At 32.4% G+C, this 72089-nt stretch overlaps 3 protein-coding genes and 1 long non-coding RNA gene across 4 annotated transcripts; 1 reads left to right on the forward strand and 3 right to left on the reverse strand.

Moving 5' to 3' along the window:
* Nucleotides 1-8010: 8010 nt before the first annotated feature.
* Nucleotides 8011-9990, reverse strand: LOC134266648 (uncharacterized). Its single transcript, XM_062748868.1, has 4 exons — nucleotides 9848-9990; nucleotides 9709-9760; nucleotides 9333-9451; nucleotides 8011-8075 (listed from the first exon to the last, which is right to left on the reverse strand). Exons 1-4 carry the CDS (start codon nucleotides 9948-9950, stop codon nucleotides 8011-8013), a joined length of 339 nt encoding a protein of 112 aa, XP_062604852.1. The 5' UTR covers nucleotides 9951-9990.
* Nucleotides 9991-10122: 132 nt separating this feature from the next.
* LOC134266605 (uncharacterized) lies at nucleotides 10123-53561 on the reverse strand. The gene is made up of 3 exons (XR_009992005.1): nucleotides 53512-53561; nucleotides 12119-12195; nucleotides 10123-10346 (listed from the first exon to the last, which is right to left on the reverse strand). It is a non-coding gene; the product is annotated as an uncharacterized LOC134266605 (long non-coding RNA).
* Nucleotides 36405-45223, reverse strand: LOC134266628 (uncharacterized). Its single transcript, XM_062748849.1, has 7 exons — nucleotides 45167-45223; nucleotides 44065-44293; nucleotides 43376-43504; nucleotides 43232-43283; nucleotides 42950-43074; nucleotides 37996-38211; nucleotides 36405-36424 (listed from the first exon to the last, which is right to left on the reverse strand). Exons 1-7 carry the CDS (start codon nucleotides 45221-45223, stop codon nucleotides 36405-36407), a joined length of 828 nt encoding a protein of 275 aa, XP_062604833.1.
* Nucleotides 46936-52261, forward strand: LOC134266637 (uncharacterized; the record flags this gene model as incomplete). Its single annotated transcript, XM_062748858.1, has 3 exons — nucleotides 46936-47074; nucleotides 49903-50037; nucleotides 51740-52261. Coding segments are annotated over 3 exons (633 nt in total), but the record flags the coding sequence as incomplete, so codon positions are not given.
* Nucleotides 53562-72089: the final 18528 nt, after the last annotated feature.

Below are 72089 nucleotides of genomic sequence, written 5' to 3' on the forward strand. Positions count from 1 at the left end.
TACTGTAAACAAAATTTTATTCGCGTGCAAAAAAATTTCGCGAGGTTCGCTAGAGCCTTGTCATCGCGAATATTTCTCGCCGCGAACAGGTCCTTAAAGTTTTTTTTCTATTAGAAATAGTTCCAAAAAAGGCTTGATCGCGAAAATTAATCATCGCAAACAACTTTGCTCCCAGTAAATCGCGAAGTAAAGTCGTCGCGAATAAAAATTGGTTTTAACAGTAGTTATTTTGGTTACTAGTATTTCTCTAAATAAGTCGGGATTTTCTGTCCAAAAGCAACTCATCATAATTTTCTGTTTTGTTAGTAAGACTTATTTGTTTGCAGACATCGATTCTCATTGATAATTTTCTTTAACATCCTTCAATCAAGCGTCATATGAAAAAGCGTTTTAATGACCCTATGAAATCAGTTCATCTAACAATCTGTATGTAATTAGTTTGAAACTTTGTTGCATACATTAATCTAAGGTTCCATAGAAAAATATACAGGGATTTTCCACTACCCCGTGCAGGGCCGAATATGGGCCCCATTCCCAATTGCAAAATCACTCCATTTTTCCCAAAAAATGAGAAGCCTGTGTTTAAGTTTTGAAAAATTTATGTAAAACAAATCTGCTTAGGTTTGAGCTTTTAATGAAATGAACATAATTTTTGGAGACTTGGCTAAAACTTTAAAATAATAGATCTATTTTCTGAAGTAAAGTTCTGAATAATGATGTAAAAAATCAGTGTTACCTATCATAAGTGTTAATTTATTGAAATACATCTTGCTATAAAATTTCCCCAAAAGTTGTAAAATGTCGTAAAATTCCCAATAGTAAGGGCCTGGGCCCCATTCCCAAAATGGGGTGGAAAATCCCTGATATAACTGTTTTTAAATAAAATTTGTCTATTTCTTCCCTTACTTCTACATGAGCGGGGTATTCGAGATATCAGGTGTTTTTTAAATCATAAATATAGAGAAATCGGCAGGGACCGGCTATCAACTTCGACATAAGCGGGGTATTCTAGATATCCCATGTTCGAGATACTGATATTTACCTGAAATTATCTTGAAATGAATGAAAATGTGCTCACCTGAGCATTCTGGCTAGGAAAAAGCAGAAATATCAGTCCTGGGGATGCTTCCATTAAAATATGACCAATCACGGCTTTGTTGTTCTTGAGAAGACGATTTTTAAAGAGTTTTCTTATCCAAATGACACTGACCAATGACATCCAGTTACTGTGGTCGATGTTTAAGTACACCATTGGGCTCTAGTCTCTCGGCTTTAACCAGTTAACCACAGAACTCCGCCCACCAAGTTGCAACTGCAAGGAAATTTTGAAGGCTGGTTCACGTGCACAAGCAAAATACATGCAAAAACTGGTTAAACAGGTGTTTTCCAAATCCCTGCAGCGGATGAGGTTTACACTTTTCTCTCTATTATCTTTCATGATACTGCGTTCACTTGGAAAAATAGTGTTTCGGTCATTGTCAGTTCCGACAAAGCACATGTTATTTTAACGCAAGAGGTCGTAGCAACATCGAAAAAAATAGGCCAGCAAAAGTTTAAAATAAGACATTCAAATTGCGTTTCTGATTGAATTATTTTAGATTCAAGACATTTTTCGACCTTTAATTGTCATTAATTTTAAAGTTGTTGGTTCGTTTAGCGATTAGTTGGTGAATAATCAGGAAATGATATAAGCGGCAATGTTTACCCACGGTCATGGACGGGGTTTATTTTTAGCCCGGACTGGTGTAGCAGAAAAAAAAAACTTATATTTTGTCGAAGAAAAATGTGGTATTTTTCGGTAATAAAGAATACTCGCATGTTAGGGCCTAGGAGAATGAATTAGCAATATATCTATCTTGAATTTTCTCTAAACATAGCGAATATTGAAGGTATAATGTCACCTAGCTAGGTGCCTAATACTTTAAAAAAAGGTACAATATACGTCTATTGACCGACATAATTTTAAAAAAAAGCTTAATTTGGTTTCCAATTTGCAATAAATTGTGAATTATCCAACAATACATCATCATGACCATGTACATGTTGGATGAACATCAGTAGGGGAGGAACAGCGAAAGTCGGACAGTTTTTCGGACCTTCTCGTATGCACCTTTGGTACACGCTCCAAACTCGTAACACATAGCCGGAAAGTTTTACGTCGCATAAAATGATGTTTCTACTTTCTTTCTATTCTTAATTTTCATTGGTTAAAAGCTTTATAATGCTATAAATCAAAACCAAACACGGTAAGACAGAAGCTGATAAAGTCGGACATAGACATCGAAAGTCGGACATGTTGAATTTAAAGCCGGACACATACTGGTTTCAGCATTTAAAGTCCAATTTACTTTATTTTTTAGGTTGTTGATTGTAGTGGATCATGCACAAAGTATCAAGGGGTGGGGTGGGGGGCTGAAATATACCCCCCCCCCCCCCAAACATTTACTTTACGCAATTGAAAATTCAAGTTCATTGAAAGGCTGTTTTTCTCACCTCTACCTTTATATTACCGTCAAATCAGGGTAATCTGGTAATGTATGAATAAAATTCGGTTTTGAACGATGTAATCAAATGGAACGTGCGTACCTCACATCAACCTCTGAAATAGAATTTTCTTTGAGTTTGGAAAATTACCCACTCTTACTATCTTGTCGTTTTTTTTATTAACTCAGGTAAGTTGATTTTTGTGTTAGATTTTTTAGCCCCTCCCCAGCTTACAAAAATGATACCAAGTGCCCGGGAAAAAAAATCGTGAACATTTAAAATTAATTTTACGTAATATACTTAGTATAATCGTGTGGATTATTTAGATAAATTTTCCATTTATATACCAAGAAATTTGAATTAGCATATAGTACATGTATTATGCGATATATAATCTATAAACCAATGTGTTAACGTGTGAATAATTTTTGGGTTTAAATTGTGCAAAATAAATCCAATTTTACACATTTATTAAATGGTTATAGACAGAAAACTATTTATCCTACTATCTTTACATTAGAATCAGTAATCTGAAACGTATTTAATTTTCAAGGAGGAAACCTTTTCTTTTCCTGAATGAGTGAAGAGTTTTAAACATGAAACTCAAATAAAGCCATGAACAATTAAATTTGTTGATTTTTTTGATAGACTTTCTTTCCTTCTCTTTGTTTTCCTTTTCTTCTTTTATTTTCCTCGGTTTATGTCTACAGTATTTCATTTATCTGCAATATTATATCAGTCTGTTGCTGTTAAAATTCAGTGAGGTGGTTTTTGCTTTACGTGTTTTTCATTGTTTTTTTTCTGAAATGAAACAATTTCTATAAGGCAAGTGCGATGAAACGTTTTTTTTTTATTTTTTTATTTTTTTTTTTATTCTTCCTTCCAAAAAGTTGCAGCGAATCGGCAAAATTTGATTGCAAAAGCTAAAATACTCTTAAATTGCCAGTAAGTTTAATAACATTATAATAAATTGTTCTAGTATTTAAAAATATGACAATTAAAAAACGATTTATTCAATAAAATGTGCTGTCCGACTTTAAATTCTCCCCTGTCCGACTTTAAATGACCGAGAATGTAAAGTCGGACAGATTAATTTTAATGGTTTACTAAATAAATATCCACCAAAAAATTATTATTATGGGAATAAGTAATATTATTCATTTAAAAGTATGATTTAATTACAAAATATATTGGCAATCACGGAGTACCGACGGCAAACTGAAAATTTCGCCAGAGATAACTAAGGTCACTGCCGACAGGTGCGCGCTCGGTGCGCATGCGAATTTTATCCGGATCCATGAGATGCGTATGTATCCTCTAAATTTTAGACATTATTTCAAACGTTTTCACGACTATGTTTGTATGAAACAACCAATAACCATCTCGTAGACGGAGAAACTGAAAGAAAAATACACATGACACTAAATTTAGAAACGATTTTATTCTGAAAGAGAAGAGTGTCCGACATTCGATGCTGTCCGACTTTAGCTGTTCCTCCCCTAACCACATCCCAACTTTGCAGTGACGTAGCATCCGCAGGGGGGGGGGGGGCACTTTGTTCCCCAACATTACCTTGACTATAGTAAATGTTCATTGAAAGGATGGTGACCCCCACCCACCCCCCACTTTATAACATAGTATAGAGATATCAAGGATCGTACAGAAAAAAAATGGAAGTGAGAGTAAGTTGGCTTCGAGAAGTTGGTCATAACCCCCCCCCCCTCCCTTCCAACGAAATAGGATTTTCGAGTTCGGGGAAATTTTAATTTTTGTTTGTTTTTTTTATTTTTTGCTTGTCAACTTTTTCAAGTGAGAAAAAAATCTCTGGTTAGCCCCCAATTTTCAAAAACGATGCTACGTGCCTGCATGGTTTGGTGATACACGCCGTTACTTTAGGCCTAGTTGGCTAACTATAATAAATATCTCGCGATTTAATATCTAACTGTCAACATTTATATAAATTCTCATACTCAGCAAAATACACCTAGCAAATAAACTTACCATTTAAAAAAAATCACAAACTGCCCTTGAACATGACTCTGTACTCTGTAGCGTCCTTCCCTGGAAATACCCGGATGACCATATAGCACGACTCGAAACAGAAATGTCATGCGTTTCATGGTGAAGAAAAAAATGAATATTTTAACCAGTTTTCAAAAATATGTAAAATCGTGTTCCTAAGCTTAAAGACACCATAAATGAATGCATGAATTAGCAGATTTATTTTTATATATGGGAAATAAGAAAAATAAAGAGACTTTTTAGTGGTGTCCTTAAAGCATAAATTTATTTACCTAAAAATATATATGCTGAAAATGGAATTCTATTTATCTACCTTTTCGATACTTAAAAAATTTAAATGTAATTAAATTTTGTAAGATCATGTCAAACTTTATTTAAACTTTACAACTAATGTTTACTGGATCATTCTGTAATTTAGGTATTCAAGCTTAAACATTAAGGGGACCAATCTGGTGTCCCCACAATATCCGTGTCCCCCTAATGTATATATATGTGGATGAGTGGTCTCCTTTATACATAAAACCTCCATATATATATATATATATATATATATATACTGTATATATATATATAGTTTCTTGAAAAATTATAACTTATAACCATGATTATTGTGGTGCAAAAGAAAAGGTTATAGATATCGTATTTCTTTGGTACACATAGTCCTTTCTTTTTCTACTTTAAGAACCAGCCACAAAGAATTATAGTAGACGTTTGAGATGACCTTGGATTAATATTTTAGTTTAACATAGAATTGCAACGCAACTACGACGTGACAATCCAAGTTTTCATTTACATTTCATTGATCCTTATGCTATTTCCGTTAAAGCAGACGCTCGGCTGTCTCCGTAAACCCCTATTGCAAAATGTCGGAGTTAACGGAGACAGCTGCCATTTTGGACCAGCTTCAGATTTTTGAATGTTAATATCTAGAGATTATCTGCGGACAAAATGTCATTTTAAATTCAGGAAATTATCCATAACTTGGCACCGGAAGCAATATCCTAAAATAAATTGTCGGATGAAATATTTTCATATAACAACATATTGTTTCTGCAAATTGTACTTGATTCCACCCAGTAGTCTTCGAGAAATCGCGTGCACAAAATTAGATGTATACGGAAAAATAATAATTATAAGAAACAGTAAAATCACTATAAGGTCTTTCGTGAAGACGGAAGACCTTAATTAAATACAGCAATGGACAGATCCATTGAAACATTAGAAACATAATGGCAATTGAAAAGGTTTTTACCAGATAAGATTTTAAGAATTGATTTTCAATCAGTGGTTAACTTTAGTGCTGAGAACATAATATAAATTCCATACCCCCAGGTATTTTTGCCTTGGACAGTAGAACAAAACAGGATGTGTTTGTGGTATCCAAAGTAGGGTATTCTCACTGGAAATACAATTGTGAAATATGAAAGTAGGCCAAGGTTAATTTTTTTATAAGTACAGAAATCTCTCCAAGGTCTAGGTAATTGATAACCAATGAAAGGTCTTGCCAAAAAGAATACATACGTGAAGTATTGAAACCCTAGACCTAACCCTTCAAAAACTATGTCTAACGTTACCAATTTTAAAAAAAGTAGGTCTAACTCCAAGATCAAGATCAAAATGTCAAAATTCTTTATATCAAATGAAAGGTCTTGACACAAGATTTTAATATGAAAAGTGTGAAAGCACTAGCCCTAACCCTCAAAAGTTATACTGTACAGCAGGAAATTAACTCGCGGGGTAAATATTCGCTATATTCGCGGAAAAAGAAATTCCGCGAATTCAACATACAGTGAATAATTCTTGAAAAGATTTATAAGGATAAACTGAAATTTTATTATCTTCTGTGATTATATGTAGACTGTCATTATAATTATGAGAGTGTATACAAACAGGTAGTTGGTGGTGTTTTGTAAAGCTTATTAATTGTTAAAATAATTTCTATAGCTAACGATTATGGTAGTGTTGCCATCTAGTAGACGTGCAATGTAATTATTTAATTAAACAAGCTTGTATAATTTCATGCGTGCGTATCACTCAGTAATTACCTTTAATCAATGTACTTCCGAAGTAAACAGGTTAAAGACAATTAATAAATTTCAATTTTATGATTAAAAGTTCAACAATTTGACTACTATAATATTTGGACTCGGAAATAAAAAATATTCTGAATGCGTAACATTATTTTGACTTCAAATTTAATCGGGCTCAAAATTGACACAATATATAGACTTGCCTTTCCTGTCTGATATGCGCGATATACATGAACAGACTTTCGTAAGATAGAGACTGAAAATAACAGTTCACACAATATATACTTAAAGAAAAATACTTGCAAGTACTGTTAAAAAAATGTATGTTTTTTTTTTTCCTTTCCGCGAATTCAAACGACCGCGATTTGCTGAAAATTGAACAAATCGCAATCTTTTCCGACCGCGATTTTAACCTGCTATTCAGTAATCAAGATTTGTTTTTTTTAATTCAGTCAAACTCCAAGGTCAAAGGGTCAAAGTTCTTGGTATCCAATGAAGGGTCTTCTCACAAGGATTACATATGTAAAGTATGAGAGCACTAGTCCTTAGCGTTCAAGAGTTATGGCAAAGGTTAAAGTTTTTTTCCTAAGTACGGAAATCTCCTTGGTCAAGGTCAAAAGGTCAGGTTTATTGTTTTCTTATGAAAAAAACATATGTGAAGTATGAAAGCCTTAGCCCTAAATCTTCAAAGGTTATTCCCAAGGTTACCAATGTTCAAAAGAAGGTCAATCTCCAAGGTCAACGCCAAAGGGTCAAATTTGGTAATATCTAAAGAAAGGTCTTGTCATTAGGATCAAATATGTTAAGAATGAATGCACTAGCCCTAACACTTTTAAAGTTATGGTAAAGGTTTGCTTTTTTAAACGTAGGCCAAACTCCAAGGTCAAAGTCAAAGTTCTTGGTATCCAATGAAGTGTCTTCTCACTAGGATTACATATGTAAAGTATAAATGCACTAGTCCTTACTGTTCAAAAGTTATGGCCAAAGATAAAGTTTTCTGATAAGTACGGAAATCTTCAAGGTCAAAAGGTCAAAGTCACAAAAAATAGATATATGAAGTACAGAATTCCGGGTATCTACTGTTGAAAAGATATGACCACAACTAAGGTCTGGAATTTTTGTGTAAAAGTGGGTTAAACTCCAAGGTCAAGTCAAAAGATAAAATTTGGTGGTACCCAAAGTAAGGTCTTGTCACAAGGAATACACATGTGAAATATGAAAGTCATAGTTCCATTAGATCAAACGTTATGGGCAAGGTTAAAGTTTTTGCAGATAGAAAAACAGAGAGACAGACAGAGAGACATCTAGACAGACACGACAAAAACTATATACCCCCGAAAGTTCTATAACGGGGGCATAATTAGTTCTTTCACAGGAAAAGACTAATCGGACATAATAATCATGTAGAGAGCTTATATCCCAGTAAACGGATTTCACAAAACATCGATGCTTTTAAAATCATAAAATTAGTTGATCATTCCCGGCATGGGGACTTACCATTTTTATTCTGTTCCAAATTCTTATTAGTCTGTTTACAACCTGGAGATAAAATTACGTATATGTTATTTTCAATGAAAGAGTCTCAAATGATTTTAAACATGCATGTGAATTGCTCATAAATCTTTTATAAAATGCTCTATGTCTTTCCCCTTTGTCTCTTTAACTGTCAACAATTTAAACATAACTTAAATGTTTTGTAGTGAACAAAAAATGTCATCTATAAAAGAAAGGGGGAAAGAGGTACATCGTCAGTCTAAATCAGTCTAATATGAACCCAGTGCATTGTTGTAAAAGAAAAAAATATTTCTAGTCCACCTCTTTGTAAATGAGAAATGGTGAAAAATAAAAACAAAAAAAACAAAACACTAAAACCTGGAATGTTATTTAGTATGATTAGTTAAAAACAATTGAAGATTCGCCAAGAACATATGGTCGATACAATGACCCTGTCAGCAACCACAATTTATCATCGAGTCAAATCCTGACTGAAGTTTTCATTCTTCGGAGAAAAATGAAATGAAAGCGCTAACGTTTTTCAACTTGTGTTGTCGTTTTTTTCTTTTTTTCAAATATTTATTGACGGACACTGTGTCTATTATATAATTTATTATATACACATTTTGGATATATAGATAGAGATATAGAATAATTAAACTAATGGTTCTAATTTTTAGACGGTGGCTATATATAGCCACAGGCTATTGCTGCTGGTCTGGGCGATGAATGTAAACACACGGGGACCCTAGCGGAGATTTTTGCAGAGTCAAAATAATGAAAGAAGACTTGTTTCCATGTTTGAAAATAAAATTTACATAGTTAACAAATACTTTCAAGTTATTTCAAACACAAAGCGTAATTCCTGATATTTGCTGTTATCAATATTTCTCGCCTCATGAATATTCATTGAGTTACGCCGAACTACAACTAACTCGTACACCAACCGACTCGTATATTCGTATGCAAACTACAGAAGTCAATTCGTACATAATTTTTTCGTTTTTTTTTTCTCCCACATGTACGAAAAGTCATATCGTACACAGATTGTGTTAGTTTAGAATTAATATTATTGACAGAATATTTGATGAAAAAATATTTGTAGAATTGTTTCACTTTGTAACTCCAAAATCAAATAATTATAATTGCTAAGTAACACACACGCGGCTATTTCTTAAATACTAATTTGTGGCATTTTTATACAATAAAACTTAAGTAGTTTATTGTAATTTAACTGAGTCTTTTGATTGTTTGAATTACTAGTAATTTCTAATTTTTGTTTACAATACTATATTTGCTAACCTTTGCGGAATTTTTCACAAATTTCTTTCTTCATCAGCACAACCAAGAAGGCAAGGATAACAAATTGAAACGAACTGACGATAATAAACACATATGCTGTCCAACTGCTCTCTTTTGAACTGTAAAAAAAATATAGCATAAAAACACACCCCCCCCTCTCTCTCCCTCTCTCTCGACTTGAGAATATAGTAAACATACATGTAATATTAGAACAACAGCGCCCTCTATAATAACTAATACAAAGCCCGTCTCGTCTCGTTTGATCTGAAGATCCGCGCCTGTCAACTCGACGTGATACGACCCTTCGTATCAAGTTACTGTTATAATAATATATATGTATCACATGGAAAATAAATTTACATGGAAAGATAGTCACCTTATTTTTCTCGTATCCATAAATATGTTCTTGTATCTATAACACTGTTGATCTAAATAAAAGGAAATATATGAAATGATTAGATATATGCTGTATTTATATTTCTGCAGTTTTAGAAACATTTTATACCTGACATTACATTTATAGGCTTCGTTGGACGGGTATCTTCGTGGACATTTGCGTGTGCCATTTAACTTCAGATATTCGAATCCTTCGTCGTAAATTTCTGCTACTTGTTTCATTTGTATGTTTTATTCTGGACAATATCCTAAAAATTGCATAAATATTTTTGTTACATGTATCTTAAAAATAACAACTTTTTTGTTTTCACTTTTTTATGTTGACCATTTTATATTTATTGCCTATACTTAAGCATGTAAAATTAAATTTTACGTTGATAAAGACATACCTTGTAAGTAGAAAATAGATGCACAAACTTCTAATGTTTTGTTTTTCCAGTGATCCATTAAACAATGATATTTGAATTTATTCCGAGAAGTACAGTTCTGAATTGCCGCAATGCTCTCACAGTTCTTCCGTTCAGCTGCCATTTCCCACTCTTCTTGGCTTGTCGGACAATTGGATACGTACGAAATAGTCGGCATCGATGCAGGACAGCTTAAAACGGTATCAAAGATCTGAAATTATAGACAGAGTTTCCGTTATTTTATTCATCATGACAAGGAGTACACATTGGGTGTGGCTGGTGGACAGGGGATGCTAAATCCTCAACGGCACCAGATTCCACCTTTCATGTTTTAAATGTCCTTGTTTGATTTGCTCCAACATTCATATTATATATTTAAAGAAATTTCGAGCTTGAATACTATTTGTTATTTCCATTTATCCCATGTTTACCCCTTTATCCCGTGGATATGACTCATTGGATAAATAGAGGATATTCAATGTTTTGTAGTTGAATATGGAATTTATTTCACGAGTGGGACAGGATTTTTGATATTTTCACAAGTGCGAAGCACGAGTGAAAATATCAAAAATCCTGTCTCACGAGTGAAATAAATTCCATATTCAACTACAAAACATTGAATTTTCTGTTTATTACATTTTTAACAAAAATCTTTGATTTTTCCTCTGCCTCTGTCTTTTTGTAATACAGTCATAGGTTCATGACGTCATAGTTGAGCGAATGAAACGACATAGCTATGTTAGGTGAAAATACTGTAAACATGGATTAAGCAACATATTTTTGGTAATTTTGACAGTTTTATTTGCTGTCAGGATGGTTTCTTTATTTTTATCTATCTTATATTTGGCCAAAGAAGATTTTAATTACACCAATCTTCGTTATGGGAATGGAAATCGAGAGTTTTCCCGCACTTCTGATATTCGTCATACTGTGACAGGATATCATTTTGATATCCTATCACACTGTGAAAGGATATCATTTTTATTCAATGAATAAATTACAGTATTTCACGGGTAAAAATATAATAAATTTTTCATATCCCACACTTAAGTGCAGTTATGACGTCACAATGGTTTTTGCGTTAGCGTGATGAAGTAAAATATAACGGAGTCCCTTATAAAATCAGTGTAAAACATCAGTTGTGAAGTAATAAACATGGGATAAAAAGAATCTCCCATGATTTGTAATTGGATATGATTTTTATCCAACTCGTTGTGTGTTTTTATCCCACAAAAAACACACACACACAACTCGTTGGATAAAAATCTATCCAACTACAAATCATAGGGAGATCCTATATATATTTCAGCTTACCAAATTTGTTTTGCTTAATTTTCCAAAATTGTTTTGTTGCTAATCTTAAATTTATGCTACTTAAAATTTAATAATAGATGTAAAAACAAAGAAAAATATTTTCGAATTTCTATTATTTCAAGCATTAAATATCAACAAGGTGGCAACAAATTGGAAATTTATATAAAGACTTCTTATTCATTGAAATTGGGAAAAGAATTATGGTAATTTTAGAAAAGCTAAAATAAAAAGAATTCGGCATAACATGCGTCTTGTCCATTCAAATGGTGAGTACACATTTATCTTCAGAAAAATATTTTATACACATACACTTTCACACTCTTGTGTTATTAATGTTTACTTGTTCAAAATTATACATGTATGACTTTGACCTTGTATTACAGAGAAGTACTGCCGTAGTCCAGTCCTAGCTTTTATGATTATTAATAATTAAACAGTGTTTAAATAAAATCCCTCTCTCTCTCTCTCTCTCTCTCTCTCTCTCTCTCTCTCTCTTTCTCTCATGCTTACTTAAAAGTTCTAAATATCAAGCGTCACGTTACATGTAGGTCTGCATTTTTGAAAACTGATTTCAGAGGCACAAAAGTGTTAATAATTTGTTGTTCTGTATTTTTTATTACTACCTCAGACAGAAAACCACTATAGTTAGAGTACAATACACGGCCTTACCTGAATGAGAACAACTAGGAAATGTAAGCACGTGTGTTTTTCCTTTCCTCTTCCCATGTTTTGAAAATATAATGAAGCTGGAAAAAAATAATAATATAATATTAAAAACAGTCTTTATTTATCCAAGATGGCATATTAAGCAAACATGGTAAACGAGATAAAAAGTCGTGCAAATGACATAACTGTACGAAAGAGATTTTTAGCTTGCGCTCGTGCGAACGACATATTTCCAACATAAGAAGAAACAAAAACAGTCGGATATCTTTAATATACTAATATTACTATAAACCACTGTATATTACAATTGATCTTAACACAGGCATTTTGTTGCATTGGATACACTGCGAAGCTTTGAAACATTGTAAACATTTAAGTACTATTCTGAACACAGACAACCAGTAGCAAAAAACTACCCTTAATCAGGAAACTATGGTGTTATTTTACATCTCATTTTCTCTAAAAATTTTCCCATGCATGGATCCAGATCCCCCCCCCCCCTTTCCGATAGTTAGGCGAATGGGGGTGTATTCCATATCAATTAAAATAAGTGTCGGATTTTTTTTACATTAATTTTTTTAAAAGTATTTCTATATAAAAGTATAATTTCTCCGCTATTCTTCATGGGAATTTATTAACGCCGAAAAAATTAAACCAATACCAATAATTTTCTTTCGTGTCATATATTTTCAACATTTTTTTAATCTTGTATATTTCTTATGAAAAAAAATATTTTAAACATTCTTTTTGGGTTAACAATCGTAAAATCAATGCATTTATTTATTACTGATATTATTTATTATTAATAAATTAAAGATACATGTGTTTTCAGATGAAATTTTTGACTTGAGCGTGTTCTCGGCAAGGAAGATTCAATGTATATCTCCTATATTAAGATCGATCATTGATTATTACTATTTAACTACAAGTCAGCAATATTTCAGGAACAAGTATATATATTTCTATTTTCATCTTTACACATACAAAATGCATATTTTTGGACAAACATCTTTTTATGTCAAAAATATCGGACAACTTTGACAGTTATCATCTATCGTAGACACTGATTGCTTATTTGTTTTATTTTTTAGGTAACCCCCCCCCCAAAAAAAAGGGGGGGGGGGAGAAAAAGAAACTAAAAAAAATATAATAAGACAAATTTTTGGGCAAAATCTTTTCATTAGAAATTATCAACATATTAATGCACGTGAAATATCTCCGAAACCAAAGAATTTTCGATTGCTTAAATGGGCATGCGCCAAATGAAATCCATGCTCAAAGAAAATTTTTAAATCATGCTGTGACGAAAAAATCAACTTGTTTGTTTTTTAAATATATATTTTAAAAGCCATTTTTCTATTTTCTTTCGGTTAACTGTTAAGTTTTCCGTTCCGAGTATTAGCAACACTCTGTTGTCAGTTAGGTTTCACTTTCGATTTCACTTTCGGTGTTTTTTATACCAAAGAAGATCCTACATGTACTCAAGATTTCTCACAAAATTCTTTGTCACATCAAAAATTTTGTAATTAAATGTTAAATAAATAAAGATTCAGATTTTTTTTTCTCTTCTATTTTGTTCACGGGAAACCCATAATGTTTGACAGTTTTATTTTATTTTCTATACCGATGAAGTGAAAAATGGCTTTATTTATTTAAAACCGCTCGCTTAGTCACTGTTCTGTGGAATCAGTTCACCGATGTAAGCGGACGCATGCACACAGAGGTCGGTAGACAAAAAAAATCCGTGTACTTCTTCGGCAGGAGAAAAAGATGCCAAATGAAAAATATGGAGATAGCAAACAGTATATTCAAGATCAAAAGTCCATAAAAAAATTATAAACGGAGTAGAGCAATCACGGACCTCCGAAAAATTAGAGGTGCATGGAATCAAGTGCCATGGAGGAGTGAACATCCCCTGCCGATCAGTACCACCCGACGTATTAGTACATGAGCCACTGGGGGTTGTCGGTACCATTTTGGGTGAATAAACTTTATAGTGATATTTGGTAAGGTATACCCCTAAATAGTGAGAAAATGTATGATAGCATCTTATCCGTTGTGGCTTCAATGCTGGAGACAGAGTTATTGGCCTTAATTTCTTCAAATGTGGTATCCTGAGTTAAAAATATTTACAACCTCCAAAGTATTTGTCTTACAGTTGCCAACCGTGATTGAAAGTTCTACTAGTACGTTCAATCACTCAGAGATATGAGGATACCCATATTAAAAGAGCATTAACTGAGTTACTGAACTTGAATCTAACAAAATTTGCATATTTTCCCACCTTTATTCAACCATCACCCCATAAATCTGTATAACTGGAATAAAAAGGCGAGAGGTAAATGCTTCTAACTTGGTCATCAAATCTTCAGAAAGGTCTCATTCTTTCCCTAGCCCTTGGAACATTTCTTGTACAGCGTTGCTACATATCATCAGTTTCAATGCACTTGATTTTCCTTTCCCAGCAAATGCACTTACAGTATCACATCCAGTGAAGAAGTGCAGCCCCACTAGTGCCCGACATGCTTCACTTCCGATGCTGGTGGCAACCTTGTTTATATCAACCAGTCTAGTGCGAGTTTTACTCCCACATTTCATGAACAGCCTTGTCATTGAATGCCAATGCCATGATGAAAACATCGGTGTCCTCTGAACAGATCTGTTAAGCACTATATCCATGTCTTCCTGCATGAGCTGCATGAAGAAGTAAGCGTCCATCTGCCTCTTCTTGAAGGCTCTGGAGATCTGTTATCTCCTCGTGGTCTTGAAATGTTATTTTATAACATTTTTCTATCAAGTTTACATAGATAACCTTTCCATGCAGCCTTTCTTTAAATTCTGGCTTCATCCATTCGTTCACTAGAAATTACCTGATGCTATTTTTGATTTTAATCGTGCTCAAGAAACTCCTCCACTGTTTGATGATTTGAGTGCAGGTTTCATTCTGCAGTTGATGGCCATCTTCTCCTCCTCGAAGTGATCTCTCACTGTTCTTGATTGAGTTCTCTATGAACGTGTCAAAAACAATATCTATCCTGTCACTGTTCACCCCGGCCCTTAGTGCCATTGAAAACATTGTGTTTGCAATATCTCCAAATGTATTCTGATCACCTTTCACCTTCTAAACTAAGCTCATCCCGTCTATCACTGACACAGAATTTTCTGGCAGTTGTTCGGCTACAGAAACATTCTTCTGTAATGCTGCTGCAAATGCAGCTTCGTTTGTCTTTCGCAGCATTCCATCTGGTGTGGATAGAGCCCACGACAATGGTCCTGATTGGGTACGAAAGAATACTCTCCATTTGTAGGTTACGACCTTGTACCATCACAATTATCCCACCAAACAAGGTTCTGTCAGCTTTCAAGATTGCTACGCGTCCATTTGATTTCAACTCCTGCTTCTGACTCAAATTGCTATATGTCAAGTCTTTGAGTCTTCATCGGGTCATGAAACTTTATATCTGGCAAATCTCCCTCCAGTCTTTCATTTCTAAAGTTTATCTAAGCTTCTTCACCAATCTGATAAGCATGCAATATGCCTGTCATTATTTCTCTTGGTGCAACCCTGGCAGTTGATATGCTCACAATATCCTGCTTCTCTACAAAAGGGTTGACCCATTCCTTTACCAAATTGACAACTGCTGACACAGCTTGTTTGTCTTTCTGAATGCTTGGACGTTGCAATTCTGTGTGAGATACACCTGAAGATTTTTCTCAAATCATATTCTGTAAAAGTCCTAGAAAGGAACTTCGATACTCTGCAGTACTATAGCAGCTATAGCTGAAGCTTTTAAACTGAATCGAACTGTTCCACAAGGTGTCTGTGTGTCCTTATTTAGGGTGATATCAGTTGTCTGATCCACAGGAATTCATCAAAAAGGGTTATTGTCAAATAAATATGTTCAAAACAAAACAAAAGGGTTATTGCCAAGCATTTGCACTGTAAATTGTCCATTTTGGAAGGCCTCACATACACATTGATGAATTTCCCTTGGATTTGTCATCTGAGCAAAATATGAAGAAAGATATCGCGCATAATTCAGTTTATCATATGCAAAACACCAGGGGATAAGTTTACGTACAGCGTAGAGATGCAGGTTCCGATTTCCTTCACGTGATGAACGAAGGAGACCAAGAATGACGTCTTAAACAAAATCAAAATATGACATCCAGAATGTAGACAGTTCCCCGTGACTAACACGAAGACGTTCGAGAAATTCTTATCATAAAAGTACAAGGCCCTGGAATAATTGACTTTGAAGCAGAGCTTTGTGATTTTATTGGTTGATGTCACTGGCCATGTCATTCACTTGATCCGGGAATGTTTTTATGTCAGCAGCCGTGTCTGGATAATTTTCCTCCACCCAAGGTAATAACTCGGACCAAGCCAATCTCAGGAGCGCCTCATAGATACACTTTTGTATTATAACAGCACGATTGTAATGCTTACCATCAAGGACACCATTTATGGACCCCTCAGCAACTATTCCGAACTCTATGCATATGTCCTTTAAACCGCTTTCCAAGAATCGATAACGCGTCACAAATAGTGTGGAATGTTCCAATTCTAAGCAAAAACGCTCTTTGTGTTTCATAACTATTTCAGTAGCTTTGGCATATAAAGTGCTTGATCCATTACTACAATATTGTTTCCAGATGTAGTTCTAGTCTAATCAGTTTTGACTGATTCAAAATCTCAAATACTGTAGACAAATCAGCTGCAGGGGCACGGATTGTAGGTAAGTTTTGAACAACATCCACCGAGATGAGTTCTTGATCCCTTATGCAGATGTTAGACCCAGTCGAACTTGGTACGTATATACAGACTGATTGCATTTACGGACTCATTGTAGAGCCAATATTGAATAATAAATGAACAGGGTAATAGCATGGTCTATATTAAAAAGATTTTCAAGGAAATATCATTCCAAAGAAGATGTAAATTGCGTTTTGAAAACCCATCTTTTTTCATAGACACAAATGATAGAACGAACAATTAGGGTTGGTGTATATAAACAGTTGATACAGCATTAAAGCCACAATCAATTGAATGCTATCATAATTTTTCTGAAGGTAGATATATTTATCCTTCAAAAAATAACTATGAAAATTATTCACCCAAGATGGTACCGATACCAAAAAATTCATGGCCTGGCTCATGGACTATATGCTCCTTGTCATTATCGGAGAATAACGGAAAGATCCGTCGTCATTTTCAAGTAATATATCCAAATATGAAACAGATTTTTCAGACTCTGTGGTATCTTTTATCTCAAGCTCACCAGGATATATCGTATCGACGTAAGCATGATAAAAATGGAAATTATAATTGTTAATTGATAATACGTCGTTGATATATCAAGATGTCGAGTTGAAGGCCACAACAAGTTTTTTCGTCTTTTCAAAGTGACACTGTAATTTTCGAATTTATCCAGTGGTAGTAATTACAATTTTTTTGTATTCACTGCCATCTGTTAAATTAAAAAATCACAATATGACAACCAACACAAATACATGCATAACTGCAATAAAATGTAAACAAAGGTAATTCAAGATAACCAGCGCGAACATGGGTCGCCATTCCACGCCGAAAGCAGTTAGATGTAACGAACTCCGGTGCTAATATCATGAATATCGTAGATTGTATAAGACAATATTATGGACTCTTTTGGTGTTGAATGTGGATTGTTATTCACCAGAAAAATATTCATATTGACCGAGGCGAAGCCGAGGTCATGATCAATATGGATCTTTTTCTGGTGAATAACAAACCATATTCGACACCAAAAGAGTCCATAATTGTTTTATATTATAGACGGGATTTGTATAAATAAGACATTGAAGGCTGTATGACGACACCATTTTCATTTGCGATCTTACATTGTTGAACATAAAAAACTCTCCAGATTACTGTTTGTTACATCCGTGTTTTCCTTTCCGAGTTTCGCTATGTGAAAATAATCCTGAAATAAGTGTGATAATAAATGTTTTTTGTTCAGATACGTAGCTCGCTGCGGCCGTTTCAACCGTTGTTTACAACGTTGTTTGATGTTTTGATTGTGACGTAAAAATGCCTTTGCACGCGCATTGACCCTCCGATAAATACGGCCTAAAATCCGGTGAATATGTAGTGTTATGAACTGTTTGCGTTTGTATAGATTATAAAGGAACTATAAATAGACTATAATATGTTGACGGTGTAACCGTTAGAGCGAGCGCAAACTCCTCTATTGCTTTAATTTAGATCGAGCTCGTCAAACCGCACGTGACATTTGGTGCGTCTAGACTCAGACGTCACATGATGTCGTATGTAAGTTACAAATACCAAGAAAAAACTGAACAGTGCTTAAAGTTAATGAAAAAAGTTACGTTTACAATTTATCTTCAATATGTATCCATTTAGTCAAGGCGAGTAAACTTTTTGTTGAACATTTGCCGCCATTCTCGCGAGAACGCAACTTTGTTTAGTGATGCTTTGTGGGTCAAAATTACTGGGGCAAAAAATTCTAAGGAATAAATGTGCAGTAGTCCGAATTTTCTCTTCGTTAAGGCGTTGTCGTTAGAGCTCGCAGTTACGAGCGTCGCTTCGCGACGCTCGCTGCACTCGCTATAATTATATCGAATATGGTATATACCTATTAACGATTCATGTTTAGTTTTAAATATGTCTCTTTCAGAAATCCAAGAAACTATCTCTGTATGGAATGTAACTTCATATAAAAGGGGACGTACTTTCATGGAAAAATTTCAAACAATTATTATTATCAGAGGATCTATTTTTTTCACTTTCATTATAATATTTGTGTTGGTAATAATCACCATGGTGAAGAGAGATGTAAAGTCTGGCCGAAGGAAGGAATTTGAATGTAACTTTGATTCTGAATTTAGCTCTTGTCATTTCTCACCGGACGAAACACTGCAAGGTACATGTACAACTTCCGCAAGATCTGTTCAAAGCTTTGATTTGAACGGGAAGTCGGTAGAATGTTACGAATTTGATATCTATGAAAATTTGTCTATTCAAGGGAACAGCTAGGGACGGAGGTTAGGATTCAATTCAAATCAACGATTCCTATATTAAAATCATATAAGAACTTGTCACAGAAATAGGTAAAGAACGTTGAATTGTTCATATTTATGTATATAATGTTGACTATATTGTAAAAATCGTACATTTTCTATATTCTGTATATTTTACATGTTTTATTTGAATAGAAAGGACATGGTTTTGTAACCGCTGAAACTGGCCCCTTATTTCATGTAAAAATCAGAACACATTTTAAACTGTGTTTGTAGTTAAAAACTTAAATTGATGATGGTTTTTAAACCATCAATAAATTTGATTCAAAGCACGCTAGACCACACAAGAGTGTGCAAGACATTTCCCGAATTTTCTCAACTCTGGTGGACTTTCGACAAAGAACTACGGACGACAGTATTGTTCTCCCGTCTACCTCCACGTCAATTTTCAAAAGTTTATATATTTAAATTATTTTCCTTATTTATATTCATATTTAGATAGATAAGGTAAATATGCTTCCCAATCTCAGCCATTCAATATATTTCTAACTGTTGTATCCAAGGAAAACAACACACAATCTTCTCTCATCTCTTTTAAAGAACATTTCAATATCAGTATCTTATTAATTTTGCTATTACTAATTTATTTTTTTTTCTTTCCAGTATATTAAAATAATTTATACCCAGTTATTAGACATTAAATGAGGGTTACCTATTGGCATAAAGTATGCTTTTAAAACGAACTAAAAAAAGATAGTGTAATTTCATATTGTTTAACCAATACTTGGTAACTGTATTACTAGCGTTCCCTTTGTAAGTGATTAAAATATTAGGTATAAACAAATTTTTAACTCGCAAAAAAATATATAATTACTAATGCTTAAAAAATTACCTTTATAAATCAGTTGTTCGAAAAAAAACTTCCTGTAAATCTTGAAAAAAAATTACTTTCGGTTTGCATATAACAAACCGTTAACTATCGTTAAGTGTTTAAATACCCGAAGGCTCAAAAATCGATATTTGCTATTTGCATAATCAGTAAAAAAGAAAACATTTTATCCGGCAGACGCCAAATAATTAATTGCCGGTGTAACGTTGAATTTTGAACCGGGTTGAAAATTGACCCGGGGGTCATTTTTCAACGTTGAAAACTGAGATCCAAGGTGTTGAATTTAGACCCTTGTCCGTTGAAAACTGAGCCGGGTCGTGGAATCTTGATCATAAAACCGGTTCAAAATTCAACAGTATAAAAACATATATTTATGACTAGGTTTTCTCAACTGTGATCGAATCCATAGGTCTGAGGCGCCGTTCAGGTATTTACTGCCAAAAAATGATATCACCTGTTCGAATAGGTGATATCACCTATTCAATTTCTGATATCACATATTCGAGTAAGTGATATCATCTATTCAGATTTTTAATACTTGTAGGTGATATAACCAATTAGAATGGGCGATATCACTTATTCGAATAAGTTATTTCACCCATTCAAACTTAATATTAGGTCATATCACCTATTTGAATAGGTGAAATAAACATATCATTTTAAAAATGGATATCATTTATTCGAATTGGTGACATCACCTATTCTAATTATGTATGAAATAACAACGGCTCCCAAGACTATAGGTCCCTAATTCTTATTTACGTTCACTTTTGTTTTATAACTTACTAGTATCATTCTAGGAGACAATGGATTACAGTGTTGTAATTAATTTTAAGCAACAGTAGTTTGTTTTGCTCACAAATTCATTTATTTCACTTATCTATCATGTATAAAATTAGAAAATCGAAAAAAAACCGCATGAAAACTGGGTAGTCCGAATCTTTTTGGTTCCAGTGGTAATCTATATATTATAGGCAGCATTCATTATTTATTGTTGTAAGAAATTCATATAGGTATAATATCACCTATTTGAATTGGTAATAACACCAATTCAATTGAATAGGTGATATAACCTATTCATTTCTAATAAGTGATATCACCAATTCGAAATTGTTATCATCTTTTTATCATCATTAAAATATCTTTTCATTTCCAATAGGTGATATCACCAATTTGAATGGGTGATATCACCTACTTGAATAAGTGATATCACCTATTTGAATAGGTGATATCACCTATTGGAAATGAAGGTGATATCAACAATTCGAATAGCTGATATCACCTATTCAAATAAGTGAATCACCTTTTCAAATAGGTGATATCATTTTTTGGTAGCAAATACCAAAACGTACTCATACATCGGCGTCGAGAACGGGGAGCAGAATCAGAATATACATTAAAAACTTTACATGACAAGAAGAAAACACTTGCTGTGGGGTTCAACTCAAAATTTAGATACACCGATGACGTATGATTAAGTAACAATAGTTACTTCAGTTCATATGTCGACTCGATATATTCCAGTGAACTCTAAATTAAAGTCACCACTGAATGTGCCACAACTATCTTATGTTTGGAAGTTTTACTGACTATGGAAGACAAATAAGGAAGGTTCACTTTGGAAAAGAAGAAAAAGAAATCATTTCTTTTACAAACAGTATAGTCTGAGTTGGCAGGGCCATGTTTGTAAATATGAATGACATCGAATAGGAAACGCGTGTTTTCGAAGAGAATGATATACACTGTACATGTATATATTATGATACATGAATCATACTGTCACATTTCCTCCAATGGGAATAAGAATTTATCGAACACATATTACAAATTATTGAAAAGAAATAACAACTAATTGAATAGGAATCGCATTGTATCGAATAACAGTGATACTTTTAAGAATAAGAATAATCTCATTTTTAAGATTATGCTCAGAAAACGATCAATTTTTAAGCCGAGACAGGCTACTGACAGATAAGTTTGTTACACTGATTTCACCAACCTTGTTTAAAGTCGGCATTACTTACATCCTATGGTCGGTATATTGATATTTTTTACAAATATAACCTATCATTTGATTAATTATGGCCGATGTGTTTCATTCTAATTTTTCGGCTGTTAATTTTGTTAATTTTTATACTGATTTTGACTAGATGGCCAAGGATGTTCCGACCACCTGATCAATTTATATATAGGGCGGCTCACTTTCTAGACACCAGATCTCCAGGATTTTTGTTTTATGCCGTTTTCATAGTATTGTAGTTATTTATGGATGCTATGGATTTAAAAATAAAGTTGTCATGTTTGAAGATAACTGAAATCGTGCACTGATCATAATGTACATATATACACGGGATGATATGTTTATTTCTATTTATCTTGAAAAGGGAAAACATGGAAACCGAAATATAAATATAGAGATACTTATAAGTCCCGTAAAACAACTTCCCAGTTCAAAAAATGTTCAAACTCTGAGGTGGGGTCAGTATTCAACAGGGTCAATTTTCAACTTGTTGAGGTCATCATGATCAGGGATAAGAAAACAAAATATCAAGCTGTTGAAAAATGACTCCGGGTATAAATTCAACGACTTTCGGTCTCAATTTTCAACGGAGAAAAAGCACCCCGGTTCAATATTCAACGTTGAAAAATGACCCCCGGGTCAATTTTCAACTCGGGTCAATATTCAACGTTACACCGGCTAATTGACGGCCAGATATATAGATCTGGCAGCCGCCAGAAATTATATTGCGGCCTCAAGATAAAATATTTTTCTGCGTGGCACCATCCAGCTTTCGTAGAAACTAAAGCAAACACAATGGATAGATTATTATAAATACTCTGGTAGTTCGAGATCTGTGGTGTTTTGACGCAGTACAGCGTTCTGTCCCCACGCCTTAGATTTAATCCTAACTTTTTGATTACTAAATTAGAAACAAATATAAGCATTTCAAAAATTTCATTTTGTTTAGATGCATTGATTTAATATTTTGTACATTTTCCATTAATATACATAAGAGGGATGTCTACTTTTCAAAACTTTTTGGCTTTTAAACATATTTGTTGTGGGTTAATGGCATGATTTTGAATAAAGAGTTTACTTAATGAAATATAAGGAGATAGCAACAGTTATCAAGCTCAAAAGTCCATTTAACAAAAATGTTGAAGAAAAGCAAACACGTACCTCTAAAACATCGGAGGATCAGGTGTCATGGAGGAGTGAGATTCCCCCGCCGACCGGTCATACCCGCTCTGTTCTCCTTGTCATGATCGGGAAATAACAGAAATTCCATCGACAATCAATTCAGCGTGTAAATAATGACCTTACAAAAGAATTGAAAAATTGTAGTCAGCTTTTTGCCTTAAATTGTAGTATATTTTTTGACAAAATATTGTATCTACCGTGGAACTTTCAAAATGATGACGTTAAAAGAGACTTTTCATCAGTTTGTTAATGAATGGATACCGTGGCATTAGTTTCAAATTAACAACAGGATTAGCTACAGGTAAACGCATTCGGATAAATCTTACATTAGAGGTGTGCAATATAACCGGTGTATTGGAAGATGGCGTTAAATCCTAAGGCGAAAATACGAGTTCAATAGATATTGTCCTGAACTCTATTACATATAACACGGATATCATATGAAATTTAACTTGACTTTCTCTTATGATTGAATCTTAAATGAATTGATATCAGTTGATGTGACCACTTTTTAGCTCACCTGAGCTGAAAGCTCAAGTGAGCTTTTCTGATCACATTTTGTCCGGCGTCCGTCTGTCCGTCTGTCTGTAAACTTTTCACATTTTCGACTTCTTCTCAAGAACTGTTGGGGATTCAAGTTTGTTCAAATGAAGGGCCAAGCCCTCATTCAAGGGGGGATAATTAGGAATAAATGAAAATTTGGTGGCATATTTTGAAAATCTTCTTCTCAAGAACCACTGTGCCAGGAAAGATAAAACTTATGGGGAAACATCTACAGGTAGTGTAGATTCAAGTTTGTTCAAGTCATTACCCCCGGGGGTAGGGCGGGGCCAAATGGCCGACCAAACTTTTACATAGAAATATATAGGAAAATTCTTATAAAAACTTCTTCTAAAGAATGACAAAGCCATAATTCATCATATTTATATGGAAGGAAGCTCAGGTAGTGTAGATTGAAGTTTGCTCAAATCATGACCCTCTGGGGTAGGGGGGGGCCAAAATGGCCGACCAAAGTTTTACCTAGAAATATATAGGAAATTTCTTTAAAAATCTTCTTCCCAAGAACCGCCGAAATATGGCTGAAAAATTGCCGACTCGGCGTTAAACAATATACAATCAATCAATCAATCTTCACAAGAATGATAAAGCCATAATTCATCATATTTATATGGAAGCATGCTCAGGTAGTGTAGATTCAAGTTTGTTCAAATCATGACCCCCAGGGGTAGGGCGAGGCAAAATGGCCGACCAAAGTTTTACATAGAAATATATAGGAATTAAAATTCTTTAAAAATCTTCTTCTCAAGAATGTCAAAGCCATAATTCATCATATTCATATGGAAGCATGCTCAGGTAGTGTAGATTCAAATTTGTTCAAATCATGACCCCCAGGGGAAGGGCGGGGCCAAAATGGCCGACCAAAGTTTTTAAAGATATATATAGGAAAATTCTTTAAAAATCATTTTCTAAAAAATGGCAAATCAATGATTGGTCATGGGACTACTTTTGGATTTAAACTTTACAATAAAAAGCCATTTTCTACTTTTTCCTACCCTTAGTGCTCAGGTGAACAATGTGGCCCATGGGCCTCTTGTTATTTCATATTTACATTGCGAGAAGCCGGAAAACAAGGGCTATTCGAGACACTGCATTAAAAATGAATGGTCAAGAATCAGTAAACTACAGCAGAGTTAAATTAAACGCTTCATTTAGGCCGCTGTAAAACTTGATAAGAGGGACTGACCTCATATAATACCATTCATTTAATAGCTTTTATAAGTCGGACATAGAGTTTAGGACAAGCGATTAACTCCCAAAAAATCCGACTTATAGGCGAGTATATAAGGTAGAGTTAAATTAAACTCTTCATTTAGGCCGCTGTAAAACTGGATAAGAATTCCAAAGAAATATTCACTAAAATTTGTGAAAGAAATAGCAACCGATGCCTGTTTTATAGGCACATGAGCAGGTGGATTTCAAGAAACAATAATGATTTAATGTGCATCAAAAATGGGCACCGTCCTTGGCGACAAGGACATAAAACAATTTATGTTCTGGTCGCCAAAATACAACAAATTATTACTTATGATGTTTGATTAACTTTAAAACATACGTTATACAAGTTATATAAGCAAATTTAATAGGTATCAATTCGGGGGTAGTTCATACTATTTAAAAAAAACATTTAAATTAAAAAAGCTAAGTACTCAATGATAACCCAATTGTTTTGGAAAATGATTGAAAACGACAGCGTGTAAGAATATCTAAACAATTATTTTTTAAAAAGCAGAAATTATAGTTATCCACGTTTGTCTAAAATTCAAACAGTTAATGAAATTTGAATCAATTGCTTTATCACCCTTAAAAACATTTTTACAATAAGATGCACTTGACAAAAACAGGAAAGGTCCGAAAAAACAAAGCATTGCAATAGGACAAAGACGGTTTTATATGTCATTTTCTTAAATATTAGTGGTCTTGTTGTTCAAATTCTTATTCGGGAAGGTGGTTTAATTTCTGAAGGGTCTAGATTGTCCCAATCGCACAAACCGTCCCTTTGAAAAATTTAGGCAATCCATTGAAAAAAGGTCAAGGATAGTCCATTTCTTGATTCTTTGACCCCATATTGCGGGCTGAAATCTGTTAGTATTGATATTGCATATCACGGTCTTTTTAAACCGCAATATTTTACAGGAAAAAAAAATGCTCAAGTATCCTTAGGTTAAGATTTAATTAAATTTGCAAAGGGAATAGAAGCAGTAAAGGTGAGTAATATCCTTCATATCAAATGGACCCAATCTTGTGTTCCACCATACTCCAGTTTGACGTCTACACCTAATTATACCATAGTAGAAATAACAGAGAAAGGAAAACATATACTCTGCATAAACTCAATCTCAATAATTTGTCTTATCTATTTAATTAACATCGTACTATTCCCTCAAAACCAAAACCAATATTTTTTCATTGATGTAAAGAAGGTCCTTTAAGACATGCGTAACGAACATAACCAGATGATATTCTTTTCAAGATATTCTTAATTTAATGTTATAGTCCAATCAGGGATGGGGTAATGGTAGTTTGTAATGGTAAATGACAATACTTAAGACATGCGCAACGAACATTACCAGATGATATTCTTTTCAAGATATTCTTAATTTAATGTTATAGTCCAATCAGGGATGGGGTAATGGTAGTTTGTAATGGTAAATGACAATACTGGTAATTAATTACAAATTTCGATGTAATTGAAAGTAATGTGTAATTGGCCAAATTTTCAATTACAAGTTATTGTAACTAAATTAATTGCTTTCCAAAAGGCATTATTACAAATCTATTCAATTTTGAACATTAGAACTGTAAGAGAAATTAATTTTGGGATAGTGTGAAGCTAAAAATAAAATGATTAATTTATTTTGTTATTTCTCTGCTGTAAATGACAGGTAGACGAATATGTAGACTTATAAATTTTTATTTTCAGAGCAATACAGTGTTTTTACTTGGCTTCATACCTATATTTAAAGTATTTTATTGCCAAATATTAGCTCAGTTGTACAAGGAATTTTAAATACAACAAAGTCAAAATATGTTTACTCATCGCAAATTATTAGAAAACTTTTAAAATAAACGTCATACAGTTGTTATAAAAAATATTCCATACTTCTTTTGCAACTAAATTTCATATCAAAGAAGTGAAAAGTATACCTGTATAAAAGCCAAAGTAAGTCAAACTACTAAAATCACGTTTGTTGAATTTTGTATTCAATAGTTTATTGAAATGTTTACATTATATTAGATCAATGAGTTTGATAGGATGAAACATATGGAGAAACAGTATTCAAGATCAAAAGACAATAAAACAATACAAATCAGGAACAGAGAAAACATGGACCTCCAAAACATCAGAGGTGGGGTCAGGTGACATGGAGGAGCGAGCATCCTTCTGCCAACCGGTCACACCCGCTGTGTGCTCCTTGTCATGATGGTGAAAAACAGGGAAAATCCGTCGTTGATTCAGTGTATTTCAAATAATAGAATAATTCTATGATAGAAACATTAGACTTTTCATATTCATGTATCACTAAACGATCACTTGGACATGGATTATGTGTGTTCATTTTTTTTTATCAATGTCTTTTACCATTGTGTATGCCATCTGTGAGAAGTAAGTTATATTTGAAAACATTTTTTTTCCTTCAACAGTAGAAACAGAAATTTGTAAAAAATTGTCTATGTTTTAAATATCAATGTCCTCCTTTAAGTTATTTAACTTGTTTGTATGCATTTAAAATACGATTTTTGAAGAAAAAAAAAAAGGTACATTTGTATATGGACGTATCTAGTTATTATAATTTTCAAATCTCAAATAATCTCAATTTAAGGATTTTATAAACTTAATATGGATAAAAAGAAGTTATCATGTTTATCATAAAGTCGTGTTATTAGGTCAGAAACGACAGGCGTCTTCGTTAATTACGTATAAGTCAGCATTTGACTTGATAATTATATCGACCATGGAACTTACAAAAGGATAACTTTAAACGAGGCTTTTCATCAAATTGCTAAAAAAAGATATCGTGCCCGTATCTTCATGTTAACAACAAGATAAACAGCTCGCTAAAAGCATTTGCATAAATTTGAAAAACGAAAAAAAAACACAATCCCTGGGATACAATACAAATGAAAAAAATATCTAATACAAATGATAAATTTTACAATACAAATAAGAGGAATCAGATTCAGGAATATTTTCCAGGGAGTGTCTATCACAGACAAAAAAATCCAAACTAGAAATTTCTTGACAAGCAAAAAAAAAAAAACAAACAAAACAAACAAACAAACAAAAACAAAAAAAGTTTTTAAATAAAATACACAAGGAACCTCATTTCACAAACTTAAAAAGTCCATTATGTAAAAAGATAACGGTGTAGCTGCTAACTTCTAAAGCTTCATATCTATGAAAATTCATACCAACTTAACATACATGTAGAGCTGCTTTTTCGAGGGAGGACTGCGTTTTCCACTTTTAGTTGGTTTACTAAAACATTTATTAACTCAGCAAATTCAAGGGGGGACCATGACAGTAAACACAATTACTATAAAGATATTTTGAAAATGATTGGTTTTAATTGCCAGAGTTTGTTTTTTTGTGTGTTTGTTTGTTTTTTAATTCCGATCTACTTACACTATGCTGAAATATATGTAGAGTTAATTTAAGTATACCTATGTCTGTATTCATATGAAGTATTATTTTTTAAATTCATATTTGTCCAAATTCTAGATCTTATACGTAAATAAATAGAAAACACTTGCTGTGGCCTTTAACTCGACATTTAGATATATCGCCGATGTACTGTTAATAACTATGGTTATGTCCATTCTAATGTCGATTCGATTATCGATATATCCCGGTGAACTTGATATAAGATATACCAAAAAGTCTGACACATCTGTTTCATAGTTGGATATTTTCATTGAGAAGGACGTGAATGGCAATATAAAAACCAAGCTTAATGATAAACGTGATTAACTTTTCAATTGTCAACTTCCCTTTCATATGCAGCAATATACCTTCATCAGCTTCATACGGGGTTTATATATCTCAGTTGATACGAGATGCAAGAGCATTCTCTACATATACACAATATTTGAAACGAGGTCAATTTTAGACAAACAAATTGATGAAACAAGTATATCAGCAGTCTTGTTTAAAGTCTGCATTTCGTAAGTTGTATGGTCGATACATGACTTTGTCAGCAAATACAATCTAACATTATGTAACAATATTGACTAACGGTTTTCATATTAATTGTTAACCTATTTACACACTGAATTGTCGAAGGATATTTTTCGTTATATTGCAATGAATACAAGGAGCACACGGTGGTTATGAAGATCTGAAGGGAATGTCCACTCCTCTAAGGCACCCGATCTCACCTCTGATGTATCTGACGTCCGTGTTTGCTTTGCTTCGATTTTGTATTGTTTAATGGACTTTTAATCTTGAATACTGTTCATTATCTCCATATGTTTTATTTATATTTAATTATATATATTAACATTATATATTACTAGTTCAATTTAGTGTTTTAAAGGTATATTTACAATCAATGAAAAACAGAAGACTTAGGAAGAAATAACTGAATAATTGACTAATAATTTTATACATACACTTGACAAAACTTCTAAGTGTTCACTTTAATAAATGTATTTATTTAAAAAGTATTAAATAGAATGTTATGATATTTTCAAATTATTACAAGAAATGAGTCTTCTCAACAAACTTTGAAAGAAAATCAAATATCACCGATGAAAACCAATGTTAAATGACGAAGCTTAAAAACAATAAATCCTTTGTGGGACGTTTTTTTGTGAAATTAGCACCTTTTTGTGATCATTATTAAACTTAATTAAAAACTGTTTACACTAAGAAACACAATACATTGGCAAAATGACGATTGATAAAGAAGAGAGAGCCATTGGAATATTAATATCTGGGTCATTCTTGCGCCAAAATTTACTTACTTTTATTTTAGTTTTTAATTGTCCTTGATACTACTTTTAAAAGTTAACAACCAGTTTCAAAACCTAGTTAAACACATTTTTCTATAGGCTGTGTGTCATTTTCATCGCTAATTTATCACAATTTGAAAGCTTTGGAGGAAATTTAAACAAACTGGAAGTGGACTTGATCTTCGTCTGAGGCCAAAGTTTCGCGTCAATCCAGGTTAAAAGAGTGTTAAAATGTCCTGAAACCATCTTTGCAACATGAAAACAAGCAATTTCATTCGTATGAAAATGATAAAAATCGGTGCTCGTGGCACTGTAATATCATCTCAAGCAGTCTGAATCATCCTTAAAGCGGTGAACGTACGTGCTAAACGCCGAAGGATATTGACCAAAAAACCTCTGTGTGATGATTCACTGCTATTTTCCCGGATCTGAATCCAATTGAACACATATGGGATTTTTATAAGGAAAGTCAACCCCCCTCCACATAATTTCAACGATTTGGAAAGATCTAGATCTATTTAGAAGGTGTGACAGCAGCTGGATCAATCTCCTATTCAGGGGTACATGGTATCCAACAGTAAAGGATGTCCCGCAGTAATTAGAGCTGGTGATGGTTTTACTTCATAAGGAATATTTTGTGTGAATTTTCATTTTGAGGGTAGATAATTCCCTTGACACTTGAATTAAAATTCTGACGAGATACTTACATGAAATTTACGCAATATCGAACTGAAATATGCATCATTAACAATCAATTAAAGAAACAATTTATTGTATGCTTTTGTTATTTAAAACTTAAAAAATGTTAGGTGAACACTTAGAAGTTTGGTTCAGTGTATATTTGAAATTTATGTTCGTCTAGTCCGTTAGTGAAGGACGTAGAGGTGCAGGTTTCGTCTTTATAGATTTTATTTGTCCAGATTCTGTCCCATCTTTTTCACTAAAGAAAAAGAAAAAAATCAGACAAATTTACAATGTTTAAGAACTTTGAAGAACAATTATATTCACAAACTCAATGATTATCTCTAGTGCAACATTCTCTTTTCTGGGGAGATCTGTTGGCCGCGGTGGTGCCACTTTCGTTTTAACTTTTTGTTTCTCACCTAGCAAAAGAGTAAGTCAAACATCCTGCGCAAAACAATTCAAACGGTATATACGCATGAATTTTTAAATTGTTTCTCCACAAAGCTGTGTAATAGTTGAATGTTTTTCTGTCATTTTGAGATCTTTGTTGAAATATTAATATCAAAAGATTTCATTGTTTAACTTTATTTGATGTGTTAAAAAAATGTAAAATTTAAACAAGTGATACAGACATCATATATCCGCTACGACATTGAACGGAATTTATATTATTAATACAAACAAAGTTAACAGTCACAAAAGTACTTACCACATTGTTCTTCAATTTGTTTTTTGAAAATATCATTGCCTTTATTGACTTCAACAAGTCTCTCTAAAAAAATACAATAATCGGATCAAATTAAACAAAGGGTTATTCTCAAATGTTGTTGGTCCTTATTTCATGAATGAAGCTGAAGCTAACATATTTTTCAGATTGGTGATCATTTCCAATTTGAATTTTTTTAATTTTGATTAAAAATTATTTTCAGAATAAGCATGCATAATCTTAATTCTCTTCTCGAAAGGAATTCTTGAAACACCGGCGTTTGTTTATAACATTAATACGAGGTTGTAATTTATAAAATATTCAATTTTCTGACACTGCTCCCATCACTGAACAAAAACTAAAATTTGCTTTCTTATTTTCTCGATCGAAGTGTAATTTTTTTCTTACAGAAATACCTCTTATCTTCCCCACTTCCCTGGACAATATACGGAATACATATTCGTGAAAGTGCAGAAATGTATCATAATCAAAACTCAAAATTCGTAGGTTTGATAATTTCTTTTTAAAAAATGAAATCTTATCAATTCTAAAATGTCATTGACCTAAAAATCTCTTGCATTATGTAAATCATGAGGTCCTTCGGGAAAAAGGAGGCTATAATACAATTAACACAAATATATGTCCATTCCTTTGTACATATAAACACCTATTTTGAAGCTCTTCTTCTGTTTTTGCATGAGTATCCGTAAACTTTTGAATTTCTTTAAGTTTTTCTTTCGTATCTGTCAAAGATATTAATGGAAAAATCACGATTTTAATCCTTTCGCAAAATAAGAAACACAGTTAATGGATTTTATGCGTGTATTTGTTTCTTTTTTTCCATGATCCGTAAATAACTCGTGCAAATAATGACTCAATAAAATATATTTTAAAACAAGAGTTTTGTACCATTTATCAATGAATACATTTTTTGAAATTTAATTATTATATAAGATAAGGTGAAATATCCCTCTGCTCTAAATTTCATCAATTCTTTTTTTTTTCAAAAAATTACAATCAAAAACAATAGCACAAAATTCAAATGGAAAATAGCCTGAAGCATTGCTTACTCTTTCAGGAAATGAATGTTATTTTCCATTTGAATCTAATGCTATGTTGTTGAACAAAATCAATGTTTTGAATTTTTTAAAAAAAAATTATGCATTTTGAAGCAGAGGGATATTGCACCTTAACTTTACATTCGTCTGACATGGGGTATTGGAAATGTGAAATGGTAATTGACTGTAATTAATAACATTTCAATGTAATTGACAGTAATGTGTAATTGACAAAATTTTCAATTACAAGTAATGGTAATTTAATTAATAACTTTCCACAAAGGCATGTAATTTATAATTAAAATTCAATTACATTCAATTACACTGATTTTAAATAAATGAAAAATAGTCCCCTCCCCCTCAGTCTCATAAACATTATTTATGGAAGGTTAACTGATCTTTTGGACCAAAAATTTTAATAGTAAAATTTCTTGAAAAGAACTACTGTAAAATCACATACTTTCGTGGGGTCAAATTTTCGTGGTTTGAGGAAAAAATATTAGTTCGTGGGGATTTGATTTCGTGGATGAAGAACTTTTTAGTAGTTGTGCATTTGAAAACGAAAATTAGTGATTTCACAGTACCCTTTTAAGATTATTGCTGTTTAAATATAATGCCCTTTTCATTAAAAAAAACCTTTTAAATCAAATTAATCTTTGTAAAGCTAACAAATAAAATTCATTATTTGATTTTTTAAATAATTAATCTGCATGATTATGCATAATTAATGTCCTGGGGTCATGCACTTATTCCTAAATGAACATTTTTCAAACATTTTGTCTTCGTCTGTTAGTGTTTTTATACACACTTTTTGACTTTAAATTAAAGTTTGGCACAGAATAAGTCAAATACCCACATCTTGAGATAAACTTATGATGCTGAAATAAGGAAATATTAAGACAAAAAGCATCAATTGTATGTTTAACATAAATTACTGGGAAAACATAAAAATGATTACAAATTTCTAACACATGAATAAAGGAGGCTAGTGGGTCAACGAATTATTTTATTTATTAACCAACAGATATAACTTAGTTTTTTAGATATGATATCTAAAGCTGTCAACTATCATTTGGCAAAAAAAAATTCATAAATTTTAGTTTTAAAATTTCATCATTTTTTTTAATATCTTTATGTGGAGCTCTTCTTCTAAAGGAGATCAAAATAGTCTAAAAATGGCCACGACCACCCAGCCCCTTTAAGGTAAAACTACTATAGTCAGTATCTACATGTATGCGATTTTCTCAAAAATAATCCAGTCAAAATAATCTTCAGCATGGATTATATTAGATTTGGGGACACAATATTTGAAAAATGTATGAAGCTTTTAATAATATTATTGTAAAAGATGTTGTAAAATAATCTGTTATAAATGTAAAGGAATGTACATGACTATTTAATCTTATACGTGTATTCTTGAATGTAATTTGTAATTTAATTAATTACATTTTAATTTAATTGAAGGTTTCGGGATAGTCATTGTAATTTAATTAATTACTTTTCTATGTCACTGACCCCATCCCGACAACCGACTTAAGCTTGTTCATGTATAGCCGAGTCCTACTTTTTTGTCTTGATTCACCTACATATTGACATCATTTTCATACTTTGAATTAATAAACTTAAAAACATTCAGTTATACATAGGCAATTTAGCCACATATGATCCACATATGCATTGCCTTTCATATCAAGATCATATGTGGATCATATGAGAATCATATGTATATACAATCATATGAGAATCATATGTGGACAATCATATGAGAATCATATGATCAAACATATGTTAATCATATGAGGTAATATACATATGATTCTCATATGAAAGGTCTTACATATGAGAATCATATGTATATTTTGGCAGTGGTCATATGAGAATCATATGAAACCACATTCACTAATTTGCCCTTGTTATATTCAAGAAAAATCATATGAATATTTGACAGTGATCATATGAGAATCATATGAAACATTGATCATATGAGAATCATATGAAACAGTATTCACTAATTTGCCCTTGCCTCAAGTTAATTTGCAATTTCAATAATATATCTCAATAGTAATTTCAAATGTACATCAATTTCAAAAGAATTTGTTAGCAATAAAAATGTTAAGTTCTACTCTGTTTAACACCCCCCCCCCCCCCCCTTTTCCCTTATTTTAAAAAAACCTTTCACTATTTCCTTTTTCAGTAATAATGCTTATCCCAGACAAAATTGATAAAGAATAAATTAATTTGCTTTTTATTTCAAATCTTTTGGATTTGGGTTTATTACTTGAGTAAAATAAAAAAAAATCCGTATTTTTCCCGGACCGGTTTTGACTTCTATCGGATGAAAGTGTACGTCATGTTTGACGTCACTGCTGCAGCAGAAGTGCTAGGTGTTGGAAAAAGTAAGTAATCTCCTAACAATTTTTAAAAGAGATTTTAATTCATATTGTTTTAATATCGTTTCATTACGGTTACACGTTCGTATGAACTCATCTCTGTAATACTCTCAACACTTGTAATAATTAATGCATTTCGTAAACCTACATAACGTTACGCGTTAGTGATCTGTAAGTAATAATTTTGGATAAATTTGTTTCTAAATGGATGTAAACATTACAGTTTACATGTTAGGCTAAAAGCATTACTTTGTTTCTTTTTGTTTTGACTTTTGTTACGTACTGATTTGAAAGTGAAAGTAGAAACCCTGTTTATATAGCAGTTTGGCGTTTTTGTATGTTGAGATCGTTATCAAGTCGATTCTTTCATCAACTTAATGACAAATGTTTGTTTTTATGGCCTATAGATGCATTCAACAACTTGAGTTTAGTGTCACCGTGCTGCTTTTTTATTAAGTCCAAGAAGCCCAAAGCTGATAAGACTGGCGATTGATCTAAAAGGTGATTGTGACAGAAGATTGCATCATCACAATATTAAAGGTAAAAAGAAATACTTGCAATAAAAAACCAAAGTGAATATCTGTAATGACTCCTTAATGACAAAATATTTCTTGATAATTTCTTTTTGTTCCTTTTTAATTCTACATTGTTTGCATGGCTTTATCAAAAATAATTAAATTCAACTCAATGATATACAAGTTGTATTCTACATTATGAAACAATTTTAATCCAATGCACTTTTAAATTATGGTAAGTATGAATAGAATATGCTGGCTTTAAAAGCTGTGAAACTATACAATAACTTCAGGGGGTGAATTGAATTTTTGAATTTCAGCAAAAATTAATAATAACAGTGGCAACTTTCAAGGTACACACATATGCATGTGTTTCTGTTGAAAGTACATCAGATAGCTAAAGTAATTAATCCATTGAATATTTACATCTATGTATTCAATTGACTGACATTTATTAAAAAAAAAAATTCCAATACTAATAGAGAAGCTAGTTTCAGGTAAAATGTAAGATATTTAAGACTTTTGAGAACCTACAAGCTTGTATACTCTTCTCTTTTTAGTAGTTTAAGTTTTAATTATGCTTAGAAAATATCTACTGTGTTAATATTGGTTTTACAGGTTCAATATACAGTCAGCCTCTCACAAGAAAAAATCCAAAGATCCTAGGCTTGTTTCAAAGTTAAGGTAACTACACACTGTTTAACAGACTTTGTTATATTCTTCCCAACAAAGCTTCGGATATCCTGGAATCACAAACTCTGTTTTTCTGCATATCTACTTGTCTGTAATTTTTTGTCCAAAAGTTATATATTTGTGTCAGAATCTACTTAATTTTTTGCAATAATACTATTTGAACATTCCAAATTCAATTGACAAAAAAAATTGCTTTTTATGATTTTAATATGAAGCATATCTTCCAATAGTGTAATTGTCTTGCAAAATTCAATTCAATTGTCATTATAAAAAAATGCTTTTTATAATTTTATTATGAAGCATATATTCCAACAGTGTCTTGCAAATTACCTCATAGGATTTGACAAAACACCTAGTATAACATATATAACATTAGTATCTTGTATTATATCTGTGTCGGTGAATTGGGGATACATTTGTTTGCTGCTGATAAGTTACTTTAATATAACTTGTAGAATTGATTTTGTAATTTAAGAATTATTTTATTATCATTTTTGAAATTTTTGTAGAGACCATTCTTAGCCACAAAGAAACAAAGAAAAAACAAAGAAATTGTTCAGGAAGGGGAGAACTGGTGGATTTGCATTTTTGGTACAGTTCAAGGAGATTTTCAAAATGGTCAGATCAGAGGGTGGACAACTGAAAATATTGAAAAGATACAGAAGGAAAAAGAACCTGGAAATATGTGGAATAATTATGAAATGTGGAGGATGTACACAATCTTGTCTGAATTTGACCTGTAAAGATTTCCTATTCTTATCTGTATGCTAGAATATCAAATAACTTGATTTTTCATAAATTTACAATAGAGAATACATGGCAAATGTTATTGCTGATATTTCAATTTTGCTGTGGACACTTTTTATGTCATTTGCTATTTTTATACAAGTATATGACCTAATTATTTTATTCATTTGTAAATGTATACATGTTTAACTACTTAATCATTTTGCTGAAATCTTATAATTTGAACTCATTTTAGAATATGTTAAATACATGTATCGACAAATGCTACTGACTTGTTTGTATATTTTCTTGTTTAGAATGTACACTGTGAAAAATAATTTATTTCTCTTGATGAAAATAATTTTATGATTAATTTATCAAAAAAGTTTTGTAAGCATTATAAGATATTTTAAAATATTTAACCAATGAAGAAAGATCATTGTAATGTAATGAATTTTCATCTAAAGCAGAAATATCTGATTTTTAAATGTGTACAATAATGTGAAAAATATTGAAAGAATATACACATAGCTGTTTCATATGATTTACATATGATACCCTTTTCATATGATTCTCATATGTAAATGGCTCGAAACACAATTAAATCATTCATATGCAAATCATATGTAATTATTTTCATATGATTCACATATGTGGATCATATGTGAATCATATGATTTGCTTCATATGATTCACATATGATGCCCTTTTTCTATGATTCTCATATGAAACCAATCATATGAGAATCATATGATACTCATATGAGAATCATATGTGGCTAAGTTGCCTGTGTACACGCTAAAATATATTGCCCCAAATATTTGATATAAGATTTATCTAAGGGAATTCTGTATCATTTAAAGATTTTTTTAACTCAATGAAATATGAATGACTCTTGTTTTTTCAAATAAAAGTAAAATGTATTAAACAAACATTGAAAAGGTAGGGAAATCGTTATGAAATAGTATTCAGATTTATTTACATAAATTGCTCATATAAAAAACATAGAAAACGTCGAAATCTTCGGCATGAAAGTATGCCTTAATCATTTTAATCATTGATTCAGTCTTACTATCATTTTAAATTACATAACCTTGGCCTTATTGAATCCACGATCATGGGGGGGGGGAAATTTTTACCAGTCTGTTCATCAATCTCTCTTTTCAAATTTTCCTTGTGCAAATTTGTGCTGGTTTTAAAACAAGCATCATTTTAAGTTCTTAATAACAAACTATTACAATTTTGATTGAGTGTTTTGATTCATACATCAAATAAGGGGCCAGATTTGGACGTTACCCTATATTGTCCTTTCCACATTAGAATTTTTACAAACATATTATCAAACCCACTGTGTACTCCTTGCCATGTAAAAAAAAAAACAGAAAAAATCCGTAGACAATTCTTAAAAATAATATAATATAGAATATCCAACCCTTTTAAAATCATGAAATTAAATATTTCTTTCCGGAAATATAGTGACTTACCAAATCTATTCTGTTCCGATTCCACATTAGGCTGTTGACACCCAGGAGAAAAATTGTGAGCCTCTGAAATGTTTTCCTTTGGCATTTCCGACCGCTGTACATGTTGGAGGTTAGGCTGTTGACACCCAGGAGAAAAATTGTCAGCCTCTGAAATGTTTTCCTTTGGCATTTCCGACCGCTGTACATGTAGGAGGTTTTGTCCTTCTTCAGTGTCATCTGCTTAAATGAAGAGACAATTATTATAAAAGTATGTTTATACAATGTACGTTTGTCAATTCATAACACTAATTAATATTATACAGTTATTGACTGGGTATGAGGGCAACATATGATTTGTTGGACCAGAAGGTGAAAATGTTGCCCGAGGCCGCAGGCCAAGGGCAACATTTTCATCTTCAGGTCCAACAAATCATATGTTGCCCGAATCCCAGTCTATAACTGTTTTGTTATACCCTTCACTGCTCACTTAAGATTGATCAATTTTATCAATACACGCTATACTATCAATTATTTTATATGGAAAATTATGGCTTCTTCAGTAAATATAAAACATCAAGCTGAGAAAGAACAAAATCAATTATAAATCTATTATATCACAAAAATTATTTATCACAAAACATACTCTTCCCTTCTACCTTACTTTGCTGTTAGCAACAACTCTTAATAGCTCTTAACTTCGGCTATTTTCGCGTCGCCGATATTGAACGATGATTATTAATTGTGACGTAACAGACGAGTGACGTTGCGGTCTAACAATTCTTATGTAAGACCGGTCAATAGTGAAATTGTTAGACCGATGTAATAATCATTTCTTTTGTTGGACTTTTTATTAGTAATAAATATATAGAAGGATATTTATAAGGGTATAACAAAATTTTTTGTTCTTCTTAGATAGACCAAGTCTTCCAACAATCTTTTGGATTTCCCATTGGTACCAATTAATTGCGTTAGCAGAAAAGTTTTTGTTTTCAAATGAAACAGAATTTGTCTAAAATCTTATACATGAAAGGAAGAAAATAACCTGTTATGACCCTCAAATTGACATTTAGATACCGTATAAGTAGAATTTTTGGCGAGGATTTAATTTTGGAATTATTAGCGAGGGTGAAGAGATCGCTAAAATAGAATATCGCTAAAAATTAATTGCATTTTATTTGTTATAACTTCTTTAACGTGCATTTAAAAATCGCTAAAATAACATCTAATAATAAAATAAATTACCAGTTTTTCAGGACAAATCGGTACATTTGCGTCTCACTAAAATTTCCGACGATGTGCTGGCAGTTAACAATTGTTATTTCCATTTTAATTTCGATACAATATATTCCTAGTGAGCTTGAGATGAAAGATACCACAGCTTCTGACACATCTGTTTCATATTTTTATATTTTCATTGAAAAAGACATTAATACATATATTTATAATTGGTATCGGAAACACGTGGTGTTGTTTGTTTACGTGTTTAGGAAGTATTTATAGTATCTAAGATTTGATTGGATTTTAACGATTGATATGAGTTCAAATGAAATCGTGCGGAACAGGTAGTTTACCTGTGTCCAGGTATTAAGAATTAGAGGTTATTCGAGGTTTCGCTGCGCTTAGAGCAACAAGTCCCCGCCCACCCACCCTACTTTATATATCTGATATGATTTAATATTTTCGTTTTTTATTTTGTAGAATGTTGTTTCAAAGAAGAATATTATTTGTAACATTTATGTGTAATAAATGTCTGTTGCACAGACGCAGGCGATGCCGTTCCTAAACATGTGTTGGAATTTTGAATTTATAAATAATTTATGTTCGGTTGAACTGGTGAATTAGAACATAAATGTAGTAATTTAACAACCATGCTCTATGATAAACGTGATAATTAACTTTAAATTTCAATCGTCAACGTCTCTTACTTATGCAGCATTATACCTTCATCACCTGCATACTGAGTTTATAATTCTCAGTTGATTTTATGTGCAAGAGCATGCTTTAAATATGTACAATTGCTAAAACGACGTAAATTATCGACTGACAAATTAATGAAACAAAAATAACAGCAGTCTCGATGAAAGTCATAATTTGGTAGGCTCTATGGTCGAAACAATGGCACCACTTCTTGAATATATTGTTGCAAAGTACTCTCGAAGTTTCTCCGGATCCCTCAGTACTGTTAATATCTTTGTGAGGTGCAAAGAAAGAGGCCTGGTGGAATATTTAATGGAACTTTTAATGCATCTTTGTATATGATATTTTACTTGAGAAAGACGTTAATGGTAATCTAACAACCATGCTATATGGCAGCCAGACTATGTGATAAAGGTGATGACTCTAACTTTTCTTTCGTCAACTTCCCTAGATTATGCAGCGGTCCTGCAAACGAAGTTTATGTATCTCAGTTGGTTCGGTGCGCAAGAGCATTATCTACGTATGAACAGTTTCTAAAACGAGGTAAATTATTGACATACAAGTTGATGAGACAAGAATAACAGCAGTCTCTTTTATAATAGTGATAATTTTTGTAAGTTCTCTGGTTAATACAGTAACCTTGTCAGCAAGTATAATTTATCATTGAGTCGGGTACTGGCTGGCGTTTTTCTAGCTGATTGTTGGTTCATTGTGTATTCGCTGAATTGACAACAGATTTCCTCGTTGTTTCTCGATCGTGGCAGGGAGCGCACGGCAGGTGTGGCCGATCGGTGGAGGGTGCTCACGCTTTATTTGTATTTTGTAAGCATTCTTATGAAGTTTCGGAATCCAGTACAGTAGTTCAAAATCATTTTGGTTCTTTTGGATATTAAAAATTTTCAAAACCGACCTGACTGTAAAGCGCTTACTGACGTTTTTCATACTATTTAGTCCACTGTTATACATTGATTTGACGACGGATTTTCCCATTATTTCCCGATCATGACAAGGGGCTCACAGGGACCGATCAGCAGGGGATGCTCAATCATCCATGACATTTGATATCACTTCTGATGATTTGGAGGTCCATGTTTGCTCTGTTTCTATTTTGTATTGTTTAATAGAGTTTTAAACTTGAATATTGTTCATTATCTCCAAATATTTTACTGCAACTCAGAAATCTAGATAATTGTTACATAAAGAAAGATGACTTACAGTGTGAGGGTATCCAACCCCCGCTCAGAGATAATATTCTTCTCAATTTTTAAAGTTCACGTACAAGTTTATTTTACTATAAGTTTGTTTTTATTTATGTCTTTATAAATAGATTGATTCATTTATTTTATTGAACTAGTTGTTAATTGATAATCTTATTTTAAAGAGGCTTAGGGTTGGCAGCCATTTTCAGACTATTTCGATCTCCTTTAAAAGAGGAGCTCCATATAAAGATAAACAAAAATGGTCAAATTTTAAAACTACATGTAAAATGTATAATTTTATTCTTCGCCAAATGATAGTTGACAGCTTAGGATACCGTATCTAAAAAGATAAGTTAAATCTGGTCGTTAATTTGTGGTTTATTTGTTGACCCGTCAGCCTCCTTAAAGTTGACGTCGATGGTTATAAGTATATTTATTGGAAAACGGGAATATTAAAGCCTTTACAATGATTTTTAACATGAGTGTGTAAAAGTCTCAATTCTTCATTTACATTTAAATAATGGAAAAAGTACTTAGGAAGCTCTATAAACACTGCATACTGAAATGTTCTAATTGTATGGCAGTTTTATGCTGTTAGAATGATCTGCTTTTAGAAGTGAGATAGAAAAAATGTTATTGACAGTTAATACACAAGTTGTAATAGACTAAAATATGCTAAGCATTATATAAGACAAAAAATAAGCCACTAGGTTCATTATTTCCATTAAATTTTCCAATGTTAGTAAGCAACATTGTTTCTGTTCACACATAGTCCAATGTCTTCGAACCTAATTCCTGCAGAATTAAGGCAGGTACCCTATGTTGAAATGAATAAATGAGTTTCAATATGTACCTGTTTACATGGTACATTTTTCTACAAATCCAAATGGAGACTGAACCCATTCTTTGTGAAAATCAAACTTTTCTAGGAAAAAATAAGCTTCAATAAACTCATTCATTGTAGTTACATGTACACACAACGAATATGCATAGACTTCGTAGTGTAGTGGTTAAAGCGTTCAATCTTTCGCCTAATTCCAATTTTAACAAATAGGAATATTTTACGCCCCCATTGTGACCCCACTATATCCTTAAAATGTCATGGCATAAACTCACTTGAATCAATATTTCCTGAAAATGAATATTTTTCATTATGACTATTATTGCCTTAATTACTGTTTCACAGAGAGTTTTTCATGCACCAAGTGAAGCTATTCTCTGTTTTAAGCAATACTTTTAAACAATGGTCTATTAAAAAAAGATAAACGCAGCTTAAGCATATTTCTATTAGATTATGGTTAGAATTAAGTGAAACAAACTTGATATATACCTCAAAAATAATATTTTTTTTATGATCAATGTATTAGTAATTGGTTTTCTGTGTTGTTTTTTTTTTGTTTATTTATTTAAATTCCAAAAGTTTAATATTTTCCAAAATCAGTTTTATATCTTTGTTAACCTTCAGTTAAATGATTTTCGAGTGCATTATGTTTCACCGTAAATACACAAATATATGTTGAGAAAATTTCCAATCCTTTTACAAACATAAAATTAAATATGCCATTCCGGAAATATTTAGTTAGTTTTTACTGTTCCGAATTCTTATTGGTCTGTTGACACCAGGAGAAAAAATTTTATTAATATTATTTTGTATCTCTTTTGCTTGTGTCTCTTTTACTGTCAACAGTTTTAAACTTTACTTAGGTTATGACCAGAGAAGAATATTGACCCTTGGCTATTGAAGAAGTTTATGATCAAATTTGCCACCATTTTAGCCACATACAGGCCGCCCTCAGTGTCTTTTGAAAACCAACATCTTTTTATTTTTAATAAACTAGATTGTTCCACTTTTTGTTTACCTTTGTTGAGTTTATGACATTTTCCCTTTCTCATCATCACAAGCACGAAGGCAAGGATTCCAAATAGGAGTGATACGATGACAATAAACACAAGAGCTATCCAACTGTTGTCTTTGTTTTTTAAACTGTAATAAAAAAAAATACTACCTCTCTCACTCTCTCTTTCTCATTAGACTTTGGAATAAAGTAAATTAATATTACTTACACGGCCTTCTATAACACATATGCATATGTATGTACATCAATTATATCACACAAGTTCAAGTCCGATTAATTGTTTACCTTAATTTCTCGGTACTCATAGATATATTATTGTATCTATAGCATCGTTGATCTAAAGAAAAAAAAATTGAAATGAATGTTCATATGCTGTATTGATAGTCCTCCATATTTAGATACACGTCTAACAAATGTACTTGACATTACATTTATAGGCCTCGTTGGACGGATATCTTCGTGGACATTTGTGTGTTCCATTAAACTTCAGACATTCGAATCCTTCGTCGTAAATTTCTGCCACTTGTTTCATTTGTATGTTGTATTCTGCACAATATCCTAAAAATTGCATTTAGTTTAATGAATTATCTTAACTATAAAAGCCTATTTTGTCTTCACTCTTTCATATTGACCTCTTTACATTTATACATATACTTATAAAAGCATATATTTACATTCACTGTGTTTTTCTACTAAGCCAACTTTGAAATTGATTTTAAAACCATTTCGTGTATACTCACGCGTAGAAATATATACGGAAAACGTGAGATAACCTGACGTCACAATAAGGCTACAGCGACGTCACAATAAGGCTACAGCTACATTAGTAAAAGTACAATGATATAGGACAGCTATAAATTCAAATATTGAGTATATTTTTGGTGCTTCCAAACACGTAAAATGTTAATATAAGGAATATTTTCAAGGTTAGTGTGAATTATTGGTGTGTGAATCACATACACCTGCACGTAGGCATATTTTTCACGAAGCGCTAGGGCGCTTCGTGAAATATGCCTACGTGAAAAGTCTGTGTGATTCACACACCAATTGCAATAACTCACACAAAACTTATAAACATTCCTTAAATAAAACATAATATTAGATTTGTAAAGACATACCTTGTAAGTAGAAAATAGGTGTACAAACTTCTAATGTTGCGTTTTTCCAGTGATTCATCAAACAATGATATTGAAATCTACTCCGATCAGTGCAGTTCTGAATTACAGCAATGCTCTCACAATTCTTCCTTTCAGCGGCATTTTCCCACTCTTCTTGACTTTTCGGACAATAAGATACGTACGATATAGTCGGTACCGATACAGGACAGCTTAAAACGGTATTAAAGATCTGAAATTATAGATTGAGATTCCGTTATTTTATTTATCATGACAAAGAGTACACGGCGGGTGTTACTGGTCGACAGGAGATGCTAAATCCTCAATGGCACCAGATTCTACCTCTGATATTTTAGAGGTTCGTGTTTGTTTCGCTCCAACATTTGTATTATTAAATGGAATTTTGAGCTTAAAATCTATTCGTTATTTCCATACATATTCCAGCTAACCAAATTTGTTTTCCTTCAATTCCAAAAGTGTTTTGAAGCTAATTTAAAATTTTTTGCCACTTAAAATTTAATAAATTATCATTACTTCAAGCATTAAACAACAAGCAGGTGGCAACACATTGGAAATTTATATATATATAGATTTCTTATTCATTGAATTGGAGAAAGGATGGTAATTTTAGAAAAGGTAAAATAAAAAAAATCATCATAATATGCGTCTTGTCTATTCAAATGGTGAGTATACATGTATCTATATAAAATATTTTATACACATAAACTTTCACACTCTTATGTAATTAATGTTTACTTGTTCAAAATTATACATTTTGTTATTATTGTTATAAATTATACAAGTATGACTTTGACCCTTGTATTATAAAGAGGCACTGCCGTAGTCCAGTCCTATCTTTATGAATATTTATAATTAAACATTATCTAAATAAAATCTCTCCTCTCTCTCTCTCTCTCTCTCTCTCTCTCTCTCTCTCTCTCTCTCACGCTTAGTTAAAAGTTTTAATTATAAAGCGTCACGTTAGGACTGCATTTTGAAAACAAATTTTCAGAGGCACAAAAGTGATTAATTATTTGTTGTTTGTATTTTTATTACTACTTCAGGCAGGAGATCACTGTAGTTAGTGTACAATACACGGCCTTACCCGAATGAGTACAACTAAGAAATGTAAGCAGGTGTATTTTTCCTTTCCTCTTCCCATGTTTTAAGATATGATTTAGCTAGAAAATAATATTATTAATCATTAATTATTAAATATATATTAATCATTATTAATATTATTATTATTTTTATTATTATCAATACAGTCTTCATTTATCCAGGATGGCATATTTAGTAAAAATTAAATAAATGCTAGCATTCAATTAGGCTCTTAAAAAATAATTTTAATGCATATATGACTATAAGCGTTTTATCTATTTCATAAGCATTTTATATTTAATCAAAAATTTATCAGAATTGTTTAGTACAATTTTACACTGAGATGAAATAAAAACTCACTAGAATTGCTCAATTAATACTCCACTGAAATATAAGTTTTAAAATTTCTAATGAGTTACACGAATAAGAAACACTGATAAAAAATGTTAATTAATTTCAAATATATATATAGCTTAAATGCTATCATCAAGTGCGTAATTCAAGTTTGTGGTACATTTGAAAGCAATGGAGACTCGCTGAAAATAAAGATAATGAACGAAACAGGACCTTAGAAAAAATATTGAATAATGTGAATAATAATTTGTGTTCAAACATTGCTTCGTTTAAGAAATTTCAGTAATGAATAGTTCACACTGGTATGTATTAATTTCAATCGATAATTAGTGATTTTTTATTTAGCTTAGACAATAAATTAAAAGTTGTTTGTGTGTTTTAACATTTTCTCGAAAACTTTTCACTCTAAGGAGATGCAACCATATGAGGGTGGAGAGCTGCAAATTTTGTCCTATAATCGGCACTTACTGCCATTGAGCAGTGAGGAATACTTTTGTGTCAGCACCTATACTGCGACACGGAAGAGTTTATATAATACGGTCATTATATTTCTCATCAAATGAAGAGCCGGTCCAGATGCTGTTACCACTGTGCCACGCGAGAGACAAATTAAAACTTGAAAAGATAATGCAAAAATTATTTTCAAATTCTGTAAAAGAAAAAAATCAACACACAGGATGAACTTGAACTTGAACTATTCAGTCAACTGAACCGTGACTGAAAATTCACTGAATGGCAGATCTCTACAATTTAATCACAATTCAGTAGAATTTCGGTCAAATTTCAGCTAACTGAATGGCAAAGTTCCATTTTATGTGCGACTTCTCAGCCTCACTAAGGGCAGATATACCTATTGTCATAAAGTATTCATCTAGAAATATACCGCCCGAAGCTATTACTTGGAATTATGTGAAGGAAACACGTTCTTCTCATTTTTAAAAACAGCTATATGTTAATGTATTAGAATATTCATTAAAACAACTTTTGTTAAAATTACGCAGGATGCAGGAAATCAGTAAAAATAGATTGTCAAAGCTATATAATATAACTCTTCCTTGTCATAATTCAAATAAAAAAAAACATGGAGGGTAAAAACTTTTTTCTTGTGGTTTTATACAATGCTATAACAATTGTGGATTCAACATGTCCAAGGTAGCTATAATTTGACATTGTCTCTAATAATAATTAAATAGAAGAATAATTTTTACGTACCATACTGTTACGTTTATACAATGTATGCTACTTCTTCAAATTTTATAGTAACGATGTGAAATGCTGTCCCCCGGTTTCTCTTGGAATTATGATTTAAATATGTGTACTGCAGGTAATTTATTTTACTATTATTTTTATTTGCTTGATAAATCATGAAAAAAACATTTCAGTTCAAAGCATAAATAATTGCAATTAAAAGAGTTTTTATTAGGTTGTGAAATAGGTTTTTTCGGCCTGCATTGTGAAAGTGCCTGCAGATACCCGAGCTATGGGAAAAGATGTCAACAACAATGCAATTGCACCCAGGAATTTTGTGACTTTGCCAGTGGATGTCGAAATAGTTCAGGTCTGTATACATAATGATTACGTAATACATACTGAAATCCTCTGCAGTACGAAATAAGAATTAATTCCTGAGACATATTGATAAAATCTTGACAGTGTAATTACCCCCATATTTCTAAGTTTTGATTTGCATTCAAATAATTCATATTATTTTCTAATTTTGTTAGAAATAAACAATCATTTTCAAGAACCTTGTCATTTTTTTTTTATATTTTTAATTCTTTTTGCAATAATAAAATGACGCTCGATTAATTGAAGTCCAATAGTATTTAAAAAAGCTTAAAAGTTATAATCAAAACATTTAAAATCCCATGTTCGAATTTTAAAACAGTTGACCAATAATAAGGTAGTAATCTATCAAAAACTATTATTAATGATTGAGATTTTCCTTCAAGTAATTTTTGACCCGAAATAAGCTTTGATGTTTCTCAATGCGGTCGACTTCAAGGTTTGGTAGAAAGAAAAAAAGCAAAGAAGGCAAGAATGTAAGTCTTAAAAGGTGTAAAGTTGTGGAAATGTACCTCAAATCTAGTATTCTAATGCGATTATTTTGTAAAACACATTCTGATTGACTAATGTACTGATGTTTGAATCAGTAAAACTGGCATCATCGTCGCAAACCACGGCCAAAATATACGCTCCTCTCCCATGATGCGGACTCCGGACCGTGGCTTGAGACCATGAACTAGCATTAACGAGAGTGAAAGCTTTTCATTGTGACGACATAATAGAGCCACGCAAAAACACAATGCCCGGTGACGTATTTCATGTCTAAAAAACTCAATAAAATAGGATGTAAATAACAAACAGAATGCATAAATTGCATTAGAATGGGAATAACTATATTCTATTTTGGTATTTACGACCATTAATGCTGATTAACGGTCGCAAACATCCATTTTACCGGCTCCGCCTGCTCGTCGCTGGTAAAACTCAGTTTGCAACCGTTAAATCAGCATTCACGGTCGCAAATGCCAAATTAGAAAATAGTTATTCCCTAAATGTATGGTAAAAAAAAAATTAAGATTAAGACAGTGTTAAGACATGTGGACATAAAGAAATGAAAGTATTGAAAGAACCGAAAGCCCTCTTTAATTGCTCAAGTATATTGTCTGATCCGAAATAAGTACATACACTGTATTTAATTTTTTCCCATTTTGGCCATTGATTTTCAACAGGAAGAGTTTTATGATATTGATTCAAAACAATATCTCATATACCAGTAATTAAAATTAACAGTCCAGACCCCAAGATATGTTATGATTTTAAAATTTAATAATCAATATTTCCTAGAAATTCTCGCATATTTTCAATTCAATAAGCATTATTTTCTCATAATTTAAAAATTCAGTCTAAGAACAGGTAAAAAGTGCACATGTGTATTTTATAGATAGTCTTTTAGTTTCAAACAAACATTACTTTTCGCCAACTACATGTAGAAACAAGGAATGATACATATGCATTGTCAAGCCACTTCACACATGTTAATTCGTAAAATTCCAATTTATTATGCTATTAATTTGCTAAAAAGCAGAACAGAATATAACCATTAACATAACATCGACGAAAACGATATAAAACACGAAACTCTTCAACAATTTCAACATTTCGAAAAGCCCGCGCCATTGAAAATAGATCACATACAATATGCATTCAGAAGCGTCTGTGCACAAATTGTTGTATTACGATTATCCCATTAAAACAAATACACGTGTATCTCATTTCTGTTTCAGTTAAATTCTCAAGCAAAAATATTGATAATTAACTTTTCCAACGATTGGGATGTGAAAACTATTTGTTTGAATATCCTCTCTAAATGGAACTATTTTGATTCTCTGTTTGGTTTTTTATTTACTATGCTATTTATAGTAAGACAGTCGATTATGATGCCTATATCCAGTACTTTGCTTTCAGAAAGCCCGGTTAAAAATCTAGGAGTAAGTTCGTCAACAAGACTAGGTGGTCTAATCATAGCTTACAATGGGCAGAAATCGTAAAGGTTTAACGTAAATATTAACCATTATGTGTGTAGATTTAGTTGTATAAATGCTATTAACTACAGATTTGCAGTTTTCAGATTTGTATTTTTTCTATTGACAATATCTTTGTTAGCTACTGATATGGGCATATGCATGCCTTTGTAGTGGATGATGAGTGAATGGGTTAAAAAATCATAAGATAAGCTTGTGTTGTAATCTTGTAAGCATAGTGAATTCAGTGCCCCAACCCTGGCACTAAGCATTGTACTTTAATATATGATGGGATAATACAGTCACTTGACGTTTTTAAAAGAAATCTAAAAACACATCTTTTTAGACTCGCCTTTAGTTTATGAGGCTCTAGTCACAATGGAGCATCCAGTTGGTTTTATTTTATTTAAATAAAAAAAAATGCCCTATTATTTTACCTTTTTGCTTTTTTATATTGTACCGTCCTTTGTTTTATACTGTAATTGTTTTCTACGTATAAAGCGCTTTAGGGTAATTCCATAATTATATAGGGCGCTATATAAAAGTAGAATAATAATAATAATATTTTTTTTTTAATTAAAAAAAATAAAAAGATTGCTTGAAAAATGCCAATTTGATAAATTCAGACATATAATTGTAGCAAATGACAAATGAATATTGATATGAAATGTGACTATTTCAGAGGAATTGCTTTTTCCTTATCAAAGGTCAATTCTTTTGAGATTCCCTCATGAAATATACATTTTTTTGTTAAGTTTGCAATTTATCTTTCAATTAAACAACCCATTGTATGCACTTGCTTCCGTATATGACTCAGGTCTAATATTTGATATGAATAATATTCCATCAATATTCATAGATTGCAGTTTTGGATATTATGGCGTGGCCTGCTCAGATCCCTGTAGATTTCCTAGCTTCGGAGAGAGATGTCAATATGAGTGTAACTGTGCCAAGAAAGATTGTCATCATATTACCGGGTGTCTATTAGGCACAGGTATACAATTTTACCGAATAAAAATCAGTACTAGTATAATCAAAAATGTTATCAAAGCAAATTTAGTTGAACACTTTTCGCAAAAAGGTTTTTACGCCATATTCGATTATTCACTCCCCATATTCAGGGCGTTTATATAAAGCCGCTCGCTTAGTCAATGTTCTATGGAATCAGTTTACCGAGGTAGACGGACCCATGCACACAATATTCGGTAGAGACAAAAATATCCGTTTACTTCTTCATCGGCAGGAGAGAAAGATACCAAATGAAACACATGGAGATAACGAATAGTATTCATTGATCAAAAGTCCATATACCGTTCACGGTAGTTCAGTCGGTAGAGCGCTCGCTCCGTGATCGGGAGGTCGTGAGTTCGTATCTCGGCTGCGACTGACCTAGTCGTTAAAATGGGTAGCAACTGTTCCTTCGCCATGCACTCGGCACTTTGAAGTCAAAGTTGCGGGTCCTTCGGATGAGACCTTAAAAACCGAGGCCCCGTGTCAGCGGCAGGCGTTGGCACGATAAAGATCCCCAACTGCTCAATGGCCCTGAGTGTCGAGTAACGGTCAAAATTTGAAGCCCTTCACCGGCATACGGTAACGTCTCCATATCAGTGAAAAATTCTCGAGAGGGACGTTAAACAATATAATCAATCACTCAAAAGTCCATAAACAATAGATAAAAGGAGCAGAGCAAACACGAAAATCCAAAACATCAGAGGAAGGATCAGGTGCCACGGAGGAGTGAGCATCCCTTGCCGACCAGTCACATCCGCCGTGTGCTCCTTGTCATGATCGGGAAATAACGGAAAAAATCCGTCGTCAATTCAGTGTACAAATAATGGACTAACAATTAGTATGAAAAACGTCAGTCAGTGACTCAATGGTAAATTGCATTTGCTGACAAGGTCATTCTATCGACCATAGAACTTACGAAATGATGCTAATATTCTTGTTTCATCAACTTGTTTGTCAATAATTAGCCTCGTTTTAGAAATTGTTCATACTTAGAACATGCTTTATTGCGTATCGAATCGACTGAGATATATAAACTCCGTATGAAGGTGATGAAGTATATTGCTGCACTAGTAAGGTATAGAAAAGTTAAAGTCATCACGTTTATCATAGAGCTTGCTTGTTAGATTGTCTGTAACGTCTTTTGCAAGTAAAACAGCCAAATATGAAACAGATGTGTTAGACTCTGTGGTATCTTTTATCTCAAGCTCACAAGAATATATCATATCAACATGGAAATTACCATTCTTAATGGACAATATGTCTACGATATAGCTAAATGTCGAGTTGAAGGCCACAGCAAGTGTTTTCTACTTTTCAAAGAAACCTTCAACAGTTACACGGTTTAGTGCAGTGTCACACTGTAATTTTCGAGTTAATCGAGTGGTAGTAAATTCAAAAATTTTGTAATTTTTGTATTTACCACCATGCGTAAAATTAAAAAATCCCAATATGACAGCCCTATACAAACAAACAAGAATACACTTATGAGACTATAATAAAATGTAAACAAAGGTAATCCAAGAAAACGAGTCGAACCGTGGGTCGCCATTCCATGCCAAAAGCAGTTAGATGTAAAAATTAAATGCGAAAGCAGATACTCCGGTGCTGATATCGTAGACTGTATTATCAAATATAGTTTATACCTAATAACGAGTCATGTTTAGTTTTAAATATGTCTCTTTCAGAAATCCAAGATACTATCTCTGTGTGGAATGAAACTTCACAGGAAAGTTCACGTACTTTCATGGAAAAAATTAAAACAATAATTATTATTGGAGGATCTCTTACTTTTACTTTCATTTTAATATTTGTGTTGGTAATAATCATCATGGTGAGGAGAGACAGAAGATCTGGTCAAAGGAAGGAATTTGAATGTAACTTTGATTCCGAATTTAGCTCGTGCCATTCGTCACCGGACGAAACAGTGCAAGGTACATGTACAACTTCCGCCAGATATGTTCAAAGCTTTGATTTGAACGGGAAGTCGGTAGAATGTCACGAATTTGAAATATATGAAAATATTTGTATTCAGGGAAACAGCTAGGGAGGGACAATTAACCTATTAAATCAAATTTCAACCAATGATTACTTCGTAAAGACTTGTCACTGATGTAGAACGTTTGCTCATCTTTACGTGAACAAAGTTCATTATATTGTAAAATTTATGTTTTCTCTATTTTGTATACCGGGTATGGATAGGAACTTTATGGGCGTAATTTAGATTTCAGACTAGAAAGGCAATTTTTGTTTTATTTTTGGCACGCCAAATTCACAAAAATGAGCTAAACAAAGTTTCAGTCGATAAACTAGGTTTATCGGTTGTTAACTATAGTTTGTAATGCGATAATCTATGTTTCAGAACCGTTAACTGTACTTAACACTGAAAAACAATCAGTTGCGATTACAAAACATAGATTATCTGATAACTATTAAACAGTTTCACAATTTGTAAGCTTTGGTTTACAACTCTTAACTATAGTAAACAATCTGATAAATATAGTTTCACGAATTGAGAAACTATGATAAACAACTCTTAACTATTGTTCACGATTTGTAAATTATAGTTTACAGACGTGAATGTATATTTATCAACAAAATCTATTGTTAACGTTTTATTACAGATAAATAAACTCAGTTAAAATAGTTTTACAGATGGAAACAAAATTTAGCGAATTGTTCACTATAGTTCACGGTTTGTAAACTATAGTTTACAGTCTAGAAACCTAGTTAATCAACTGTGAAATTGTGTTTTTTAGTGAATTTGGCGAGCCGTAGTTATTTCCTAAATAACCGAATGATTTACTAAGTATATCAAATATTGTTAAACCTCTACGATATAGTGGCTTTGACCAGAAAATATGCCTGTTTTTGTGGAATTCGAATCTTTTCATTTTATTCACCATACAAAAGTCGTCAACGAATCATTGAACTATGTGATGTAAATCAGTACCAATTACAGATATTGGAATTCTTACAAAAATATGCATCATGAGCAATATCGATGAACAGTATTAATGAATCCAATATTGACTAAAATGTTAGTCATCTGAGGGTAAACGGGCGTGACTTACAAGTCAGGTGAATATGTTACACTTCTTCATTCCTTCAATATATTTCTAATTGTATGCAATACGTGAATAAAGCCAACAAAAACAACTTACAATCTTTTATCATTTTTTTTAAAGAATGGCATTTCCATAGTAGTTATTTTTTTTGATTTAAAGAACTTTTTTACTCACATTCTCTCTATATTAATCATATTTTTATAGGTTTAATAATACAAGACATTATATGAAGGCTACCCTGTTGAAAAAACGAAACTAAAAATTCATGATTGTTTTCATCAATGTTAATTATCAGTAAGAAAAGGATACTAGTGCTCCCTTTATACTAAAGGCTCTGAAATAACATTTTTTAACTCAAAATATATAAATGTCCAATACTAACAGACTTTTACCTTTATAGTTCAAGTGTACGAGGAAACTTGTTGCAAATCTTGAAGATTTCTACTTTCGGTTTGCTATACCTATCGTCAAGTGTTAAATACCCGAAGGTGCGGTCATGCAATTCGATATTGCATAAACAGTCTGCATATATTAATTTTGTTTTTGCCTCTCTTATCATACTGAACAAAAATTTTTTTTTTTCAGAACGCTAAAAGATGATCAAATAAAGGATAAACAGTATTTAGAAAAGAAATAAATATACTGAGTAATGTTTCTACTTTTTAAGCTAGATAATTAAATAATCAGGTTTGGAGAATGAATTTTTATGAATACACACAAGTTATAATCAAATCCCTTGATTTCATTGGGAACCTACAATTTTACCATTGATTCTATGGTATTTTCACAAAGTAAAGCACTGGCGTCGGAAGCAAATTGAAAGTGGGGGGGGGGGTGGGCTAAGTGTAAAAAAAAAAAATTTGTACCTTAAAAAAACCTGACAAGCAAAAAAAAAAATAAATAAATAAAAAAAAAAGAAAATGTCCATTTTACCACACACAAAAGTCCTATTTCGGGGGTTCCAACTTCAGTACCACAATTTTTTCCATACACCACCATTTTCCCCAATTTTAACCTATACTTAGACGTATCTGTGGAAAGCCGGGGGGGGGGGGGGGGCTAAACCAACGAAGATATGGTCAATGTCTATACTAAGTATATATTTGGAAAAAAAGTGGGGGGGGGGCTGAGCCCCCCCCCCCAGCCCCCCGGTTCCGACGCCTATGTAAAGTGAGCTGCCTCTACACCTTATATTAAATCCTAAGTTGTTTATTACTCAGTTGAAGTAAATTCAAGCACGCTAAACATTTTATTTGGTCAAAATATATGAATTAATTTATCATTCGTACATGTTCCATTTAAATATGCAAGAATGATCTCTGTTACTAACAACACAAATTGGTCTCTTAAGCATTGTTTTATTGTAAATGGTATGACATGGCATGGTGTTGATCAAATGATTTACTTAATTACTTAATAAGCACCATAAACACTTAAAGTATAACCTGATTATTCTTTTATATATATAAAATCAATCAGTTCAAATATGTACACCTGAAGACGGATTATGAAATCCAGAAAGCGCTTGTGTTAAATGAAATTTGGAAACTGCATTTTCTTTTTATTTTATAATTATTTTCACCTGTGTGACATCAACTTTAAACAACTTTCAACTTTGGTAGATCCGACATTTAGGATATACAGTGTTGATGGTGTTTAAGTGCTTTATAAATATATACATGTATATATATATACATGCATATATATATATATATATATATATATATATATATATATATATATATATATATATATATATATATATATATATATATATATATATATATATATATATATATATATATATATATATATATGCATGTATATATATATACATGTATATATTTCTAAAGCACTTAAACACCATCAACACTGTATATCCTAAATGTCGGATCTATATATATATAAAATTATATATATATGTGTTTGTGTGTGTGTGAGGGTGTGTGAGAGGGTGTGTGTGTGTGTGTGTGTGACGACCCAAGCAAAAACCTCCCTTATCTCTCTTATGACGTAACGTCAAAAGATGCTTCTAAAGTCAACAAGGTAAATGCGACGTAAAAACATCTACTTGAGAGAAACTCTTCCCAGCAGAACAAAGGAATGTTGTTTTAATTATATGCTAAGACAGGTTCTTATGTAATTTAATCTCCTTTAAGTGTCTGTGTGATCTTTCCTTTTCACAATTCAGTGTGTGTTTTTTAATTCCAGCGGTTGCTGAAAAATTCCCGTACCCTAACAAAAAAATACTTAAGTTAACTATAGTTAACTATAGTTTACTATAGTTAACTATAGTTATAACTTTGACACTTTGAAAACTTTGATTTACTATAATAGTGATAACTTTGACACTTTGAAAAACTTTAACAAAAACTTTGACACTTTGAAAAACTTTGACGAAAACTTTGACGTTTTGAAAAACTATGGCAAAAACTTTGACACATTGAAAAACTTTGGCGAAAACTTTGACACTTTGAAAAACTTTGGCAAAAACTTTGACGCTTTGAAAAACTTTGGCGAAAACTTTGACACTTTGAAAAACTTTGGCGAAAACTTTGACACTTTGAAAAACTTTATCGAAAACTTTGACACTTTAAAAAAACTTTGGCGAAAACTTTGACACTTTGAAAAACTTTATCGAAAACTTTGACACTTTGAAAAACTTTATCGAAAACTTTGACACCGTGAAAATCTTTATAAAAAAAATTTGATACTTTGAAAAACTATATCCAAAACTTGTATAATTTAACACTTTCAAAACTTTATCAAAAACTTTAAAACATCTAAAAACTTTGGCAAAAAAAACTTTGACACTTTGAAAAACTTTGGCGAAAACTTTAACTCTTTGAAAAACTTTGGCAAAAACTTTGACACTTTGAAAAACTTTGAAAAACTATATCGAAAACTTTGAAACTATGAAACTTTTACACTTTGAAAAACTTTATTGAAAACTTTGATACTTTGATAAACTTTATCAAAAACTTTGATACTTTAAAAGATTTATCGAAAACTTTGACACTTTGAAAAATTTTATTGAAAAATTTGATACTTTGAAAAACTTAATCAAAAACTTTGAAACTTTGAAAAACTTTATCGAAAACTTTGACACTTTGAAAAACTTTATCGAAAACTTGGATAATTTAACACTTGAAAATTTTTATTGAAAACTTTGAAACTATGAAAAAGTTTATCGAAAACTTTTACACTTTGGAAAACTTTATCGAAAACTTTGATACTTTGGAAAAATTTATCGAAAAATTTTACACCTTAAAAAACTTTGGCGAAAACTTTGACACTTTGAAAAACTTTGACGAAAACTTTGACACTTTGAAAAACTTTATCGAAAACTTTGATACTTTGAAAAACTTTATGGAAAACTTTGAAAAACTTTGGCGAAAACTTTGACACTTTGAAAAACTTTGGCGAAAACTTTGACACTTTGAAAAACTTTGGCGAAAACTTTGACACTTTGAAAAAATTTGACAAAATTTTGACACTTTGAAAAACTTTGGCGAAAACTTTGACACTTTGAAAAACTTTGACAAAAACTTTGACACTTTGAAAAAACTTTGACACTTTGATTTACTATAGTTAACTATAGTAAACTATAGTAAACTATAGTTAACTATATTTAACTATAGTATTTTTTTGTTAGGGTAAGGCCGTTTTAAAATGAAATTTGTTTGCCCTCTCCCTATTCGGGTTAAAAAATTGCATCGGTAGGTAGGTCGAATATTTTTTTGTCGAAAATTTTCAGTGTTGAAAAATATTGAAGGCATTTCTAATACGGTTGATAGGATGAGAAAATTCTGGAATTAATAATTTGGAAGATTTAAAAAGATTTTAGTCGGTTCATTTTAAAAAGTCAAACAAACAAGTTTTTGAAGATATTTTTTTTAATTTAATGTCCAGCTGTTTCATCATGATGCACATGCAAGAAAAATTTAACATTACACTAAGGTATTTTTTAAATAGCGATGCAGTGAAAATTGTCCTGAATTACTTCTCTTTTATTTATAGAATGAATTAAATAGCTACCTAATTTAAACACTTTTAAAGCATTCCAACTTATCATTATTTTTTATGCATTATTTATCTACATGTACTAAAGAAGATTCTGGAGTTCTGGATTCCTGAAAACAACATAATTTCGGTCATTTATAAAATCGCTGAATCAGGCTGTTGCATGATGTACAGTGTACATGTAGTAATGTCTCCGGTGCTAATTCAACCCCCTTAACTTAAAACATCAATGCAGTATGAAAGTGTACAATAAACTTTTTAGAGTTTAAAGATCTTTTTTAATGATTATTTAACCTGTAATAATTATTTCCCCGACAAAGACTTTACTACCAACATTTCATGATTGAACATCAACCTAGGAAAATACTTATATTGTTTCCTTCTGTTGAACTTTAACGATGTCAACAAATTTTTCCTGCTAAAGTTCATTGAGCATGCGTACATGTACATGCATGGGCATGCAGTTTAATGCAAAATTAGAACAAATCTGCACAAAATATGTTAATCCGTGATAATATACCTATATTTGTTCAAGATATATAGAAGGTAGAGGATATAAATATCTGAATATATTTTACTTAAGTAAATGATCAAAACGCTCTATATTCTAAGAGAAAGGATTTGTCGACCGTAAAAAGTACATGTTGGTCATTTTGAATATTGCTTGATTACTCAGACGTTACGCGCGATGTTGGTGACATTTTACAACTTTAGAATCTGACCTATTAAACTCATCCGTGTTTTTAAAAAAATATACTCGCAATATGGATGAATTTGGTATGAATGGATAGAATTTCAATAGAACTACCAGATTCTAGTAAGAAAGTAACATTTAAATAATTTTTATGCAAAAAGTAGAATTTTAAAACCCAAATAAAAGGTATTTTAAGCGTGTAACGCGTTACATTTTTTAGCAGGGATCGCGCATTTTTCGTGTGCAGAGCGTTCAAAAGTGAAACTAGAATTTTCATTTTTCTCATAAAACAAGAGCAATTAATGCCGTTTGTGACATCATTAACGATTTTGCATAAAATGTTGGCAAGAAATAGAAAGCGATAGTTTTTACAGATGAATTTGTAACGCTTTTAGTTAAAAACGTGCATATGAATAAAAACAATAAATTTGCTCATTTACACGAGAGTTTGAATAAAAACAAATTATCTTTTTTCAAATGAGTGTGTGGAGACAGGAGAAGTTACGAGTCAAATGTGTGGGTTTTTTTTATATGTTTGGTATGTTTGAAGTAATAACTAGGAAAACAATGGTTTGCATAAATATTTTAAGCGAATGAGAGTCAAATTAGAGCGGTATTTTATTACTTAATTAAAAGCATCGCCTCATACAAAAAGCATGAACGTGTGCTGGACGGAATATTTCATTAGTGGATAAGACAATCGCATCGAAATGTGAAAAACCTATAAGGTGTCAAGTTAATTAGTAATTATAATTGTTACGGAGGAAAAAATGAATAGATGACATTTCATGGACGCGTGAAAGATTTTGTTTTGCTTGTCAAGGAATATTAATTTTGGTGGTTGAAAGTGCCCACAACTGAAAAAAATATAGCCCCCCCCCCCCTTGCACACACACCTAATATGGCTTCCTACGGGCCTGTCGTTCTTGCGTAAAAATATACTAGTATTTATTCAGTTTCAGTTTCAAATAGATTTCGTCAAAATTTTAATGGAACTGCAATTTCGCACAGAAAAGTCTAGCTGCAGATCTGTAACGTTATGGTTTTACATATTTGTCTTTTCTGCAGCTAAGAAAAGTCAAGCACGGCGTTTAGTGTACATATATAAGAAAGAGAAAAAAACAGCACAATTCACCATCCCTTTTGATTATATCATACAAAATACATAAATCTTTTTTTTTTCTGATCATAGTAGCGGCCCTTGGAAAATATATACAAATGTTGTGTTCAAGTTAAACAGGTGCCACAATTTTTTTATACCCCCCGCTTGAAAAGCGGGAGGGTATATAGTAATCGTTAATTCCGTCCGTCCGTCCGTCTGTACGTCCGTCCGTCCGTCTGTTACGCTTTGGGGTACCCATCTCTTATCCTCAACTCCTCTTAAACCGCTGAGTGAAATTTAATGAAACTTTCACAGAATCTTTATTACATATTGCCATTGTGCACCTCCTATTTTATTTTTTGATCCGACAAATATCGTGGGTTTCCTAGCCACAGCAAAACATGGACTTTGCCATTATAAACATATGGGAGGCGGGGGGTATCATTTAGTGAGCTCATTGTTTTTTTTTAAAAAAAGTAAAGATGCAGAAATATTTGTAACCGAGTTTCTGATCCGCTCCGCTCCACATAAACCCTTGACCGAATAGGCGAAGTTTGACGGGGTTTACCGTCACGCCATCTAGTGAGATTACATATTTTGAACTCTCCTCACCTCTGCTATTAGCCAATCAGAGTAAATGAATTCAGCAGCGAATTCGAGATAATATTGGCAGTCGGTAATAAATTCAATATTACTCAACTAAAAAAATGAGAAATCTTTGGGACTAAAACTGGCGTGTTTTTCTGTTTACGATGTAGTTTCAGTTTAAATAAAACAATGATTTTGAATGGTTCATGCAAACTTGCATGAGGCCATTCAGAGAACGCATTTCTAACCCCAAAAATTCGCCTATTCGGTCAAGGGTTTATGTGGAGCGGAGCGGATCAGAAACTCTTGACTTGGGAAGATGAAAGAATGGAACCTTAGAGCTTTTTAAAAAAAAATTTAAATAAAATATTCAAAAAAGTAAAAGTTTTAAAATCAGCTTGCATGGAAATAGCGAACGTATAGTATGCTTATATATAAACGGAATAAACGTTTTTAAAAACAAGTTTACATATCTTGGCCTATACAAATTTATTTTCCAATTGAATTTTTCGATGATACAGAAAATACACATGTACATTTTGTGTTTTTCATCCTATCGTAACAGTATAAGGGAATAAAGTTACGTGCGTGTGTGTTGGTGAGTGAATGCTGACTCATATGACTTTATTAAATATCGGGATGAATGTGCTTTTTGCGAGGGGTGCCCCGTTTTGCTCGCGGTGCCATTCTGCATGGGATTCTCTCTCTCTCTCTCTCTCTCTCTCTCTCTCTCTCTCTCTCTCTCTCTCTCTCTCTCTCTGTATATATTTCCTTTAATCTTTAAGTTTCCGAGTGCTTTAAATATTTTATAAATAAAAATTAGATTATTTTATAAAAAAGAATAATTTGTATGGATTTAAACAAATATTTTTCCCCTACTGATTATGTTACATGTATAAACTATTCCTAGATTCTGTCTAGACCCCCCCCCTTTTACGAAATAACTAGATCTGCTCTAAAATAGTATAAAAATAATAATGTACGAAATTCCTAAGGAATGTTTACATACTAGTCGCTTGGAAGAAAAAAATACTTTCTCAAGTTATAAATTCTCAAAACGATTGAGGTTATTTAAATAACGTAATTTTAAGAATTGAAAAAGTCGCAGGCGACGTCATTACGTTTTCAGTAAGTAACGTCAAAGTTGTTTTTGGAGCGCCTCACTAAAATGCTCATAAAATATTGAAAAGAGAGATATTTTCAAAAATGTATATTTGCATTCAGAAAGAGTCCGGCTATCGAAATTCTCAAAAAAGTCATTTTATGAAAATTTGACCTTAAGGGCCCTTTTCTCGTGACGGCAGTAAATTATATATATAAGCACTAAAAAAAAACCAACAACACTGTATATCCTAAATGTAGGATCTACCAAGTAGATACAAGGTCACGGATGGAAATTCATATGAAGCACTAAAAATGACCAACGACACGATCAATAAAAATTTTCAAATTTTCGGGACGCCCTGTCCCTTCCTCAGGACAAAGAAAAAAGTTAAAAAGTCATAAGAACAAAGAAAATAGCAAAACAAAAACAACTAGCACTACTACTAAGCTACTAAACACTATATATTTACATACTTAATTACATGTTGAATTGGAAAATTTTAAGAACACTACTAAAGAAAGAAATTCGGACCGCTATGAAATACGTCCGGTCTATCGGGTATACTCGGGTGAAGTGCAATTTACATAATTGAACGAATTAATTATGCTAATCAATTACGACAATCAGTAAATCGTACATTGTTTCATTCTTTCAAAATGGTGTAATATACTTGATTAAGAAAAAGAAATAAAAATAATAATAATAATATAGCAGGGTTATTAACAAATTATTAACAATTAACAAAGGCGTAAGCAATACATAGTTATGTGGGTTGTTCGAGAGTTGTTGACGCAAATAAACTGTAGAGTTTTCACGAAATTGAGAGAATAATCTTGTTTAGTATCATCAGGAATTGGGTCTAGTTTACGTTCATTCTGGTGAAGTCATTCAGTTTGTTGATACCATTAGGGCGGAATGACTTCAATCTGTGCATCCAGAACGAATTTTTCTTTGCTTTTTCTCTGAGTGTCTGTCCATCTTGGGTTATGGTCAATCACCAGTAATGTCATGTCCTCCCATTTGTGACCCTCAAGGTTGAAATGTTCTCCAACGGGTTCATTGAGCTTTTTGGTCCTAATGGTCGAACGGTGGTTATTTACTCTCCTGCGGAGATCTCCTGTTTCACCAATATACTGTTTGGAGCAAACTTTGCAACTGATGAGATAAATGCTGTTGTCAGTATGACAGGACAAATTCCCTGGTATTTTGTAGCTGCGGCCTGTAACCGGGCTGTTAAAACTGTTTATGCTACAACCCCCATTTTGTAACGGTTTTGTTGACACTAGCAAAAGACAACAGACTTTTTTAAGGTTTGAGCAAACTCGTTTTTGTTTCCCCGGTATCATAAGTCAAAGGCAATATAATTTAGTACTTATTTTTACAAACTAAACCATCTCTATTTTCTTATGAGAAGTTTGAAAATGCACTCACAGGAAACTAAATATTTTTATAAGATCAAATTTTCTAAGCAAGCGCCCTTTATCGCTCCAGTTTTAAAAATAGGGATCAAAAATGTTAAACTTTTTTAAAATAAAACTTTATTTTGATTTTTGCAAATTATTCATCAAGGGTAAAATCAAAGAGATTTACAATCATGGAAACTTCTTAGTGTTTTTTTTACTGACATCGGCTAGAAAAATGACTTTTTTAAAGTTTAGTTGACAACTGTGGAAACGTACTGTATAAAATGTAATAAACAAATCTATGAATTCGCGTATCTTTGCTCTAATAGCCTTAGAACATTTTAATAGGTACTAGTATTGTTATCCTTTAGTGCGAATAAAACGGTTTGTATTATTAATGTAAGGCATAGTATAGCTTTGAATTTGTTATTTTATTAAAGCTTAAAGGCTTTCAAAAACGAACACTCCGTATCATAAAGCTGCTTGATATTATGCATTAGCCTAGCAAGAATATTCCTACTAAAACGAATGTTATTGCATCAAAAATGAGAAAGGGTCATTATTCTACGGAGTCATTTTCTACAATGCACACAGAGAAAACGACCCCAAGGCCATAATTTCTACAAAAAAGTGGGCCATTTTTTACGAAGAATATTGACCAGGGGGTCAAATTTCTACGTAGAAGAATGACCCCCGGTCACTTTTCGTCGTTACACCGGCACGAATTTCATCCTATGTGTGACTTTTCATCCTCAGTAAGGGCAAATTCCTTTTGTCACAAATTCTAAACTAAATTTTACTGTCCAAAACAATAAAATTGACATAGAGCAGGGAAAGATGCTCATGTATGACAAATGTATCATTTTATTAAATATAGCTACAAATATTATTTATTAGAGCATCGTTTTTTCCCATATCATGCAAAGCAGGAAAAGACAAAATAGATTTTCGCAGCGACATTACAGTTTATATCTCTTCCTTGTCAAAATGCCTAATATTAAAGATGGAGGTAAAAACATCTATCACTATCATGTCAATGCTGTTGCACCTGTGCATTCAACTTGTTAACGGTAACTATTATTATTTCTCTATAATATCTCTAACAATAATTAAAAACATAGATAATTTTTTTAGAACACCATGCTGTTAGTAATATACAATGTTTACTGATTCTTCAACTTTTAGGAAATCCTTCTCCTTGGTCTCTTCATGAATAATGATTTCAATTAATGTACATGTATTTTGTTTTTCTGTTAACTTTAGTTACTTGATGTCTTATGAAAATTGGTATTCAATTTAAAGAATAAAAATAATGTGACTTGTGTCTTTCTAATAAGGTTGTAAAGTAGGATTTCATGGCAAAGATTGTGAAAGTCCCTGCAGATACCCAAGCTATGGGGACAGATGTCAACAAAAATGCAACTGTACCCAGGAATTTTGTGACTTTGTCACTGGATGTCGAAATAGTTCAGGTCTGTATACAAAAGTTAAAACAACAGCGAATCATAGTTGCGTAGTTTTTGTTAAATCTATATGCAGTTAGAAAACATAATTTTCAAGAAGTCGATAATATATTATATTTTTAATTCTTTCATTATTATTATTTTTATTATATAACGTCTAGCTCACTGATTGACTGAAATCCAATATTATTTAAGACAGCTTAAAATTTATAATCAAATACATCTTATTTTCCAATGAACATGACCGGTCACGGTAGCCTAGTGGTAGAATGTTCGCTTCGTGATCGGGAGGCCTGGGTTCGAATTTCGTTCACAGCGCCGCGTCATACCTAAGACAAAGATAGTGACGGTTCCTTCGCCAAGCGCTCGGCACTAGAAGTGAAAGTCACGGGTCTTTCGGATATGACCTTAAAAACCTAGGTCCCCTTCCACGGTAGGCGCTGGCACTAAAAAGAAGAACCCTCAGTGCTCAATGGCCCTGAGTATAGGTCAAACTTTAAAGCCCTTCACCGGCATACGGTGATGTCTCCATTAATCCCTGTTGAGATTCTGCTAGGCTAGATATTTGGACTGACGCCGTCGCAGAATCCCTGGACGACTACTAATAATTCATGTCTGGAGATTAAGTCCCAACTTCGGTCGATTATAGCAAGAATTATTCGCCTAGACCACACTGCCGTTCGCTTCAATTAAGTCATTTAGTTGTTTATTTGACTCTCTGTCACTATTATTTCTACATAGCTTACCATTTAGGCATGTAAATCCCAACATAAAAATATTCACTGAAATCACAGTTCAAAATATGGCTTCCGTGACGAAATTGTTTACCTATAGTCTGTTTTTACCCTATGTGATGTTCAATAGTCACAGTAGACTTGGTTCAGAATAACATAGGGTAAAAACAGACTATAGGAACTCTTTTATTCGAGGAGGTAAACAATTTCGTCACGGGAGCCATATTTTGAACTGAGATTTCAGTGAATATTTTTATGTTGGGATTTACATGCCTAAATGGTAAGCTATGTAGAAATAGTAGTGACAGAGAGTCAAATAAACAACTAAATGACTTAATTGAAGCGAACGGCAGTGTGGTCTAGGCGAATAATTCTTGCTATAACCGACTGAAGTTGGGACTTAATCTCCAGACATGAATTATTAGTAGTCGTCCAGGGATTCTGCGACGGCGTCAGTCCAAATATCTAGCCTAGCAGAATCTCAACAGGGATTAATGTCTCCATATGAGTGAGAAATTCTCAAGAAGGACGTTAAACAATATACGAGGGTTGTCCGGTAAAATTGTGGACAAATTGTCTAGTTTGAAAAATAATCATCACTGCGTTCTGAAATTTTCACTAATCTTTTGTACATATATTATGAATATACAGAGCAAATTTCAAATAGATATATACATAAAATAAAGAAATTGTGAGGTTTTATGTTATGTATTGTATATCCCTACGGCACACGGGTGATAACGTCAAAGTGTCTAAAACAGCCTCATGTTTCATCTTTGCTAAAAATAAAGTTAGATAAGTCCAACTTAAATTTAGACATTCCATTGATTCACAAACTTGAGTCTCCATAAACAATTTAGGAACCAATCTTGCACACACATGCGATCTTTTGAAGATTTATTAGCAAGTTACTGACAGTACTCTCACTATCATTCAACTAATAGAGAATCTTATATCGACGGTCAACAGTGACAGCGTCTTTCGATATTACAATATCACTTTGCCCTTATGTTTTGTACTACCTGGGGACTCGATCAAAAAAGATTTCGCTAAGAAAACTTTGATTTCATTTGTATACTACAGATCTGGTGACATTTTTCATATTTTTTCTTCTGTATTCATTTAAGGTCTCTTAAGGTGTCATAACAACATCCTAATCAAACTGAACTGCTCTCCGGTGCGCCATTTTTTGTGTATTGTGTTTACCATTTTCCCATTTCGAATGCTCCAGAAACTGTCAAAGATTAACCAAATAACTTGAAATTTTTAAAAAGAAAAAAAAGAAGGATTTAAGAATCCAATTAGGATAATTCTCATCCCAGTATAATGTATTTAAAACTTTTATTTCGAATTAATACTTGTGTATTCTCTAATATAACCTTTTTTTGCCGTATTATAAAAACTTTATTTTTGTCTATACATTATCAACAAAATTATAATGCACTTAAATATGAGGAATTATTATTTACTGAAAACTTCAGCTTAGTGCGCCCATTACTTTACAAGAAAAACATTTTGTCAACAATTTTACCGGACAACACTCGTACAATCAATCAATCAATCCAATGAACATAAAATCTTATTTTCAAATAGTTGACCATCAATTAAAATAGTCTATCAGGAACTCTAACATTTATAATATTGGGGATTTTTTTCAGTAAGGTATGATGCGCAATAAACAATAAACTCTGTTGCTTTCAAATCCATCAGGTTTTGTTATGTAAGGAGAGAATTGAAGACTGAAAAAGTATTATGCCCTGTGGAGTTGTATCACAACAATAAAAAATAGCACGGTAGTTTAACCATCTGAGCTGACTTCGAGTCGTTATTCTTAACTATGAACCATGTTGTCAAAGACAGGTTTCCTTCTTTTTCTAGGATTTTATGAAGTTCTATCTTCAGACAGGAGTGTTCCAAACAAAGCCTAATTGAATTATTCTTTAAATCACATTAATAAAAAAAACCCATAATTTTACTTATTTGCTAGCCTGTCCAGAAATCATGCAATAATGTGTTGTATGTGTAACAGAGAAATTCCTTTTTTGCCAACTTCAAGTGCTCATTTTAAAATTCCAATTAAAACAAGAGGCCCATGGGCCTTATAGGTCACCTGAGTATAATGCAACAACTTTCCAACAATTGAATTTGATTCATGTTTTAACCCAGAGACCATGAAATTCACAATTTTGAAAAAGGCACCATTGCTTATCATAATTATAAACTCAGCATGTTTACTTTGGTTAGTAATACCCAGAGGTACATGTAGATCACAGTAACAAAGGGAAAATGCATTTCCACGTTATCATTATCAGTTGTGCACCCCATCCCACAGGAACCACTGACCATGGGGTCACATCTTTCAAAATTTTGGGAATTTTATAAATTTTATATCATCATGTTGTTGATTAATACCAAAGTGCAGATTTCAAAGCATCAAATCATTTTCAGACCCCCCCCCCTCCCAAGTACCTCTGTCCGAGGGGCCAGGAAATTAAGCATTTTTTGGAAGAAGCAGCGTTCTTCGTCATAAATATATACTAAGATCATTGCCATAATACCCAGGATCAAAGGAAAAGATTTTCAAAGAATTTGTGCATTTTCACTATATAAACATTAGAGCCCCGCCCTAACTGTAACACAAGAAGCCCTGACCCAGGGGACCTGGAATTCACAAATCTCAAAGAGGCATCCTTGCTCCTCATAACTATGTACACAGTTCATTGATTTGATACCCCAGGTGCAGAAAAGAAGATTTTTAAAGAGTTTATGCATTTTCACTATATAATCAATAGAGCCCCACCCTAACACCAGAACACCCAACCCAAGAGTCATGAAATTCACAGTTTTGGAAGAGGCAGCCTTATTCAAAATTACTATGTACTTGGTTAGTTTATTTAATACTCAGGAGCAAAGAAGAAGATTTTCAAAGAAATAATGCATTTTCACTATATAATCTATATAGCCCCGCCCTGCCACTAGAACCCCTGACCCTGGGGCCATTAGATTCACAATTTTAGAAGAGGCAGCCTTATTCAACATAACTATGCACTTGGTTAGTATATTTAATGCCCAGGAGCAAAAAAGAAGAATATCAAAGAAATAATGCATTTTCACTATTAATCTATATAGCCCCGCCCTGCCACTAGAACCCCTGACCCTGGGGCCATCAGATTCACAATTTTAAAGAAGATGCAGCCTTATTCAACATAACTTTGCACTTGGTAAAATTATTTAATGCCCGCAAACAGAAAAGAAGAATATCAAAGAATTTCTGCATTTTCACTATAATAACTTATATGGCCACGCCCTAGCACTAGAACCCCTGACCCTGGGGTCATTAACTTCATAATTTTGGAAGAGGCAGTCATTTTTAATTCAACTATGCACTTTGTTAATCTTTTTAATGCCCAGGAGCAGAAAAGAAGAATATCAAAGAAAAAATGCATTTTCACTATATAACCTATTAAGCCCCGCCCTAGCACTAGAATCCCTGACCCTGGGGCCATGAATTTCACAATTGTGGTAGAAGACTTAATGCTAATTACAATCATTCCAACATTTTGACTGCTTGATGTCCAGGAGTAAAGAAGAAAATTTTTAAAGATTGCACTTATTTTAGTGGTTTTTGCTCCACCCCCATGGGTAGGCAGGGGTAGGGGGGCAGGGACCATGAAATTCACAATGTTTGTTTTCCTTTACCCATAGATGCTATATGCCAAATTTGGTTGAAATTGGTTCAGTGGTTTCAGAGAAGAAGCTGAAAATGTTCAAATGTTAACGCACGACGGACGACGACGGACGAAAACAGATAGCAATAGGTCACCTGAGTTTACTCAGGTGACCTAAAAAACTTTAATCTCCTTCGGTTTCACTGTTAATGTACTCAAAACGTAGACATACACACTGTGACAAATAAATTATGACTATTGATTTGAAATGTAACTTTTTCCGAGAAGTTTTCTTTTTAAGGTGGCTCATTACATCCACAGTTTATTTTAGATTTCAATACAGCACCACTTAAAATGTAGATGTCAAATATCCAGATGGGGGTATTGATATCATAAATATTTTTTAAAGATTTTTTTAGTTTTTGTTTTAATTTATTGAAATTTTTTATTTCAGGTTTATTATTCACAGAATTTCAGAACTTTCAGTGTCAAATGATGGGCATCTTCTTAAGACAAGTACACACAGTGAAAATACCTCATAATACCTAATAATAATTTTATTAGAAAAAAATAATTTTCTCCTAGAAAACATTTAATGTCATTATCTTTTTAATCTATGCATAAAACATTTAAAAAATGTGTTCTTAAGAGACAAGGAATGTATTTTAATGAATTACATGAGTCAAATTGAATGAAGAAAGTTTATTGGAAATGAAAAATCCAATTTAAAAAATATTTGGTATAAAAAGTCCACTATCAAGAGTTATCTTTCCTAATTAGCCAAGACTCAAAACACTATGGAACGTTTGACATTACATCTAAAATTCAGAATAAAGCTTTAAATTGTCAGAGTATATATTAAATCAATAAAATAAATATATTAATTAACACCAACACAGTAAATAGCGCAATAAAATAAAATTTTAATTTCAACAAGGTTGTAGATTTTAACTCGAATTTCCTCCATACATACATGTTAGTGATTGATAGAGTTCACTGCATGCATGGCTATGAAATTGACATTACTTGTTTGGCGAAGATTTGACTGTTGTTTTTTCTGTTTCTGCCTAAAAGCAATTCTTCTTGGTCTATGCGTAATGAATCCGTTACTTTGTTTCACTGTTTACAACACCGCATGTTTCATATATTTTTAAAGCGTTTTAAAGGTCAGGGTCATATTATAGAGGTCTCTAGACAAATTGTCCCCTGAGCAATTCGGTCGACACAATGGAGGTTTAATTTTTTGTGTAGTACGTCATCAAAAAGTGGTGTAATGAGCCTCCTTAAGGTACTCCGATCCTCAGGTTCCCACAAAAATTCGTCGAACTTTATACTAGTATTTAAAGTAAACTATACTATATAGAGGAAACAAGTTAATTTGAAATAACTTTTCATGAAAAGCGAATAAAAACATCTACTTTGTATTTTCAAATACAAATTGGATTAACATACACATTTTAAAAATAAAAATCATAGTTACCCAGGCTTTTAATGAAATTGCACACTTTTTATACATGTAAGGTATTTTAATATCTTCTATTTACTACGATTATTTTACAATGCATAGCAAGGTATCCCTATCATTGCAAAACACCATTAATCTCTTTTGATTTCATATCATGTGAATAAACATTTTTATCAATGGTTAGATTAAAATGAACTTCAATTTCTTTAGATATGTTATACTAAAAAGAATATGGAGATAACGATTACAAATACTTTTATGGGATGAAAATTTCGAATTTTTATTTGGCCTTTCTGGGAACTTCAAAGAACCTTGAATCCCATTGAAAGGTATGAAATGAAAATTGTAACACGAAAAGCTTTAATTTTCAAGTCTCATTTTGAGAATTTTCGAATGAAAACATAATCTAAAGAGTTATCGTTCCTCGATGATGATCGGAGTACATTATTTTGAAATTTCGAATGCATAGTATATCGTTATCCTTTGTGTAGATAACGATGTCTTTGATCTTACTGAGGCATTATTTGTTTCAGTTATAAACATAGTAGCAATTTTTATCTTTTTATTAGGCTATAAAAATAATAGGTTTTTACGGCACAAATTGTGAAAGTCCTTGCAGATAGCTGTTAGTAATATACAATGTATACTGATTCTTCAACCTTTAGGAACGAAATGAAATGCTTTCTCCTTAGTCTCTTTGGTCTCTTCTGGAATAATGATTTCAATACATGTACATGTATATGTATCTTATGTTTTATTGTTAACTTAAGTTAACTTAACTTGATCTCTTATGAAAATTGGTATTCAATTTAAAGAATAAAAATAATGTGACTTGTGTCTTTCTAATAAGGTTGTAAAATAGGATTTCATGGCAAAGATTGTGAAAGTCCCTGCAGATACCCAAGCTATGGGGATAGATGTCAACAAGAATGCAACTGTACCCAGGAATTTTGTGACTTTGTCAATGGATGTCAAAATACTTCAGGTCTGTATTTATAAGAAGCTAAAGCAATAGCAAATCATAATTATGTTGTTTATATTGAATAATCATGTTTATGCATTTTGGAAATAGAATGTATTCATGAAGCATAATTGACAGTTGACAATGTCATGTGTATGTGCATTATTTTACGACATATTTAATTAAAATAATTCATATAATGTTTTTTGTTTTTATTTTCAAGAAGTCAATCTTTTTGAATAGAAATCTATTAGGGAAACTAATAGAAATAATAGAATAATTTGGCTATTTTTTACGCGTAGTAAACTCTTGTTTCTCAATGCATTAGACTTCATGATTCGTAACTAGAAAGATAAGCAAATTTAAATAATTGTGATCCCCCGCTAATAATAATTGTTTATTATTTCACATTTTACAGGGGCCCATACATATAAGTGCACTCGTTCTGTACCATTGTCTTCATTTTGCTAGAATTCAAGTATAATTTTGACATTACATGTCGAAATGTTTTGACGTCATAGTTACATTGCTAATAGCATTACGTCACATACTCGATATTCCTTGAACGTTCCGCCTGACTGGTAAAAATTACTAATAAATATTCATGAGGGAGTAGTCCCAGGGAATAGCTTTGATTTTTCAGGGAGTAGTCCTCAAATGAGGGAAATAATCTCTTCTCGGGGAAATCTAGTATTATACACTTATCCAATGGTTGTGAGTGGGATAGCTCTTTTATCAAACCCGCGACAGGCAACTATTCCCCGAGGGCTTGCCCGAGGGGAATAGTTTCTGTCAAGGGTTTGATGAAAGAGCTATCCCACTCACAACCAGTGGATAAATGTTTTATTATACTGATGTATATTATATTTGTAAGGTTTAAATTTTCTTTGGAGTTAGATAATACCGCAAGTATGAGCTGAAATCATGATGACGTCACAATGCTACTGAAGTCATTATGACATCATCAGGCTATGGATTTAACGCTGGAAATCAAAATTAGCGTCAAACATTGCATGAAAATTTTCCAAGGGGCGGGTAGCAAAAACTATATCCCGGGGTATAGCTTTCTATGCGGGGAAATTTTCACACTATGAAGAATAGTTATTTTACCTTCTGAACTTTATATAGGAAACATTTTAACAGAAGTATAATAAATACAATTATGGAATGGGTACGAGGGAGATAGCAAATTTATGTTTCCCCGAGGGAAGAAACCATTTCCCTCGGCGGCTTCGGAAATAGTTCCTGCTAGGGGAACCATAAATTTGCTATTTCCCGAGTTCCCATTCCATAAATATTTTATTTTACCGAAACAATCATATGAGATTTAATTTTTTTCCCCAGATATTCCGACATTAAAAAAAAACACTGTAGAGGCATACTTACAAATGCATGCGGCTTAACAGATTGTATGATAAGTATTTCATTGTGTCCTAAAACAAATAAATTACTTAGTATTTTTAAAAAGCATTTTCAACGACATTTCGAAGAATTATCATTGTCTTCATTTTGCTAGAATCCAAGTATGATCTTGACATCGCTTGTCGAAATGTTTTGACGTCATAGTTACATTGCTAATAACATGACGTCACAGACTCGCAATTCCTTTAACTCTCCTCCCACTGAACACTTTTGATTGGTTAACATTACCAATAAATATTCACGAGGGAGTAGTCCCGGGAGTAGCTCTGATTTTTCAGGGAGTAGTCTTCAGATGAGGGAAATAGTCTCTTCTCAGGGAAACAGACGGTTTTATGGTATTAA

The sequence above is a fragment of the Saccostrea cucullata genome, unplaced genomic scaffold (assembly GCF_032062105.1).
Source record: "Saccostrea cucullata isolate Sc308-1 unplaced genomic scaffold, CSIRO_AGI_Scuc_v1 ctg2159, whole genome shotgun sequence".
In the NCBI taxonomy this organism is placed as follows: domain Eukaryota; kingdom Metazoa; phylum Mollusca; class Bivalvia; order Ostreida; family Ostreidae; genus Saccostrea; species Saccostrea cuccullata.

What these genes read in the sequence shown, in the direction of transcription:
- LOC134266648 (XM_062748868.1), bottom strand. Translation starts at nt 9,950, where the DNA reads ATGAAACAAGTAGCAGAAATTTACGACGAAGGATTCGAATATCTGAAG. An exon ending in GTCCAACGAAGCCTATAAAT is followed by an intron (nt 9,761 to 9,847) that starts GTAATGTCAGGT and finishes CCTTTTATTTAG; the next exon opens with ATCAACAGTGTTATAGATAC. An exon ending in TTGTGAAAAATTCCGCAAAG is followed by an intron (nt 8,076 to 9,332) that starts GTTAGCAAATAT and finishes TTTTATCTCCAG; the next exon opens with GTTGTAAACAGACTAATAAG.
- LOC134266628 (XM_062748849.1), bottom strand. Translation starts at nt 45,223, where the DNA reads ATGGGAAGAGGAAAGGAAAAATACACCTGCTTACATTTCTTAGTTGTA. An exon ending in ACCTATTTTCTACTTACAAG is followed by an intron (nt 43,505 to 44,064) that starts GTATGTCTTTAC and finishes TGCAATTTTTAG; the next exon opens with GATATTGTGCAGAATACAAC. An exon ending in ATGAGTACCGAGAAATTAAG is followed by an intron (nt 43,075 to 43,231) that starts GTAAACAATTAA and finishes TTTTTATTACAG; the next exon opens with TTTAAAAAACAAAGACAACA.